The sequence below is a fragment of the Salvia splendens genome, chromosome 8, assembly GCF_004379255.2.
Source record: "Salvia splendens isolate huo1 chromosome 8, SspV2, whole genome shotgun sequence".
Taxonomy (NCBI): Eukaryota; Viridiplantae; Streptophyta; class Magnoliopsida; order Lamiales; family Lamiaceae; genus Salvia; species Salvia splendens.
The window spans coordinates 13,853,154-13,922,884 of NC_056039.1; the positions used below are offsets into that span (position 1 = coordinate 13,853,154).

Sequence of the window (69,731 nt, forward strand, 5' to 3'; positions counted from 1 at the left end):
TAAATCAACTCAAACAAATGAATCCTTTTGAGCAAATGCGTCAACTAATGGAACAATCAACTCAAGTTGTTTCTTTATTTTAATGTTGTTTTAATTTTAATAAAGTGTGTTTGTTTTAATTGAATTGAGTTGGAAAAAAAATAAAAACGAAATTTAATAAATAGTAATTTAAGGGATGAAATAAGGGACGGTTAAGGGACGGAGCGTAGCAGGCTCTGTCCCTTAATTAAGGGATGGAGGAATAAAGGTTCAAGGGGCGGTGGGGGGGACGGTGGGGGACGTAGTGGATGGTCTAATGCACCACAGCATGATTAATTTGTATTAAATACAAATTAAAATAAATTTGTTCAAACCAATTCTTAGAAACTCTCTCCTCGCCTCCACACCGTCGCAGCTCTATTCACCGCCGTAGTATCGCCGGCCCTCACGCTGCCACCGCGGTAAGCCTCCTTTTCAAGGTTCTACCACTGAATTGTAGATTCTTCAGATTATGTTGAACAATTCTTTTCAGTTTGGCCCTTCATCCCGTTCACCGTTCTTCTCCAAAACCCAACAGTTCAACTTCCAGATCCTATTCCACTTGCATTTAATCCCAATCTACCTGTATTTTGAGCGGGGAGGTGGATGTATCCACAATTTATGTTTTTATCTTCACGCAAATACTCTTCATTTTAAGTTGGTATAAAGCCAGGAAAGGTGATGTACACTTATAAAAACTCAGATTTGATCTGCTTTCTCCAATGTTGTGGATGCCTGTTATTGTCATATTTTCCGAAATCACTGGTATTAGTTTGTCTATATGTTCAACCCTGTATTGTCCACCACATGCTCGATTAAATGTGTGAACGAAATTGAAGTCGTGAATTTGCATAAAAGGAGTAATGTATGGTGTCCATTTAACTAGACCCAAATTATCGTTGTAAAACCCGAGTTTGTGAGTGCTAAAGTGTGCATTTTACCCTCACTTTATGATTGCTTTGTGTATTGTTTATAGCTAGCCAGAATGAAGCTGAGAGTGGTCTCCAGGAAGATTTACGATTATGTTCGAAAAGATCTGAAGGAGATAGCATTTCCATCGTCGTTGCCTAATCCGCCCCACATCAAAAAGCGCCAAAAGCTTACTTGGAAGGAGCGATACCTTGTTAGTTATCTTAATCGTGATTCTTTCTTGCACTCTTGTTTCAAATAATTGTGGTAGTGCAGTTGATTTTTCGTCTCATTTATTGGAATGCAATGGAATGAAAACCTACCATCTTTGTTGATACTCGTATATGTGGAGATGCTAAGGTGTTGAAGGAAGCATCTAGACTGTATGCTGCAAGCTGGGTCGGGGATATAGGTCCAGAACTCAGACCAAATGAATACAAACAGAAAGCGGAGAATGAAGATGCCCTCAATGGTGAAAAAGGGACGTCGAAAGAGAAGGAACCGTCAACTCTAGAGGATCTTGGTAAGGGGTATTGCCTATGATTTTCAGGAAAATGTGCAACTCTTGTCTGAAAGTTAGAAACAGAAGAGGAAAGATGAATTTGCATATGGAAGAGACTTAAAAAGATTACTCCACGGAATATTAGATTATCATATCACTTCAGGCATCCAGTGCTTAATATATTTATACTATAAATTATTAAAAATGATGCAAAATCTGCGCCCCGGCCCTAGTGTAATTGCACTTCATTATAAGTAGTGATATTGTATTAACTAGCAAGTATTGTTGTTTGTTAGCATGGTTGTTTAATAAGAGGAACAAGATCATACTTGTATGACAGCATTAGGTGCTCTGTTTATTGATGATTAATGAGTATGGTTTGGTTTGGTTTTGCATGCACTATATAGCTGTGGCTGCAAGAGGAGGAATGGAGACGTTAAGACCTGCTCTGCAGCGAGTTTACATGACCAGAGCTTCTGCTTATAGAGATGCACTTAAAAGTTTTATTGAAGGTTATCAAGAGGGTATACAGCAAGTTATGGAGAAGAAGGAAGATTCCAAAAATCAACAAGAACCCCACCCTCCCAAAGGATAGATTTCATTTGCAAGAGAATTGGTCCGATTCCGTGATTCCATATCTTTGGAGAAGTTCTTGTTGTAACTAGCGTTAAAGGACTTCATATTGTACTGAATCGAGACAGAACAGATTCCATATTTTCCTCATTCAAAAAGTGGAATTAACATATTATCTGGAGACGGTAGCTTTAGAGAGAATGGTTGTTTGTGACAGTGTAATCATGTTACTTTCTTCATCTTTTTTTCACTTAAACTTTGTGCGACTGCTATTCCTTTTGTCCCATAAATATTTTCACATTTTGATTGAACATTGGTTTTAAGAAATGTAATGGAAAGTGAGTTGTAAAAGTTAATGGAATGTGAGTCCTATTTTTATATATTAGTTTTATAAGAGCATCTCCAATGGCGGCGAGCGGGCCGGCTAGCCGATTTTCGGTGCTCGCCGGTCCGCTCGCCGAACCATTGGAACCGGCGAGCGCCATTTCGGCGAAAAAATCGGCTAGTGCTGGCCGATTCGCGAGCGCTCGCCGGTCCGCTCGCCGCCATTGCAGGCTCAGGACCAACGAGCGTTCGGCGAGCGAATTAAAATTTTTTTTAAAAAATTTTCGAAACACTATATATACGCGATTTGCACGTCATTTTTATTCACACCACTTGTTTTAACGAGTACTCTCTCTATCTTAATTCTGTACAAGATCAATAACGCGAAATGAAGAACAACAACGAAGGTACTCCAGTGACGAGCGGGTCTCAAACTCCCCCGGTACCCGTGGGAGGTGGATGGGGTCCGATGCCCGGGTACTACAACATGTACCCGTGGCAGCAGATGATGCCGGGGATGGCACCCGGGGGGTTTACCGGCTATGCCGGGGTGGACACCCGGGATGCAGATGATGCCGGGGTGGGGTCCCGGGATGCAGATGATGCCGGGAGGGGTACCGGCGACGCAGGGGACGCCGGGGGGGAAGGTCTATCGCCCCAATTTTGATTTTTCGACTGATTCTTCGCACACATCGACCCCATCGGAGGCACAGTTCACGTAATATGAGACTTTCTCCTTAGAGGAATTAGGGTTTGATCTTCTCGGTGTTCCGGAAACTCCTGTTCAAACGGGGGAGTAGGGCGGGGTCGGGGCCCCGCAAAGAAGAAGGGCAAGGGGAAGGACAAGAGGGTCGGCCAGTCGTCGCAGCCGGTTGAGGACGACCCCTCGGTGCGGAGGAAGTGGACGAACGCGGAGAATGTCACGCTTTCCAAGGCGTGGGTGAGTGTCTGTGATGATCCTCTGACTTCGAACAATCAGAGGATCGTCAATATGTGGGCCAAAATTGCTGCAGCTTACATGAGATTTTGTCCGGAGGGGAAGCCGCGCACCGGGGAATAGTGCCGGAAGGGGTGGGACTGAATCAGGGTTGGGGTCTCCCGATTTTCGGGCTTGTACGCCAACGCCCTCCGCATGCAGAGCAGTGGCCAAACGGAGGATGACAGCGGAGAAAGCCTTCCCCCAGCCCGGGTTGTATAAGGAGTTCACCTACTGGAACTGCTACTAGGTGCTGAACGACTCCGAGAAGTTCCGGGCAGGTGTCGACGCTGGCTGGCCGAAGAAGCAACGACTGAACTATACCGGTGATTACAGCGGCAGCAGCGGCGGTTCCCACGACCTCCCCGAGGATGCGGAGGAGCTCCCGTCCCCGCCATCGTTCGCTCGCCGAACTAGCCCTGTTGGTCAAAGGCGGGCGCAACGGGAGGCGAGGGGGGCGCCGGGGGGTCCTAAGAGGTACAGTCGGCATCCCCCTTGGCCAGTCGACAGAGGATCTCAAATTCTTCGCTCGTCAACAAACGCGCGCTCAGATGGCCAAGACGTTAGCTAAATGGCGGACGGCGACGGGCCCCGAGGAGAAGAGTTTTCTTCACGCAATGCTCGTGAGCATGCGTGACGATTTGAAGACCGGGGGGCACCGGGGGGTTCCGGCGGATACGGAGGCGGCGACGGTGACGGTGGCGAGGGGGGCGACGGAGACGGGGAGTGAGGCGGAGGTCGTGTTTTTTTTAAATAATGTAATTTTTTAAAAATTAATGTATTTTGTTAATGTAAATTTTTTTTAAATTAATTTATTTTTTATTGTACTTTTTTTAATTTAAATAATATTATTGAAATTTTCCGTATCTGTGTTGTACATTTAATTCCGTATTTTGTGTGATTGTCAATTATTTGTTTTATATAATTAGGGGTGATGTGGCTAGGCTATTGCTGGGCTATTTGCTTGTGCTGATGATGTGGCAGGAGGATTTTTAGTGCTGATGATGTGGCAGGAGGAGTTTGTGGTTGGGCTATTGCTGGGCGAAAGCCACTGGAGATGCCCTGATATATGTGAGTGAGAATTAGTTAGTGGACTACTATAAAAAAATAGTAAAAAGTGAAATGAGATAAATTTTGTGGGATGAATGGAAATGGAGAAATGTGACAAACTTTCTAGAATAGATGGAATATTTCGCAAAGTTTCATTAATCCCTGAGCTTGAGTATAGTTCAAGCTAAGATTTACCTCTAATTTTGCGTAAATTAACTAAAATGTGTCTGTAATCTTTACAATAAACCCTAAAAAATATGTCCACATCTAAAAATGTCGCTTTTTATTCACCTATGTGGTGTTCAGTTTCCTAAATAAAATAGTAGTACCAAGATACAATCTAAATAGAGTTATGAGATTATTTTAGTCACAGACGGTTAGATGGTTAGCTATGACTAATTATCCCATGATTTCCATCTAGGATTGAGTTGTGATATTGAATTTATGAACCAAACACACTACATATTTAATCCCGAGATAAAATCTTGCAAACCGAACACCCTGGGTATACTTGTGCCTCTTCTTCGTCAAGCTCACTGAAAAGATCTAGTAGTTGTTACCATACGATTAATTTTTTTATTTCTTTTCTGTATTCTAGTAATCAAGGAGGCACTAAAGACATCTTTAACTGTTTGCACTAGAGAATATAATTGGTGAAAAAACTCAGTATTGAGTGCTAATGCTGGCACTTGGCATTCTCCCAAGTCCCAATGGATGCATATATAAGAAGTACAAGTGAACAATGCTTTCCATATGACCAACTATTCAGGCTATCTTCGCGTCATCCGTTGTCTTTCTCGTTTGCGGAAGCGGTCCAACATGAGCTCATCTGTGGCAGCTTGCCTTCGACCAGCACCATCTGCAACTGAATCTTGATTTCTAGCCTCCACACCAGTTTCCTGTGCTCCCTTGTCCTTGTGAAGCTCTGGATGGTCTGAAAATATATGATCAAGACAAATACCAATATATCAGCCAGGCATTAAGGAAACAAAATAAGCCAGCTCATTGGATTATTGCATTGATCAATACACTAAAATCCACAAGGTTATCCATCAGAGTATCTGTGGTAAAAAAACATAACATAACTCAGAAATACCCAATCACAAGGTTATCCATCTCATGTTCCTTAGGCAAGGAATTTTAATTTCATTGGCATCAATTGTATAAGCAGCCACTGCTAAAATTTAATATTTCCGGTTTTACTGTAATGCAAGTTAATACTCAGTTCGCACAAACATCAGTTGAATGAAACATGGATAGAATATTAATATCAGCTTCACTTAGACTTCAGCAGATTAAATTTCCCAAACAGGTCACACTGAAATCGCCCATTGGCAGACGTAATGTCAAATAGCAACACCATTATCATTCTGTATCAAAGTGAATGATTTGATGCAAGGATAAGGCAGAAATATAATTCTTGGATTGTCAATGCAAAGAAAATGAAATCACCTTTCCTAAGTTTCTCAGCGTAGTCCTTGCCACGCTGGAAAAAGTCGGCACTGAAACTTGCAGGAATGCTGGAGTCTGATTTTGTACGACCCACATGCCTCCTCTCCTGCAAGAGCTTTTTTGCAGCCTCTGTTTCCTCAATATTTCTTAGTTTGAATCTACAGAGTTCAGTTGCAGTTAATGACTGAGTAACAATTTAATGACATTAGCACTTCCTAGACGAGAAACAATTTTTGAAGCCATGGATCTGATCGTTTTCTTAACAAGTTAATATTATATGGCAAAATATAATATAGCTGATCCACAAAGGGGGCGGCATTTGTTTTGAGTGATATGATGGATTGATAAAATTTTGCTCTTGTTTGACAATTTTTTCCTTCAAATACTCAATCTATGTTGCATATCTATCATGTCACTCAAAGTAAACGCCCCCATAGCGTAATGGGGCTTGCTAGTTACTACGGAGTACTTACTATTGTCATTCATAGGTTTTTCTTATCTACCAACCTTCCCACAAATATTGACAACAAAGTTTCTCCCATACTCCCTAGTCCCTACTGATTAGAAGCTTAAATGTCTACCCGAAAGAAAAGAAAAAGGCATACTCTATGGGAAGCTGAATTTCGGCAATCCCTGTTGTCCACTGAGTAGACTGCTCTTCTGAGTTTAGCTTCTTCACCTGATAAAAGAAGACCAGGGACTTTGTAACATTGATTTTCAATCTTAGAATGCCATAAAGCATTTAGCCGCGGATGCTGGGAGAAGATATACAGAAATTAAATTTTGAAATTTGTGAAAGTTGTAGCACTCTTTGACTTTTTCATCATCCTTCAAGTCAAATGGTGAAAAGAACTGCCTGCTGTTCTATTTCAATAACCCCCTTATGAAGGAAAATACTTTCTATAGAAGCAATGCAAATAGTATATCTACAATAAAGATAAACTAAGAGATTATGTACCAGACAATATAAGCTTTCATGTCAATAGTAACACAAATGAAGCTTGGGTTTGACTAAGACACCTAGTCACTTTTCAGGACCAGGAAGTTGATTGCTCCGATTTTAGTGCCAAATATAGTTAGAAGATTAAGTACTTGGGAAATATTAGTTAGGGTGGGAATTTCTTTTGGGTTAGTCGAATCTTGGTGGGTAAATTATTTAGCTGCCATTGATAGGGACAATCTTATTTGGAACCCAGTTATAATAAAATAAATTCACCACTCACTTTCAGATGCTCAGGAATTTTATACAGCTCATCCTCAGCACGCTTAACTTCATTCTCGACTTGGTTTTCTGCATCAATATTCTTGCCTCTTTTCTTTGCCAGTTCTTGTTCTACATATCTCAACCTGCACATCACATTAAAAAATTTACAGAAAGTAGATAAAAAACACACAATGGTTGAATCATTTGCAATGCTGCTTGATTATAACAACTAAAACTATACGACTTCCACCCCATTTCAACTCATAGGTTGCTTGTGCCTAGCACATTACTCAATTACCCAAATATAAAAGCACTACTCTATATAATGATTTAGAACATGAGAAGGAACATCGAAATGGAAGTTACTGCTGCAATTCATATTTCAAACTAAACACCATGACTTTGAAGACATGAAACTACATAATTGCAAACCTCAATCCCATGTTCTACCCCTTTAAAAAGCCATATAAAAGTTCTAGTATCCCGCCTGTTCCCCTAAATCTAGCAAGTTAGTTGAATTTAACAACACATTATAACTATATCAAAGTATTAAGGGAGTGTTTCATCAAAATTACGGTATTACTATACGATTACATGGACTTTGTGAAAGTGTTTTATTCCTTAAAGATAGAAATACGGTTGTAACAGGTTTGGCTCACCAATAAATTCATAACATGAACAGCATACAGGTAACAGCTCAATACTGACTCCAGCCTGGTTCATAAATTAGACAATTATTCTACTTTAAGATCTCAAGCAAAACCAATGTCAAGCATTTAGCATACATGCCAATATTGAATCACTGAAGGGCTATAACCTTAGCTCATTTCTGATTGGAGCATTCTAATTATGAGATTCATGCTACTTCAATGGAAGCAAGGCCATTGAAATTCCAATTCAATTTATAAAGAGCAAGCCATTAGCTAGGACATAACAGGAAGATGGAAGGAGAACATACATATTAGGGTCCTCCACCATGACGGCAGTTTCTTGGGCAAATGTGTCTTGCAAAACTAAGTCGTCCTTCTCAATCTCGCCTTCATTCTTATCACTGACAGTGCGAGTCAAAGCAGCCGCGCTACTGTTAGTTGCGGCAGCCACAGACGGCACAGTCGGTAGGGCGGGCATCCCCGACTTCTTCTCCCTCTGTTTCTGAAGAAACTTCACCTCCTCTAACGACAAAGCCAAACTAAAAGAAATTCCTCAGAATCTCAGCTACACACATACACAGATCTAAATTGAAAATTTCAATTAATTAATTGATGAACAGCATCGCACCTCTTTTCCTGGTCTTGGTCCTCATCTTCATCTTCGACCTCGATTCTTCTTTTACGAAAATTCTTTGCCTTCATCTCGTTCACCGTTTCTCCCTAAATATCGGCGGTGGCCGGAGCTGAGGATGACTTCAATTCTAGCAGGAAGATTATCGCCTGCAATTTTTTTCTTATTCGAATTTATCGAATGGGCTTTAAATATCTTCACTGGCCCATATTCTGTAGTGGGCTTAAATTGAATACTGAGCGGCGGCAAACTTTATTTTAGTATTATGAATTTAGCAATTTTTAAAATTTTGAGTGTTTCGATGTCTTCGTCGGCGGTGAGGTCATGGAGAACGGCGTTTCTGACCCTGAGGGATGAAAACTCGGCTTCGCCGCCTTGCGCCACCATCGTCCGCCTCCTTGACAAACTAATTTTGTCCCCATCCGACTCTCTCGTTGCTGCTGCGCCGCAGTTGCCACCTCACGAGGTACCCTTCAACTCCCAACCCCACGAAATCTGATCCAATCCGATCCAATTCAACATTTTTGCTGCTGATTAATAACATGTACTACTTGCAATCGCAGCTAACATCCGACTTGATTCTGTTATTGGAGTTGGCTCGCGACCTCTCTTATTATCAACAAGGAATTGAAGATGTTACTCAGACCTTCGTTAAATTATCTGCATTGGTACATCTTTCTGTTATACCTTTTTATCGCTGATTGGATTTCCATACCACGCTTCAGTTTTGGTGGTGTTGTGAGGACTACAATGAACTACTTGCAATTCTTTCGACTGATCGCGTCTTGGCCTACCAAATTAAGGAATTAAACTCACTTTGTACAAGTTGCTCAGCTTAAAGCAGTACAATTAAGTTCATTCAGTTGTAAATCAATCACCCAAATAACTCTAGTTAACTACCTAAGTGGCGGTTTTGCGAAATTAAACTACTAGTAAACATCCTAACCAACCACCATATGCGGTGCAGACTCAGTCGTAGACTGCTCCCCATTCTTCACCCATTTTTGGTGAACTCTCATTTAATGAGTTGCTATCAATTTCCTACCTGTTCAGAACAACTTTGTCCTTAGCCACACAAAAGACCAATCTTTATTTGGCTTTGGATTGAGAAGTAAAATTTACTACAGTCCCTTTTCCTGTTTCTAGTTCTAACTTCTAACACTAGTATTAATAGTTGTAGAGTCAGTTCGTTCAAGTGTTTCTCATTGGCAAAAAAATTGCAGTGATTATCATACAAGCCTGTATAAATAAAATTTGAAGTTAAGAAACAATTTTATGTTCATATCCCAATACAAGAAAAGAGGAAATAATGCAAGGTTGTATTACAAAAATTAATTGGCCATCATGGTTCTAAAACAAGTTCGTGACATGTGCAGCTGAATATTTCCTTTTTTGTTGCAGATCCATGCAATCAGTCATTCCTCTTCTCTGGAAATGAATTCAATTATGTGGGGCCTTGTGCTTGACTCTTTCAAGAGGATAGTGCAGGTTTTCTTTGGCAATGTCGAAACAAAGAGAGCAATCATCAGAAATGTTGCTCTAATCAAACCCACCAAGAATTGCTTAGAAAGTTTAAGGTGTGGTAATTTGTCTTCCTCTCTTTATGTCCTCCCACTCCTTCTTCCCTTACCGTTGTAGTTTCAGAGCACACAAGAGGAAGAGTTACTCCTAGCACATGAATAAAGTTATAAAAGGGACTACAAATTTACTTCCTGCGTACTGTCTTGTAGCTAGGTATATTTTTGTAAATAGGTATGCGACCGGGCCCAATTTAGGCTGCCACTAATCTACTCGCCTTCATTCATTTCTCAGAGTCATGCCTTCCATCTTTTCTCTTCCTTTACGAATTCCTTTCCTTAATCCATCTTTTGACATGGATGGACAACCAATGGCCCACGCTGGTGTACTATTTCATCCCTATCACATGTTCCCAACCATATTTCTTTCACATGCTAAGATGATGTTATCAGCATAGTCAGATTAAAGGATGCTTGTTTTCTTGGTACAGTGTTTCATTTGGGGGAATTCTTGCTTTCTAGTGCTTCATCCTAGCATTAGTTTAAAGCTCCTTAGGTTTATTACATTAACTTTCTTCCGAACTCTAAAACCTCGCCCTATTTCTCCTTTAGTTTTAACCATTTTCTGGGTTGGGCTTGCTTGCATCTACTGCAGTATTTGCAAATATATAAGTCGATATATCACCTAAAGCTAATGCACTAGTTGATTATTCAACTTTCAGGTTACTTTTTAGTTTATATCAGACAGCTGCTTCACCATCTGAAAATGGGCAACTGCTGAATTTTGTTCTTGAAGTGGTTGCGTGTTTTCAAGGGGACTCAAAGCATTCTACATATTTTAGTGACAATTATTCAGTATCTAGAGGAGTGTGTGAAGTCCTTACAATTGCATTTGCCATGATTGGTGAAGCATACTCAAGAGTAGGTGCTTCTTTGCCAGTTGAAATCTGGAAGTCAACGATTGTGGTATGTGTCAATTGTTTAAATTTGTGTTACACTTGAAAAAACCAACTAAAATAGCAATAAAGGATTTGTTTAATTATTTATATATTTGTAGGTCCTTAGAAAAGTTATGGACATCTTGGCTTCTAAGGGTCTTTTGATGGAGGATTATACCGTTGCCACGTAATTTTCTCATCCTTTTTAGGCAGACTTTTTGTTTGAAGAATTTTTCATGAAAAATCAACTGGTGTAAAAATATTTATCAGGTTTTATGTTGAGCTTCTCCAATGTTTGCACTTAGTTCTTGCAGAGCCTAGAGGATATCTTGCAGAACATGTAAGAGACTACATCTTAAATCGATTGCATGTTTGAGAAGTTTCTTTGCAATGAATCGATCTTTGTATCTAATATTTTAGGTGGCTGGATTTGTAGCATCATTGAGAATCTTTTTCCGCTATGGGCTTGTAAACAAGCCATCGGTTATGAATCAACCAACTAATCACTTGAAGGGAGTAGGATCGACAAGCCAAAACATGCCATTTGAAGTATCAAATCAACCAAAAAGTGGCCCATATAGGCCTCCACACTTACGAAAAAAGGTTGCAGCAAATCAACAGCGTAAACATGAGGAAAGTCTAGTTTCTTCTGGACATGAATTTATTTCATCAGATTCAGATTGCAGTGATAATGATGGATCAGTGATGGATAACAGCAAAGCATATTTAGCTAAGGCGAGATTAGCTGCAATTATTTGTGTTCAGGTTAGTTAATTTTCTCTTAATTTTCTTGACCTATGTTTTTTAGTTGTCCATATTAAATTTTATGGCCTTCATGTTGAGTGTCCTATTTCTACTATTGTTTACCAACATCACTTTCCTCTAACTGACTAACCCGATTTTGCTTGAAGGATCTCTGCCGAGCTGATCCCAAATTGTTTACAGCTCAGTGGACAATGCTTTTGCCATCCAATGATGTGCTACAACACAGGTTAAGCATGCTCTCCTTCGTCTCTTGTTTATTATATGCTGGGGTAAATGATTCATTCATGGGTTTGTATTGGCTAACGATTTTATGCCCAAATTCTTGTTTTGTTTGTAACATTTATTGACTCTCTCTTTATGTAGGAATTACGACACTACTCTGATGAGTTGCTTTCTTTCCGACCCTTCATTAAAGGTTTCATCATATTGACTGCAGTTGCTATCAAATGAACCATTTCACTACTCTTTTTTTTATATACATTTTCTAAATACTCTGCAACAATCTATGTCTTTTATTCATCCAAACACTTTGGTACTATAATGTAATTTGTCTTCTTCTTAGGTCCGGATTGAAGCTGCTTCTACTATTATGGCAATGTTGGATGGGCCTGCTTCTGTTCCCCTACAGGTAGCAGAATTTAAGGAGCACTCAAAACATGGGTCGTTTACCACACTTTCTAGTTCTCTTGGGCATATCTTGATGCAACTTCATTCAGGTATTGGGATCTAAAGTTTGTTTTGCTTGTTTGCATAATTATTCTAATCTTAAAAAAATGTACTTTTGTTTAAAAGTAGTTGCAATTTTGGCCAATTCCGATATTAAAATTCAGTGATCTGATGGCGCATCAGAGCTTTTTCTATGTAAAAGTGAAATTTAGTAAATCATGGTTGAGTTAAGGCTCGGTGACATATTAAGGAATGATTAATCATTTGGTTCTGATCCAATTCACAAAGAAACTTCAAACTCTTGAGTGAATTATTTTTTCTACTAAGTCTTTCTTCAAATATGATGCTCTAAGATCTGCAGTATGATTGATGAAATATTGTCTTTATTGAGCAGGTACATTATATTTAATCAAACACGAAACAAGCAATAGAGTGCTGGCATTGTCATTTAAAATCCTAATGCTTTTGATAGCATCTACTCCGTAAGTTTTAGCTTTGGAACTGACAATTATTTTAAAAATTTCCACCTACTATAGTACAATTGTTGTTTTTGTCACTTTTGTTTTGTCCTAATTAACCATATTAAGTTGATTCTTTCAAGAAACAATGAGGTTATTAGTTCCTAGGCGGCCTCCACCATGTAATAAAGGCTTTAAAGCATGTGTTCTGTCACAACTTGTTCTTTCTTCATGCCTTGTTGGGTTTTCAGTAATTGTGAGTCTTGTATACTATATGCTCAGAAGGCCTAAGTTTGTTGTGCTTGACTAGTGTTTAGCTTATATCCTTGCTTAACTACAATTTTGTTAGAGAATTTGTTTCTTTATTCTGCATTCTTAGTTTTCTGGATAGATTATAGAAGATATGGGAGTCGTAAGACGCTAAATGGAGACTTTACAGCAGTAGGAGCCAATCATTTGCATTAGAATTTAATGGTGCTTCATAAATGCATCAATTTTCTGTTTAAATGGGTTTAATTGTTCGTTAATCTATAGATATTCAAGAATGCCGCCTGAGCTGCTCTCTAGGATTATCTCTTCACTGCAGTCAACAATTGAAAAGGGGTTTCCATATCATAATGATCGGAATAGTTTGCTGGTAAGTATCAAGCTCCTTTTTTCTGGGCTAAATTTTCAAAATGGGTCAAACCTGCAACTAAATTCCGCAAGTGGGTCAGTTTTCTTTAACTTCTGAAAATGGGTGTCACACATTTGAGAATGTGTACGTAACACCCGCTTTCAAAAGTTAAAAAAACTTACCCATTTTGAGAATTTTCCCCGTTTTCTGGTTTCTTTCGGGTTGTGGTGTTTGTTTATTAGTCTCGTGTGCAAACTCAGTCAATTTCTTGAGTTTCTATATATTAATATATGCTGGAGAGTTGATGTGCAGTTTCCTGTACTGTAATCAATGATTCCTGGAAATGAATTGTGTGGTAGCTTTGATTTCAATTTTCAGGCTGCATCAATTGTTTGCTTAACCAGAGCTCTTTCTGTGCCTGCCTCGATGTGTGTCAACAATATGCTGCTGGGAGAAATTTCATCAGGTTTGCTGCATGTAACCATAGTTCAATAGGATTATAATGAATTAATAAAAATAATAATATTAGTTAAAACTGATTATACAACCTGATATGAAATTATTGTGTTGACGCAATAAGGCTCAACACTAACCCAATTTTGTGCATGTTCATGTTGTGCTTTCATGTGTCAAAAGTTGCAGCCCTAATATAGACCAGAATACTATAAAATAATCTAGAACACAATTACATAGGTGCGGATGTAGATATCATTCACGGCGGATGCCGCGGGCCGAAATATTGCTAGGGCATTACTTAACCCATACGAAATAACTTAGAATTGATAGTGGCCTAAATGAATTTGAAGTGCCTCTGATATGGTTATGTCCTCAGGCGCACACCTCGGATATGATGAAAACCCAAACATAAGTGAAGCTTGTAAACCACTATGCATAGGGAAGCTCGTCCAACATCTCTTGTATGATTGGAATCGAGTACTTGTCTGAACTGGTCTGGTCTTCTTGTTCATCTCTTTATCTCTTTGGCCCTAGATTCCAACCAGAGCGCCACCTCCGAACATGGGCAAGCTGAGTCAAGCCACTGCCACTTAAGCCTCACAAACTACCTTTGGAGGTTCCCTAGCTGTCGTGGCTCCTCAGACCCTTGTTGTACAACCGGCCAGATGGCCATAAATTTCAGGCGCCCTGGCTACGCTATTGCTGTCATCTTCTGCCTGGCTGAGCGGCCATGAAAGTAAGCCAACAGGGGCCATTCTCGCCACTCTAAAAGTGGCAGCCTCCCGTTACGAACCCTAGCTGTGAGACAGCCCCTAGGTCACTCCAGATGCTCACTTCGGTTGTTGTTGCATCATGGGCAGTAGCTCATTGGTCCTCCTTTCCTCATTCACCTTCACCTGTCTGATTTTCTCCATGAGAGGACACCACTTTTCCAATTCAGCCCTGATGGACTCATTCCCCTTCTCAAACATCCCCATTCTCTTGTCCATTTCGACTAGAATCTGGTTTCGAGTTTTTGGCATGAAGAATCTGACAGGTCGAACTAAATTGATACTGTCAGGGAGAACTATCACCCAAATAACAGAAACCCTACAGGAATGATATTATCGACATAACAAGCAATGGAATTCTTCTACTCAATCGCAGTAGCACCATTCTGATCAAGGAAACAACTCCTAGACGGTTCCTCCCATATGGAAAGGAACCTCTTCATTCCTCATGCTAAGAAAACACCATGAATCAACCCTGCAGCCTAACTGCCTAACTAACAGTTATGTGCATACTTCATTCTTGAGTAGACTTTAGCTGTGACAGCCCTTTACCTCTGTATTCAAAATCAGAAAACCTTCATCTTGGGACATTTAGACCAAGATGACAACCAAGTAACATCTAGACCATTTTTTTCGAGCGTGTCACTAACTTCCAATTTAGACCATTTATCTGGTCACAATTGCTTATACGTACAACTAGACCACCTAAAATACAAGTTGTTCAAAGTAATCCAAACCAAATTAATAAATAATGAAATCCATTTCCACTTCTGACGGAATTGTTAAGTATGGAGCAAAACTACTGCAGAAATATCACACTTAATGTGTAGGACCATAAAGTTTTTATGGGCTAATGTAAAGGACGAATTTTGGACTTTAATCATTTAGATATTATCTTCTTTTATCTTTTGTACGTTTCTTGATTAAGAAATTCTAATGTTACTTTCAGGTTAATTGATTTATTTGCATGATAATATTATTGACCAGGATGTCTTGAAGGTCAGAGTTCTGGAGTACTGTTTACCTTGTTTCAATATTCTGAACGATTGTCAACCCCTTCAATAAGCTTAGAAGCACTTCAGGTGACATTTTCTCTGCCGAATAAACTACCAGTTCTATTTTCCGGAGGTGCACATGACATCCATTAGTACGCTCTATCATGTTCTATCCTGAAGTATCCACTGTTTCTTTTGTTCAGATTTTCTCAGACAATTATAATGTTTTAATTGGATGCTGCAGGCTCTTAAATCTTTGTCCCATAATTATCCAAATGTAATGACCTTATGCTGGGAACAAATTTCCTCTATCATTTATGGAGTATTAAGCACATTCCCTGATGAGTCTTCAAGACTATGGAGAGGTAATGTTGAGCAGACTGCTGCATCATTAAAGGAGAGAGTCACGACTGCTGCTGTCAAGGTGGATTTGTTTCCTTTTGACTTGGTGCTATTTTAATTTCTTAGCATCATCAATTATATCAACGCATTTTACATTATTCAACAACTTCCTCAATGTGTCAAAGATGTGTACCAATTTTAGGATCTCATCTTTCTCTCACTGCATTAATCAATTGTAGTTCCTAATTCGGTATTACTCATCTCTTGGGCAACAGTTTACCGTTTTCGTTAATAAAATTTTCAGGTTCCTATCTTACAGCTTCCTTGTACATCAGAACAGAAGATAATTGTTTCCATTAGGGAGTTACAGCTGTCCTTTTCAAAATCCTCAAAAAAGGCAAAAGCACAATAAGATTGACATAGATGAAGTACTATATAAGAATTGGCTATTCAATTATATTGGTTGGGTGACATACCAATGTGTCTTTCCACTTTTTCTTTTTTTTTTTGTTTTACAATATTGATTTTCCTCCTTTGTCAGTTTCCCATTTATACGCCTCAACTGAGCCAAATAATGTTGATGTGCTTTTGTTGTCATTTCTCAATCAATTTCTCACATGCAGAGTGTTTCGTGAAAATTTAATAGTTCATGAAGCGTTAATTCAAGGGTTTTTAGCTAGAGCTTGTTGTGGAAGCTAGGTTTTGTTGCTATATTTGGTAAATGTCATAATTTGCTACTGTAGTTTTTTCCCCCTCTCTGATGAAAACAAACTTTCTAGAGTCTCTGAATCATGAACTTGTTCTATTGACCTGAACCTTTATGCAGGTTTTGGATGAAAGTCTTCGGGCTATTTCTGGCTTTAAAGGAACTGAAGATCTTTCAACTGATAAATCTCTTGATAGTCCGTTTACATCTGACTTTGTGAAAACAAAGGCAATCTCATCAGCGCCATCATACAGTTTAGAGACCCCGGTTTCAACTGTTGATGATTCTCAAACATGCATCTTAGCAAGTGAGAGGTGGTTGGAAGCAACAATCAAGCATATGCCTCTTATTATTAATCATTCTTCTGCGATGGTTAGTTGAAAGAAGATTCATTTTCTTCAAGTCTTTATCTACAAGGCATGTTTTTCACCTAAAACTGAAATAGATAATGGTATTAAGACCTCTTGTAGAAAATGAGCTACTTAAGATTTATTTCTGAATAGTAGATTGCATAATTTTAAATTAAACTAAACAGTTTATGAAATAATTTTTCTTTTGCAAATTTCTGTCGATGGATGATTGTATATCTTTTTGTTTGTTAATTAGCAAAATAGGAAGAAATTCAAAATAACAAAATAAATATTAAATGCAATAATTTCGATCTGATGCATCTGTAACATCTAATATATTGTCAAATCCAATCAATTATATACAAGTAAATTGAGTGAGTATAAGAAAGAAATAGTTGTTAGATATGTCAAGCCTCTTTTATATGAGAACTACCTTGTTAGCTTTTTTTGATAGTTTCTAGTTGGCTTTTGTATTTCTCCTTTTGTCCCTGTCTTCCGTTCTTATGATATGAGGTAAATATACTCTTGTGAGCTGTTCGATTCACTGAAGGCACAAGTGTACTGGTGCTGAGCTGCATATTATGATGTTTGCAACTCATAAATATGTATCACAATCTCTAAAAGTTGCGCCAGTGGATCTTATTTTTAATTTTATTTGATAGGTAAGAGCTGCATCGGTGACCTGTTTTGCTGGAATGACTTCTCCTGTTTTCATTTCCCTTCCAGAGGACAAACAGGAATACTTAACTGTATCTTCAGTAAGTCTGTTGTACACTTTTAGCTAGTCTTCTGTTTGTAAGTGATCAGTTGTAGCTACCTGCCCTTTCTGCACTTGAGTGCTCCTACTTTCTCTGTGGAATATCTACCAAAAATTGTTCCATTTGCTTAAGTGTCAGTGTTTTCTTTCTCTTCTGCTCTAGAAAAATTATCTTTTGCCTCTTATATGTGTTATTTTCAATTTCTGACGTTGACTAACCAATAAATTGTTCAAACAACTGACTTATGAACCGTAATAGCAAATAAGGACAGCTCTATTATGTGAGGGACAATGCTGATTAAACTTATTTACAATTATCATGTATTCTTTGCAGATTAATGCTGCTCTATATGATGAGGTTCCTTCAGTTAGGTCTGCTGCTTGCCGAGCCATTGGTGTTATTGGATGTTTCCCACAAATATATCATAGGTAAATAAAATCTGTCAAGTCTCACAATTTCATGTGCTGTTAACCTGAGTAATACTCCAGTTTTCATTATTTTTGCAGTGCGGAAGTTCTGGAAAAGTTTATCCTAGCTGCAGAGTGCAATGCTCATGATTCACTGGTTTCTGTAAGTTTTATGGCCTCTGGTCCTAGTTCCCTTTCTTGGCTTGGTTTGTTTTGTTTAGTTTTCTTTTGTTTTGTCTTATCTTTTCTCTCACGCACCCAAACTCCAGAGTCATTATTAGTTATCACATAGAGAACATACATACTATTTTTTTCTGGGGGTTAAGTACAAAATGGAGAGAACATGGCCAAGGCGCTTAACTCTTTAACAAAGCATGATATATTAGAATTTACCATCATTGATATAAATCATAGACTTAAAACATTGGCGTTTCACTAAAAACCTTGTAGCTAAATGTTTTTCCTCATCTTTTTATGGTGAACGACCGGGGCCCATTACCCAACTCAATAAATGAAGAAAAAAATCATGACATTTTTATTACCTTATTTAGTTTTTGTTAGTTGGTCTTTGCGCTTGTAGGATGTCCCATTCCCATTGACGGCTGCCCAGTCTTGGCTCATGGCGTAGTACCAGACGGGCCTTTGTGCCCTTCTTTACGATGTAATGGACCTCTGTATGTGCCACTCATTGCCCACAGCCAAGCCCTTCTCACGCAGCTACAATTTCATCATACATTCTAGCTTGCCTACAGTCTATGTCTACCAAACAATTCATCAATCAAGTCGACAGTCCTTCGTTTCCCTCTCAGACTCCGCAAACTGGTTGTCCAACTCTATTCCTCTGGCATTTCTGGTTGTTGCGTTTACCGATCTGGAAGTGGCGTTAATCAGAAGAGAAATTCTCTTATGTCCAACCGCTAACTGACAACTTCACCTCAAAGATAAATAGATAATCCTAATTCCTAAATAAGTCCCTCTCCTCAGAGATAATCCTAGATGAATCCTTCTCTTATATGAGACCTACTAAGATACCGACTCTGAATCTATAATATCTACGAAGCTGGAAAAAGGAATCCATAGCCCATAACTAAAATACTAATTTGATTAAAAGAATAATAACTTAAACTAAATTAGTAAAAAGCTAAGAGTCGGGCATGGCCACACTTGCACCTTTCCCTTCTGGCATAAACTTTAGGTGTAACATGTACATCTCCAACACTTCGGTTGACATGCTTCTTATATTTTGCATATGTTTTCTCAGTGAGTTTACTTGATTTCATACACCAAATAAAAGATTTGAGTAGGTTTCTTACAGTACACTATCTCGAGAGAAACTTTACTTGAATAATTGTAGGAAAATATGGCTTGCCCAGTTATGACAATCCTGGACTAAACACTGACATAATCTCTAAAAAGCTTTTCATGAGTTCTGTGGTTTCATTTAGCACATCATTATTGTAAGAGAAAAAATGTAGAACATCATGTTATTAGCCAAATAACTTAATAAAATATTTTAAGGAACTTTTAAAACCCAACTTCCTCTAGACTTTGGCAATTGATGCCTTAGTTCATGAATAATGTTGTTAAACTCTTGATTGTCTAAACTCTTTGCATGGATTAAATATCATAATCTGAATGAGGGAGTTTGCTATTCTCATTTGAGAGTTCTTTCTTTTTGTTTTCTGACCTTATATTAATGCATTTCATTGCAACTTTCAGGTTCGTATTACAGCTTCATGGGCATTAGCAAACATATGTGATTCTCTTAGTCATTGCTTGGATGCACTATATGCTGGAAGAAGTTCAATTGGTTGGCCATTGTTGGATTTCTACATTTTTTTATTGTAATTATTGATTTTTTTTCTAATGTCTTACCTCTGACAGGATCTACAAAATGTTTTGAATACACATCACTGCTAGTAGACAGTGCGTTGCGGCTGGCCAGGGACAATGACAAGGTAGACAGCCAAGTCCAACATTTGTCAAAGAGACAGAAATCTTTAAGCACTTTTATGACTGAATGAGGGAAATTGAAAGTTTTCTCTTTTCCCTGTTTGCTTAGTAAGCCTTACGGTGCATGTGATGGAACTGATTCTAATTGGTCACTTGTGTTCCCTTGCTTTTGCATGTCTTATCAGTGCGGGTTTATGATCTCCTTACCAAAACTATGGATATTCTCGGTCTATGTAAAGATCATAGTTTTATTCTGTAGGGCAGACAAACGTCCATAATAAATTGCAAGTTGCAACAGACCACAAGAAATTTAACTGATTGTTAATGTTCGGCCAAAAATTTCCTACTATAGGAAAAAAAGAAATGAAAAAGAATTAGTACCTTCTATTAAGTTCACATAGAATAGAAATCAGGCAGCCAGCCAGTACCATTTCTCTTATAAAAAAATTTCATGTATTTTTTCCTAGATGTCTTGGATTTTACTCCATGAACCATTTGTACTATTACATTTCTAGATTATTCAGTGCAATATTTCATACTAGTTTGATATTAAACTTTATTGCTCCAAAATCTATGTTCACAAGCTTGGGTTATGCCTCCGTAACTGGTTTCTCCGAAACCTCTAAACTAATGTCTCTTTTCATTACGGATCACAAACATAATTATTTGATTGTTAGGATCTGTTTCTTGGATAAACTTATCATGAGTTATTGGTTTTGAATTCAATAAAAAAATTTATCTTCAAAAGGTGTATAGTTACTGTTTTTGGTTTTGTAATATGCTTCATTAGTGGCAATCATAATGTGGTTTTAAACCTCAAAGCATTAATTGGGCCGGTCACCTGTTCATGGCACATCTCCTGCCCTATTTTGTAATCATGTTTTAGTTTATTTGTGCTACAGGTCAAAGCAAATGCTGTTAGGGGTTTAGGAAATCTTGCAAGATCTATCCAATTTATAAAACAATTACCTATTAATGGTGATCCACTGTATTCCATGCCTTCTAAAATTGAATACCACGGTGGAAAAGGATTCAAGGATCATGTGGAAAAAAGGTCACAATCAGTTCGAAGTTCCCCTGGGAGTTTCGATTGGCTTGATCAGATGGTGCAGGCTTTTCTTTCTTGTGTCACAACTGGAAACGTTAAGGTTAGTGAAATTTGTGATTATTATTATGTTCTTTTATTGTAAGCATTTTTTATACCAGTGTTCTTGAAACTGAGCATTGCTAACAGGTTCAATGGAACGTGTGTCATGCATTGAGCAATTTATTTCTGAACAAGTCTTTAAAGCTGCAAGACATGGATTGGTTAGTGATCTGATATTATAGTTTTATTGGAATTTGGAAAGAATGGGAAGACTTAATTAGTCAATGTACATGTTGTGCATGAATGGTGGAACTTTTAGTCCATGAGAAAGGGCTCCAATTTGTTTCCATATATTGAGCAGCATCATATAACTATTATTAAACTTCTGTGGTTTTGGGGCATTAAATGTTATTGCTGGAGAACGCACTAAAGTTTGATTGCATTCTACAGTTGTTAAATGCTAGAGCATGAATCTCAAACTTGTAGATATGAAGAATGTAGTGTGACTAAATTGTTGCTTTGGATCTATTTAGAAGTGAATGCTGACAGGAAAGTCAGCTAATTTCTACCTTGCTAAGTCTAGGAAGTTTATCACAACCAAGTAATGTGTGTATCCTTTTAGTGAAAGAACTATAAAATATTCTGTATGGTATTTTTTTTTAGTTTTTCTAGCCACATACTTCCTTGATATGTACACTTTGGCAAGTTATGCAGTCATCCTGATTTTATTTCTTTCTGTGAATTGTTTTTGAACAACTTATTGTTGTAAAACTAGTATCTAGCGTGGCTACTGAATGAGTTTTTCTTTAATCTACTCACTTTTCTCTGATTGTCAAACTACTAATATTGCAGATAATCTGGAATTTGTCCTGGTTCTAATGTCTTCTGGGTCTCCTGACACATATCTAATGTCATGATCTTGTCTTGATAATTACACTGCTAATAAAAAAAGCCTTGTCTTGCTTCCTGACTATAGCAAGTGTCAAGATGTTTTAGCTGACTCTTTTCTTCGATGACTAATTTATGGTAAAACATGATGCTTGCAATAACTTTAAAAGCATATGTGGGTTATCATGACTTTGTTAGCATCCATTTGAATTATTAACTTGGATGGTCTCCATTCATTCTAATGTAAAGCTTTCATATTCTAAGACTCTAATAATATATTTTGCAGGACCTCATCTGTATTTAGTATCCTTCTGTTGCTACTTCGGGATTCTTCAAATTTTAAGATAAGGATACAAGCTGCTGCTGCCTTGGCTGCTCCAGAAACTATAAATGGTGAAGTATTAGTATATGAACTCTACTTTAACAATTTCTCCTCCTTCCAACTCCATTACTCTAAAAACAAACAAAAATTGTACTTGGTTGATTGATGCATTGTTTTCCTGCAATTAGGACCTAAAAACAAACAAAAATTGTTTGGTTCCTGAACCTTACCAAAAAGAGGAATGAGGTCGTAGTTTTTCTTTATGGTTTTCTTTGGGTTAAATGTGTGACTGGCTCAGCATGGATGCCCTGTTAAACCATTCATCAAATGATTTGAAGCTCACTAGCTTTTTTGCTTTATTTTTCCCCTTATAGCAACTTCAAAAATGGAGTAGAACATATATTGACTGATGGTTTATCATACTATCTTGAGATTCAGTCTCTTCTTTAGGTAGATCCTTGTCTTGATCTGTTTTTATTTTCATTTGTCTGTTTTTTCTTATTATATGTTGATTTTGCAGATTATGGAAAATCATATTATGATGTTGTTAAAAGTGTGGAGCATATTGTTGAGAACTTTAAATCAGATCAGATTGCAGAACCTTCTAACTTCAAATACCGGATTGCCCTGGAAAAGCAGGTCAGCATGGCAAATTTTCATAAACTTTGTTTTTTGCTGAGTCATTACTCATTTATATGAACGTACTTAAATCCACCAAATGAAAGGAAACTTAGGAAATTTCTCTATGACGAAAGTACAAACTCTTTACTTTCTCCTTTGCCTTTGAATGGGAAATATTTTTAAAAAATCATTTTGATTGTCCATGGATCATAGTTTGCCTTCTGTAACTTTATGCTTTTCAAAATACACAGATATTTTATAGTTTTTTGTGTTTACTCTTTATATTGATGTTTCTCTGTTTGTTACAGTTGACATCAACTATGCTGCATCTTCTGGCTCTTGCTTCCAGATGTGATCAACGGGCTATACAAGATTTACTTGTGAAAGTAAGATGACTGACGTTTTCTTATGTACAGATACGGTCATGTTTCATAGAACCACCTGCTAAAGTTTATGGTGTTTTTATGTAAAATGTATCATTTGTTTGTTTTGAATATAGATCAATTGATGTTAAGTGTAACAGCTTCATTTATGTCTTGTACAGAAAGCATCATTCCTTGAGGTTTGGATTCAGAACCTGTGCTCATCTGTTGGGGATACAAGTAATTCACTTGACGAGGCAAAGCATGCGTCTGTGGACCAAAAGAGGGATGTTATATACAGAACAATTCAGTCACTGGTTCAAGTGTATGAGAGCAGTAATCACCATCTCCTTGCTCAAAGGTTTGAAAAAATTGGCCTGTAACTTGTTCTAAATGAGAGTTTTAGTAACAAGTAATGCAGCAGGCTTTTTAAAAACTTGAGATGGAGGAAAGGGAGTTGTTTATAGGTACATATTACTTTTTCCCTTTGAATGCTAAATGTGTCAACTCCTTGAATTTGAATATCAACAGTTTTGAAAATAAACGACGAATTTGAGCTTTTTGTTCTGTTTATATGCTGGCTAAGCATTTGATTCGATATAACAGTTGAATGCATGAACTGAAATCTATAGCCAGCTAGAATGAAGATCAGCATGCGAAGATAAAAGCTTTTCATAATCATCCATGTCGTTACTACAAGCTGGAAGAACTTGTGTTCTTGTGCAGTTTACATGGAAGGGGGAGTCTCTGAACAAGGGTTTGAAGAAAGTGTTGGCATGTCCTAATATTCATCGGCTTTGGATATGAAAGCCACTGGACTGGAAGGGTGCACCAAAACTAGTGCACTATTTTTAGCGCCGCTGATTTAAGTCCACCACAAAATCAGATCAAGACCACTAGTAATATCTAAAAAGTTAGAGACTACGCATGTACATATGTAGAAGGTTTAAGAGATTTTTCATCTCTGAGCGTCCCACCAAGCTCAACAGGGACAAGGGGCACAAGAGAAAGCAAAATATCTGCAATCAACGGCCGATAGCTTGGTTCCGGTTGTATGCATAGCAATGCCACAGCAGCAACCTACCATGTACAGATATGATTAGTATGCTGCCTTCAATTATGCATCTGAATTTCTCTCTATGAAGCATGTATGTAAGAATTCTTGAAAATCTAGCTAGAAACCTGGTACAAGTGCTTCATATCCATTGAGTTTGCAATCACAGGATCCACAATGTTGGGAAGTTTGGTTCTGTCAGTGAGCTGAGGCATGGCCTGCATGCAAGTATTGCAATGGACCAATTAGCTGGTAGCTTATTATATACTCCCTCCGTCCCATGCTACTCGCACTTTTCATTTTAGGCCGTAAATTTAGGATTGATTTTTTTGTGTAATTAAAAAAGAATTTTAGGTGTAATGAGACATCACTTAATAAAAGAGCTCTTAACTTAAACTAACATATTAATTAAATGCATTAATTCTAACTTAAATTATAAATAGTGTAAGGACTTTGTGACGAGCCGAAAAGCAAACGTGCGAGTAGCACGGGACGGAGGGAGTATATCATATATGAATATATAATAAAGTAGCTAGGTTTACCCATGAGACTGTAGATTGGGTGTGAGGTGGTGCAGGTTTCTCCATGGGTTTTCTTCCGAGCAGAAGCTCAAGCAGCACCACTCCGAACCCATAAACATCACTTTTATCTGTTAGCTTACCTGTTTGTTTCCAACAACATAACCCAGCCATGTTCTTTCATAGATTGTAACAAATGAAAGAAATACATACGTATATATGAGTTGTTGGGTACAGAACTCACCATCTAATAGGTATTCAGGAGCTACATAACCCAGCGTTCCTGAAAGCTTGAGTTGGCTTTTCTTCTGACTTCCATCCAATATAGCAAGCCCGAAATCCGAAAGCTGATCAAACAAAACTCTGTAATTTTCCCACAACTCAATCAAGATTGTAGAATAAAAGCAAGCTTGTAACTTTACCTTGGCGTTGAAGTTGGAATCCAGAAGAATATTAGATGACTTGAGATCACGATGAATTATTGATGGACGGCAGTGCTTATGCAAATACTCTAATCCTCTGTTCAACAATTGTCATAACTATATATAACTAAAGAAGACGATTCAATACATGCTATGTGTATAGCATAGACACACACACACACACACACACACACACACCTTGCAACGTCAAGGGCGATCTTGAGGCGTAAATGCCATGTCAATGCTGAACCCTTCGAAGGTCCTGAAAAGAAATGTTCATTAATAAGAAAGGGCTTTATTTGTGAGAGATAAGATACACTCCACAATCATTTTGTACCATGTAATTGAGTTTCCAGAGATCCATTGTGCATTAGTTGATACACAAGAAGCCTTGTTTCACCATGAATGCAATATCCCAACAAGGTAATTATATTTGGATGCTCAATTTTACTCAGCAACTCCACTTCAGTCTGCAATTAAAAGTCAATTTGGAGAATTAATCAGCAATTAACACACACACACACACACACAGTGAGAGAGAGAGACCTGAAATTGAGTAATGGCATCTGCATTGGAAAGCTTCTTAACAGCAACAGAAATGTTAGCAGGCTGGAGGTGGCCTTGGTAGACGCATCCGAATCCACCAGCGCCCAAAATGTTAGTCTCTCTAAAATTATCAGTGGCTGATTCGATCTTCTTAAAATCCATCATCGGAGCTCTGCAACTACCACCGCTCGTCTTATCCGATTCCAAACAACTGCACATGCGTATTCAATTTACATCACCGCATCTCATAATTAGCTGCGAATGAAGAAAGTACCTCAATCGAAACACATTTTGGCGCTGGGATTTCCTCCGGTAGTAGTAGATGTAGAAAACGCACAAAATGATTGCACCGCCTACAATCGCAGTTGAACCAGCAATAACTGCTATCACCAGCTTATGATTCGACTTCATTCCTCCTCGCATTCCTCGTGCAATTTCTGCAGTCAAATTTCACGAGATAGAGAGAGAGAGCGTCGGTTTGGAATTTAAATGGATGAATGAATCTTCAAATTGGTTAATTCGGTAGAGCTTATAGTTAATACTAATACAAATGCACAGACATGCTTGAGAGTACATGAAAATGAAGTCACAACGCTTCAACACTGAATTACTTCCTCCGTCTATTTGACTTAGCACGGATTTTAAGAAATGTAGTACAGCAGAAAGTAGATGGAAAAAGTTAGTGAAATGTGAGGCATACTTTTATATATTCTCTTCTCTCGGCTAAGATATCACATTTCTTAGTCGGCACGGGATTTTAGGAGCCGTTAGTTATTATGTTTAATTAAGGGAGAAATTGTGATTGTAAGTATTAAATGGAATGAGAAATAAACTTGAATATTTAATTGAAAAAAGAAAACTTAATTGGATATATTAATGAGATAGATAAGATTTTTAAAAATAGATATGTGTCAACTTATTTGTGACAAACTAAAAAAGAAAATTATATTACTCCCTCCGTCCCAGCCTAAATGAGACGTATTCCTTTTTGGTACATCCCAACTTAAGGCCACCCGCAACGCGTCTTGCGGGTGGCTCGTATCTCGTCCCGCCGAGACGAGACGGCGGCGAGACACGTTGCAGCGCCCCGTCTCGTCCCGGTCTCGCCGAGACGCCCGTCCCACCGAGACACCTCGTGGGTTGTCTCGCCACGCGCTTGCGCGACGTGGCGCGCTCCGGCGCCATGCATGACGCCCGCTCGCCGGCCCGCGAGTGGGCTTCGTCACGCTGACGCAATAAATCTATTTTTTTAAAAAAATTGAATTTAATTAAAATAAATAAATAAATAAATAATCGAAGTTTTTCGACCGTTTTCCTTTTTTTATTTATTCTTTTTTTTACTCTATAAATATTCATATTTCATCCTCATTTCACAAACAAATACACATCAAATCCTCCAAATCATCTCTATTTCCTCTCCAATTTTCATCTAACCTCTCATCACAAAATGTCCGGCGACGGAAACTCTGGCGGTGGCGGGTTTGACATCAACGCATTTGGCGACTGGGGGCATGTACAACGTGTTGGGTGGTTTCAGTTCCGGTTCCGGTTCCGGTTCGTCTACGCCGGGCACAAGGCTCGTCGACGTCGGGGGTACCAACCACCCCATTTTGATGTGGATGCATACGCTCGTCCCTCCGCACCGAGGTATTCGTAGGGATTATCCCAAATTCGGGAGGATTATCCGGATGAACCCCATCCGGAAGGAGGACAAAGCGGTTGAAGCTCCAGGGCATTCGACGCCGTAGAGGAAGAGGCGGAGGCAGCCGAGGAGGATGAGGATGTAGGCCGGCATCCGTACAGCCGCAAGGACACGAGTGGTGTACAACGCTTGGATCAGCGTCTCGTACGATCCCATCGTCGGGAATCAACAATCCCGGAAGTGCATCTGGGAAAAGGTCACTGAGGCCTACAATGAGATCAAGCCAAGAGGGTCCTGCCGCCGCACATTGAAGATGCTCCGCGCTCACTTTGACCGAGTCGATAGGGAGGTCAAAAAATACTGCGGCATCTACAAGAACGAAGCGGCTCATTATCAAAGCGGAGCCACGGGAGCCGACATTCTGAGATCGGCCTTGCGGGTCTACTTCGACGACATCGGCAAAGAATTCAGACATGTCGATGTCTGGGAGGCCGTCAAAGACGAGGAAAGGTTGGCCGGTGGTGTGCGGTCCAACTCGGGCTCGACCTCGAAGCGCATGAAGCACACGGCGGATGGTCAATACTCGTCTAGTGGGGGCGGTTCGGGTAGCGCCGCACAAGAGGCTGCCTCGCAGGAGGTTGAGGGCACGGTAGACGATGCCGGGGGTACTCTCGTGTGCGCCGTCGACCGCAAGAGACCAAGGCGGTGAAGGCGGCTAGAGGGAGGAGGGCCGAGGCGAATCAAGCCAGGCGGGCTCGGGCTCAGGCTCGAACACCCTATTATCCATGTACTTGACTGCCATGATGGCGGACACTTCCCTCATGACGCCTCCACAATACCAAGCTCATCTTGCCGGAATTGAGTATATGGCAAGACAAATTGGTATTCCGCCTGCAGGTAGTTTGAGTGCACCGCCACCGCCTTCGGGAGATGATTCGCCGGCAGTTTTTTTAATTTCTATAAAATTGTATTTTAAATTATGTTTTTTTTTTATTTTGCCACGAATTTAATTATGTATTTTTTTATGATTTTAAGTTGTATTTTTATTTTATTTAATGAAATGTGTTTTTTATTAATTGAATTTGTTGGAAAAAAAATAAAAAATGAAATTGAATGAATAGTAAGTTAAGAGATGGTTAAGAGACGGATAAGAGATGGATGGTTGCAGATTATGTCTCTTAGTTAAGAGATGGAGTGAAAAGTACAGTGAGGTCCATGAATAGTTAAAGGATGAGACGGTTAAGAGACGAATAAGAGGCAGCGTTGCGGATGGCCTAAGTGGGACGTTTCCTTTTTTGGCAACAATCAATTCACTCATCTCTCCTACTTTATCCTCTTTTATCTCTTACTTTATTCTCTCTTTCTCTTTCTCTTTCTCTTTCTTACTTTACTCTCTCTCTTACTTTACCATTAATAATTTAATTCATCAAATACAACTACCTAAATTTTTGTGTTAAAATTGAAATGTCTAGCTCAGGCCGGGACGGGGTGGGATCGGATGGAATAGTTTAATAATAATAATAATAAATAAATAAATAAATTGGGTGGGGGTGGGCAACCTAACAGTTATTCCGAAGCAACTGCTTCACTCCCTATCTCGTTGGATAATAAATATGCATATTCTATTCAATTTGTTTCCTCTCTCCAATTCAATTCGATATTTTAATTGCCTACATTATTTATTTCCAACAACTTAAATTCAGTTTTATGATCAAATTCAAATTCCAAAGCAGTATGATATCAAAATTACGATACTATTAGGCTTTATAGTGTTGTCCATCAGGTTAGTTTTCTTAAATAATCGATGTGAGGGAATTGAACGACATTTTCAATTATTGTGAATAGACTAAAAAATGAAATAAATAAACTATTCGCCACACTACATAAAAACAAAACGATAAAATTCAAAGCATTCCATGTTAATTAACTCAAGTGAGGCATGCCACTAAGGTGCTCAACACAACACCACACATGATTTAAAGTTGTCAAGATTGAAGTTTAACTAATCCATTTGAATTTATTCGGATAATCCCAAGAAAATTACCTTACAAATAAACAAATTTTTTAAGACTATATGTGACTCAAGCTTTCGAAAAAAAAAAGTAAATCACGTTCATAATTATCGCTTGGTATTATTTAAAAGATTTTTGGTTTTGTTTGATCATCATATGAAGCATTTATATGCAGATAAATCAGCTTTGAAGGATTAAAATCACAAAACAGAAAATAAATAATGAATTCATTGATTTGGAGATTCTTTTCAAACCGGATAATCAAAACTCTAGTTATAAGTAATCAAAATATTATTATATTTACTTGATTTTACTACTAATATATTTCTAATATAAGTTAGTATTATAGTAAAAATTATGATATAAAATTTCAGCGGCATGTTCTTGCTCTTTAAGGATACAAATCAATTTAGTGGATGTCTGGAATCAATACATTTATACATTATACAGAAGTGATTAGGCCTGGGAAAACGGTTCTCGGTTAACCAAGAATCGAACCTTATTTTTTCGATTTTCGGTTAATCGAAAACCGAAAAAATAAGGTTAAGGTTAGGTGCCGGTTATTAAGTTTAAGCTAATCTCGGTTCTCGGTTCTAACCGAGAACCGAAAAAACCGTTATTTTCTAATATTTAATTTTTATATATTTATTTTAGTTTTATTATTTTGGTTTACCGAAAACCGAAAAAATAAGGTTAAAGTTAGGTGCCGGTTATTAAGTTTAAGCTAATCTCGGTTCTCGGTTCTAACCGAGAACCGAAAGGTGAGAACCGAATAACCGTTATTTTCTAATATTTATTTTTTATATATTTATTTTAGTTTTATTATTTTGATTTTAAAAATGTAAATATTAGAATTGTAAAAGGGTTAAAAACTAGCTCCTAGTGCAGGTGGTAGGCCTCTCATGAATTTGTTATTGTTATTCACCATGCACCCCACTCGGGATCGATTCCTAGCAACAGCATGGCCACTATTTTTTATTTTTACTGAATGTATTGTATTGCACAACCGGGGACCGAACCGATCGGTTCCTCGAGAAACCGAGCAGACAGAGGGTGCAGTTCCAGTTCTAGATTTTGGAAAAAATGAAATTCGGTTAACCGACTAATCGGTTCAGTCGGAACCGAACCAAGCTCAGTCCGAATCTAAGACCATTAGAAACTCAACCCAGACCCACATAAGACCCACAATTATAAATCCTGCTATATTACAATTATTTCTCACCTTATCTAAATATAATTTTAATTACTTTTATTCTAAATATTTATATTAGTTGATATTCCATCCGTTCACAAAAATTAGTCTCATCTTTCCATTTCGTCTGTCCATAATAATTTGTCTTATATTAAAAGTGGAAAGTTATTATCAATTTATTATTCACTTTTTATCTTTCTCTCAACAATTTTACCACTTTATCTCGTTCTTTCTCATACTTACTAATTTCACGTTAAAACCCAGCACATTTACCAATTACTCCATCCATTTGTATTCTTTACACTATTCTCTCCCTTACTTTATCATTTCTCCATTTTAACTATTTATTATCATTTTTATAAAACGAATGCAGCAAGAAGTGATTCAAATAACGTGAGACATGAGTATTTTTTTAGTGATGGAGTGGGTATATTTTTAAAATTCTATCTTACATTTCGAATTTCTAAAAAATAAATTGATATAATGCAATTTGAATGTAAATTTGTAACAATGTAATATTCCATGTAATTCTAAAAAATCCAATGAACATATATGAATTATAAATGAAATATAAAAAAATCTTATAAATTTTTTGATAAATGTAACTATTTTTAATATCTATAATATCCAATACTCTCTGATACCTAGAAATAGAAATTCTTTCATTTTTGGGCACACTCCATTTTATTGCTCGATAAGGTGAGACACATTTTCCTGGGAGTAGATCCTCTACAGTTGAGGATAATCACACCATGGTGCTGCGCCAAAAAACAGCGTCGTATTTTGTTTGTTTCCTTAGAGATTTTATCTTTCTTACTCTTTTTTGTATTTCTATTTTTATACTCTCATTTAATTGGTCGGCCCTTTAAATGGATTCTCTCCATAGTTAAAATTATGAGAGTCAGAGCATCCACAATGGCGAGCAGGAAGGCGTCCGTCCGTCCGTGCCAGCAGCACGGAGACTCTGTCAGCCGCTGGCACGGCGCTGCTCGATGCATCGAGCACGTCCGTCCCAGCGAGCAGGCGACGTGGCAGCGTGTGATTGGTCAACGGCATAGCCGTTGGCAATTTAATTTTTTTAAATCGGATTTTAATTAAAAAATCAGATTAAAAATATATAAAAAAAAATTCCCACTTCCCAAAAAATTATACCCGTTTTCTACCCACTTTTAATTTATTTTTCAATTTTTCTCCCATAAATACACATTTTCATCTATAAATACCCCAACTTTCACACCAAAAATTCACACCACACTACACAATTATCATCCAAATTCTCTCATTTCCATTCTCAATTCTCATCCAATCTTTCATTCACTCTTACTCTTACAACAAAACAATGTCCGGCCACGGCGATCACCCCCCGGGCTCCCACGGTTGGAACCCCGATTGGTTCGGTTCACAACCGTTTCCTAGTCCGGAAACGGAATATTCAGCCCCTCCTCAAACCCAAGGTTCGGAAGTTCCGGGTGGCTACTGGCCTTACCCGATCGACGACCAAGATGCCCCTGAAGGGCAATACGGGTGGACACCCGAGCCTAGAGCGAGGTCGAGCGGCCCCTCCCAAACTCGGACTCCTCCTACTCGCTATGTCCGCACACCGTACACTCCGGCGGAGATGGAGCAATTGTTCAAAGCATTCTTGTCACAATCTCCGAAGATTCGGAGATTGGCACGAACCAATCCGGCGATCATTATTGGTGGCGCATCTGTCGCCGGACAATGAAAACTGGCCGGCTGGAACAATCGAGCGCAACGAGAGTATGGTGCGCAACGCCATATATAGAGCCAACGAAGAAATCCAAAAGTTCCAGAGGTATTACCTCCAGGAAGAGCGGTCGGTGGGGGATCAGCCGAAGCGAGGTCGACATCATCAGTTCCGCTTTGTAGATCTACCAATCCATGAACTACAAGCCGTTCAAGTACCTCAACATTTAGCAGGAGACGCGGTTGCATCCGAAGTATAGGGGAGGTGTAACATCCTCCTCTAGCAGCTCCTTCAAACGGTCAAGGTCGGTATCCCTATCCGAAGCAGGCTCCGAAGACGTGGCTAGTCAACTTGTCGGAGCTAACTTGGGTAGCCCCGACGCCGGCCCGAGCGGTTCCCAACGCCGACTGCAAGGAAGGAAGAAGGCGGAGGCCAACCGCCGTCGCTCCGCGACTCCATCCGCTCTCCATCCGCCCCCCGCTCCCTATGTGCCACCTCAACCCCCCACCAACTCATTGTGGGGGGTTTTGGCCCAACTCAATTTGGCCGATAGGTCAAATGTGACCCCTGAGCAACTTCGATCGCATGTGGCGATGATACGGGGTCTCCAAAGAACGTTGGGGGTATTGCCGGATGATGATTAGTCTTCACCGGGGGCATTTTTACGCTTAAATTGTGTAATTTTTATTTTTTAGTAGTTTAATTATGTAATTTTCATTTTTTAGGATTTTAATTATGTAATTTTTATTTTAGGATTTTAATTATGTAATTTTTATTTTTTAGGAATTTAATTATGCAATTTTTAATTTTATTGTAATTTGTAATATTATTCCGGGTATTTTTAATGAATTTTAATTTTGTGAAAATATTTTTATTTAAATTGAATAATAGAATGGTGGGACCCTTGTGCTCGTCCTTGCGGAAGAGCACGGATGGGGGTGTTGTGCTCTTGCCTATGAGCAGACAGAAAATGTGGGCCGGGCCTGTAACACCCCCTACCCGACCATCTACCGGTCGAATATGTGATGTCACGAAAGAGGCGCCATAAATTATGATAATTTAATATTTCATTATCGTATCCAATTGAGACCATTACTTACATACAAAAGCATATAAGTTTATATTTCCTCGAAAACTAATTTATCAACATTAAACTACAACGCAACTGATTTTAGAATATCATAATCAGATTTCTAAACATGCCACCACTATATACCACATATAGCATTCAGTGACCCGACGAGGATGCATCACTGTCGCAGACTTGAATGAACATCGACCGATACTCCCCAATGCCGACTAACCTGTAGCACACCCAACACTTTAGCCAAAATTCTCTACAAGCAATAATCATACAACTTAAAATTCTTTAAATTCTTATTATTTTATTTACCAATCATTACCGCATATATTATATTATTATTGTCTTATTAATTTCTAACATAAATTGGGCAGCATCTCCTCTATAACCAACACATGCCCACAACCCAACAATAGGCAATATCAAACCCAGAACCTATCAACAGTCATTAGCATTCATATGAAGCATTTAATATTCCACATGATATCCACACATTAACATAGACAAATCACAGACGTCATTACACGTATCTACATACCCGTACCAGTAGTCAAATCTTCATCTACGACTTTAAATTTCCAACTATGTCATCAGAAGGGTATAATAAAGCAAAAATTCCCATATGTCATAAACTATGTCTGCAAGTCTCAGATTCTCAATATTTATATCAAAATTCAACAGAACCATGTAACATAATCCATTATCACGCATAATATAACAGATGTTTCATCTAATCTCATATTGTAACTTATATATTATCATACATGTATTGTCACATATATCATCACGAATATTTCGATCGACACTATCACCTAACTTTCACATATGGCCCCTTAATGTGCTTAGTGACAGACTAGGGTACGCGGACTAGATCAGAAACAGAATCAGATACAGACGCGGTCGTGGTCCTCGAGAGGACGCCGCACAGACCACCCATTAGGGTGCAGACAGATAATCCCGGGAACAGACCACCCATAGGGTGCATATCAGACAGATCAGATTTCAGACAGATATCAAACGATCTTCGCTTCGGTAATCCAGAAGACGAGAGATCACAGATAATGCAGCGCTGCTGTCCTATGGCATGCCAATTGTACCCACAGAACAAACTCAAGCACGAGGCATAAGCACAGACAAGTATACTTTATTATCAACGATTTCCAACATAACACATCCATACAGACAGATCAGACGTCATCACAGATTGATCAGACATATTTTACATGTAAATCTTATTTGTATACATCTCACCATCTTTACAATCACAATCATAATCTTCCCTTTTCATACTTCGTTACCAAATCATTCAATAATTCATCTTACTTTCATATTTTACCTCATAAGTCTTTTATCACATAATTAATCATAATTTACCAAACAATATGTCACATAATAATCACATTAAAGCACATAAGAGAATTATGCCATTTAAGTGTTGAGCATGCTACCTGACATGCTTATGAGCATAAGCCCTTTTTCCATCTTAATGTTCCAGTCACTCCGGATCCCTTTTTCTTCCATTTCGGCTATCGCCGAGAAACCTCTCGCTTTACTTAATAATCACATGCAATCCACATTAATTTATAGAAAAAGAATACTACTATGAGCTAAACTCTTTCCTTTAACCTAATTTAATATCCCAGATGTATAGTAATTCATTGATTCATCATTTAACTTCTTATATAATAATTGCACTGGACTGATTTCTTATTAATGTTCTATATCCATTCAAAAGGATTTAGAGGCTTAATATAACATTTTTAAATACCCCATAAAGTCTATTTTACAATGAAACAAGATTCACTCAAAAATTCCTAATGGTTTGAGAGATATTCTCCTTTTTCCAGAGACTAACAAAATCGAATAGTTTCTGGCAACATTTTCTACACAATTTTTATAAATAGTATTTGTACTCTTTAATTAATCAAAAAATTTAGAGAACAACTAAACACCTTATAGTTAATTTAAAAATTATGCAATAAAGTTTTCATCGATCTTAAATGCCCTGAATATTTCGGATAACACATACCAAAATATGGGAGTGTACCAGAATTTTGACAGTTTGTAGCTGTATTGTTATAACAACTAGTGTTAACACCCATGCTATTCAAATAATAAAGATATATTAATAGATAAATATATTAAAATAAAAAAATATATAGAGTAAATAATATAAAAATATATTTACAGATAAGAATATAAACTAATTATAAAAATTATTCATAACATTATAAAAAATTAAAAATATTATAAACAATAATAAAGATAAATTTGTACTTCTCTCGACATACTCTAAATGAAACTTTTCATACTCATCATACATTGTATATAATTTTAATATATGAGTGTAGTAATATTAAATAAAAGAAATAACAAAATAGGAGATGCGTGGATGAAATAGAATAAGATATACTAATAAAGGAAAATGTTCTACTAAATTCAAAAGAAAAAAAAATCAAATAATTTGAACGAATGAATAGTTCATGATTTCGTTCGATCAACAAAACATAGGTATTTATAAGTGTAAAAAAAAAAACTTATAAAAACAACAACAAACATTCATAAATTTTGAATAAGTTCTTTGTAAACAACATTAATAGTAAAATCACTCGACTATCATTTTCATCTCCACAAACTAAAATTTTCAGACCTTCACTGCTCGTGACTTTAGATATATCAACATACAATTGTCCACAACTAAAGACGGATTTTTTCAAAAAGGGTTACACGTTGTGTCAATTTTAATTCGCTAATTTTTTTTTCATCGATACAAAGAAATAGAGTATTAATAAAATTAAACGGTTTCATAAATAAATATTTCTTTAAAAAATAGATCAAAGTACTATAATTCAACCACACTTTAAATATTATAAAATTAATTATTAAAGTTAAATTTTATTATAAATAGTGACAATTAGTAAGTAATGTTCAAAACATTACATCCATCAAGATAGAATACTAATATCATAAATCAATAAATTATAGTAATAGTTTTAATCTATAGAAAACTTATTGGTAAACAAGATAAGAGAATCAGAAGAAAGTGTCAACCTCGTCATTGTAGACTAAATTTTCTGTAACTTTTGAAAATACAACATACAATTGACCATGACCAAAAATATATCTTTTCAAAAATAGACTAACAGGAGCAAACTAACACCGAAATAAAATTTTCACAATCAATATATTATTCATTTTAGCCAAATTTAAAAAAATTAATATATGATAATTTATTCAAATATTATAATATTTTGAGAAGCCTAAAAAATCAAAATAGGTGAAAATATTATAATATATTTTTAATTTTTTTAAATTTTTTTATTCAATAAAAACTTGATGGAGTAAATGATGAACTATATTCACTAAATAATGAACTAAATGAACGTATGTTATGGAGTAATTTTTCACATTTATTACATATCGAATTTACTTCAACTGAAAGATAATTATGTCATAACACATTATGAAGTAATAAACTAACGGAATGAAATAATAAACTAATGGAATGAAGTAATAACATGACTAAATGAAGTAATAAACTAATGGAATGAAGTAATAGCATGACTGAATGAAGTAATACGTTCATTACTAATGATTGACGTTTAACATAGTTAACATTGTATTTCAATAAAATGTCATATTTACTTCATTACTAACGTTCATTTGGTTCATTATTTATTGAATATAGTTCATTACTACCGTTTAACGTTTAACACTAAAATTTGTTGTATCATTGATGTATTTCAATAACATGTCAAAATTACTTCATAACATACGTTCATTTAGTTCATTATTTACTCCGGCAAGTTTTTATTGAATAAAAAATTTTAATTTTTAAAAAAAATTTAAAAAAATAAAAAAATTATTATTTTTTTAAAATAAAAAAAATAAAAAATAAAATAATTATAAATTTTTTTTATTGTAACTGTAAATTAATCCTAACCACAAGATTAAGAAAATTGATGGCCCTAATTTAGTCTCTAGTTCAGTCTTTAAGAAGGATTTGACATTGATCACAACTCTTATATAAATTTCATTAAATATAAATGAAAAATCTATAAATCTTAAACAATATACCAAATAGTAATAAAAAATAATAAATGAACATATAAATTTAATTACTTAATTCAATAGAATTTAATTTAAAAAATATATACAAAGTCCAAAAATATTTGAGCCAATCAATTATAATTCCTAAACTCTAGAAAACTTTTTTGTAAATACTATAATAACAAATCAAAAGTAACATCAACCTCGTCTAGACTAAAATCTCATGACTCTTGAAAATATAATTTGCAACTTACCATGACTAAAAATAGGTCTTCTTTTAGAAATTGACCAACGTGAGTAAGTGATTGGCAAAATAAAATTTCCACTATCAATATATTCACTTAAATCAATACAAAAAAAACCAACCACACTTAATTTACTAAATAATATTCAAAAATTTTCATTTGTAAATATAGAATAATAATATCATGATTCAATAAATGATAGCTTTAAGACATAATATTAGAATCCAACACACAACTTAAAAATTTATTTTAAAAAGGGTACTACTAGTTAATTCTACACTAAAATATCAAGTTCAATACACTAAAATTTCAAACTAAAGCCCAATAGTATATATAAACTAATAGCCCAATGGTTTACATGGAGTAAAATAATTCAAACCCTACGCGCCGCGCCGCATTGTCTCCATCTTCCTCTTCTTCTCTCTTTTCTTTGCTCAAACGCCACAATCCCCACTGATTTTCCCTTCTCCGGTCGCCCGCGCCGCCATCCACTTCTCCCTTCTGACATCGACGTTTGCCTTCTCCAGCCACCATCGTAACTCTGCTGGGGTCTCCGATGTTTCCTCTCTTTGTGGGTTTCCGATTTGCGCCGACCGAGCCTCTGAATCTGACAGCCGTGGTTGCAGCGTCTACACCCAACCTCTGAATGCGTCCTCCGGTGGTCGTCGATGCTGCTCCAGGTCGAGACCGTCATTGACCTTTCGGCTCCCTCTTCCTTCTCCTTTCTCTATGTTTCTCTATCTGTGTTTCATTTTGCAGACTCAATCACAAAATTAGTCCACAAAAAGCAGATTCTAGTCCATCTATTTAAAAGTGTTTCAAATCTTCTTCAAGAAGTTGCATTTGGTTGGATTATTTGAAAAGCCACTATTCTGCCTTTTTTCTATCTAATGATTGTCATTTCTCAAAATGACCAAAAGGGCAAATAAAATAGCTTCATGATTTCCTGCCAAAAAGGACAAATAAGTCTTTTCATTAAACTGACACTTTAAATTAGGATAGATTTATACTTACAGTAAGTGAAATCCGAAATTCACAAAACAATTCAGAGAACCTCTAGACTCATAATAGTTATTATAAAAATTGTTAAACCAATTTTTAATTTTCTTTTGAACTACTTCATATTTTTCTATACACGAAGTCTTTTATGTTTTTTCCTTTGAAATTAAATATTCTCTAAATTGAAATTGAGTGAGCGTCGAAAATATAACTGTGGCAAAAACATCGATCATTATAATGACTTCATCATTCAATAATTAATTAAATGTTTGTGGTTCATAATATACTTTGTAATTTCTTTATGTAATTATATTGAAGGTGGATTGTTAAGGAATTTGTCAATGTGGAATGAATGAGTAGTTGTTAACTTATGCATCTTTTGTTTTGATTTTGTGAATTTGGATATGTGAGTTTTTTTTATGAATTATTTTTGTGTGTCAAATGTTGTTTTTTATGTAATCGAGTTTGCAACGTTGATTCACTTTGTATTGGCATACGTAAGATCATCCCTCCATTCAAGAGTGGATTGAAGATGGTAATGATAAATGTCCTAAAACTGGGAAGAGGATACAGTTATAAGCTATACTAATCCCATACAATGTGCTCGAAAATATGATATCCAGTTGGTACGAAAAATCTTTCACTCGAGCTACACGAAAATAATCCCAACTACAAGTTCCAAGAGTCTGATTTCCAATCTACAATGGAAATGATCTTAGCAGCGAAGACATTGGAAGACCAAAGAGAATTTTTTAGAGGTTGTGTCGCTTAACAAAGGATAATCGTTAATTTTTAGAGTAATTTATTGAGTCTGTTAGTGTTTATGTGCCAAAGCTATTCGATAGCCTCTATAGAATCATACGCTTGTAGAACCGACACTAACATCATGATTTGCAAGAGAGTCTGTTTGGTAGTATCACGAACATAGTCATACACAATACTATTGTCATGATGATGGTCATAAACAAATTTTATCGGATTGAACGTATTGCTGAAACGATGAATATCAGGGGATATAAAGATTCGGACAACAGCTACACAGCCATAAACACACTGTCTGCTCTCGACAAAACCAAAGAATGGGTTTGTTATGTGGATTGTGTATCCCAATCCAAAATAGGCGTCATCAAGTACCTCATGGGCATGTTGGAGATATCAGATGCTTTGGCAGTGGCAGAGGTCGTCTACATGATACTCAATTTGTGTTCCTTCCATGTGACATAAAACAAGTTGTTAAAAGTGGTATGATTGGCGTATAAGGATGCGATTAAGAAGATAGTCTAATGCGAAGCAGTCGACCGCTTGTTCAAAGTAATAGGTGAGGATTAATAGTCTGCACAATAGAGCTAATGGCATGACCATCCTGCACGAGATATGTTTAGTCACTTGGTAGCACGTGGAGCCAATGTTATCAATATCGTATGGCGGCTTATAGCGGTTTGCCTAAAAACCGCCACAGGGATATGATGTATTAGTATGACGGTCAATAATTAAATAAATAAAATAATACTTATATATTTATATATAATTCAAAAGTTAGAAAATAATAAAAATATAACATCTAAAACTCTTAAAACAATTAATAGAGCATAAAATACAATTCTAAGCTCCATGTTTCTTACCTAATGCCCCATTCCTATATGCAGTACACGCAATGTTGTCAAATGGCAGATATGGCGGTGCTATGGCGTTTCCACCACCGAACGCCATGCCATAGCGCCGTGGCTCCGCCATATCCGCTATTTGATAACATTGGTGGAGCAAAATAAGATCACAAGAAAAGGTTCATCTTATGTTGTCTTGCCTCGTTGAAAAGACACTTAAATTGCCAAAATCAAACTAATGACATTCTTGCGAGTATAGTTGTCAACCGGACTTGGCCGATCCATCCCAGCACGGCCCAGGCCAGGCCAATCAACGAAACGAAGTGGGTCTGGACTAGGCTTATAGGTTGAAATGGACTTCAATGGGCCATTTTTCAAACCTAGGCCCAAGACCACTAGAAACCTAACACAGGACCAGCCCAATCCGACCCACTTCACCGATGATAAATATGAATGTAAAATAAAATAAATATTAATGTAGTATTTCATATATTTCTAAAATCATTCATGAATATATATATATATATATAGGATTGTGATCAAGGTAGAACCATTCTTAAACGTAGAACCATTCTTAAACGTAGAACAAATGCCAAACGGAGGTCGTTAGATCTTTTAATCCAATGGTGTTGATTTGCACAACAACTTCCCATTACAACCAAAACTATTATTAATGGGTGAATGCAGATAAGTGAAAAAATAAAGCATGCATGGACTCTTCTTCGTTTCATTCATTCTTCCATCAACATGTGAGTTTTTTCACATGTTGAGTCCGGAATGTCGTGAAAACATAGTCTAATATGTATGATTTTTAATCTTGACCGTCATTTTTTCCTCATCCAATGAATAAAATATGTAGAGTTCTAGGTTCATCCCTTAGATCATTTATTCTTCTTAATATGGGCCGTTAGATCTCATACATCAACGGTCCAGATGATCTGCATTATTACACTATAATGGTGCATTATTAGTCGGTGTGCATTATTCAACTGAAAATATGCATTATTACACTATAATGGTGCATTAATAGTCGGTTGCATTATTCAACGGAAAATCTGCATTATTAAATGACACGTGGCACCAATCTAACCGTCGGATGATAAAATCGTGGGGCTGAGATTAAAAAGAACAAAGAACAAAAGATACAAAAGATACAAAAAGGAAATGAATACATCCCTATATATATATATATATATATATATATATGGGAGCGTTATTCTCCTATTCATCCCTTAGATCCTTTATTCTTCTTAATATGGGCCGTTAGATCTCATTCATCAACGGTCCAGATGATCTGCATTATTACACTATAATGGTGCATTATTAGTCGGTGTGCATTATTCAACTGAAAATCTGCATTATTACACTATAATGGTGCATTATTAGTCGGTGTGCATTATTCAACGGAAAATCTGCATTATTAAATGACACGTGACACCAATCTAACCGTCGGATGACAAAATCGTGGGGCTGAGATTAAAAAGAACAAAAAACAAAAGATATAAAAAGGAAATGAATACATCCCTATATATATATATATGAAATGTTACTATCAGCCCAAAAAATTACAAAGTAATACTCCCTCCGTCCCGTGTTACTTGCACGTATTTCCTTTCTGGGCGTCCCAAGTTGTTTGCACTCTTTCCATTTTTAGTAAAAATTATCACCTACAGCCGTAATATTTGACTTTGTCTATCACTCATTCCTTAATCTCCGTGCCGAAAAGGAAACGTTCAAGTAACGTGGGACGGAGGGAGTACCAGATAACAACATATCTAACTACTCAATCATCAAGCAACTTCAAATCTTGGAGATTCATTCCCTGAAAACACTTAGCACACATATCAAAAGCGTTTGGATACAATAATAGTGTAACAGGAAATAGAACTAAAACAGAAACAAGGAAATCTATCAAAGAAATCAAATAGGCTCAAGTTGCACTAGGTACAACATCACATGCCTATTTATCCGACCCTCCAATCCCTTGTTCACCGGTTGATTTGCCACTCAGGGAGAAAACTATAGCAGTTGACAGATCTGCTTCACCGTATCCACTATAATCCTAGATCCATCAACTGCTCCGCTCCAGAATCAACCTAGAATCAAAGCCACGGCCAAACACCGTACATCCAAGTCTCCAGTACCTCAAGAAACCACCACACTTGGCCTATTGCACCAGACCAGAAACCAAGGGTTTCCAAACACGCCACTCACTCACTGACTCGGTGTATAAACACGCAAAACAGAGGAAGAAGAGATCAACACTCTCAAGCTCACAGCACAGAGAGATCTCAGAAGAGGAGGATGCATTGAAACCCTAATATCATCACTCAAGGTCAGAGAGAAGAGAGAGAGGCAGAATCGAAAAGTGAGGAAGGGAAAAGAGGGTTGGGAGTATTTAAATGACTCAGCCTCAACACCCCACAAGATGCTGCCACGTATCAAGGGTTTCAAGGAGTTGGGCTCAAGCCCAAGTTGCATCTTGGGTTGGTTACTGATGGAGCAGGCTGGGCCACATTTAAGGGTCATACTATTACAATATATATATATATATATATATAGAGAGAGAGAGAGTCGTGATCAGATGATAACCCCTAAATATCGTAATAACCTTATAACCAAATCTGGACCACACATATTTCTAATCATGCGGTTGAGATTCAAACTTAGATTTACTTCATAAAAAAAAGTGCGGGGGTAAAACTGTCATTTCTCTCATTTAATTTCTGAATTTTGCCAAATATCACGTAAAATGATAAAATGATAGGTTTATTGCATAGAATGATAGTTTTGAGATTCAAACTTAGATTTACTTCATAAAAAAAGCGCGGGGGTAAAACTGTCATTTCCCTCATTTAATTTCTGAATTTCGCCAAATATCACGTAAAATGATAAAATGATAAAATGATAGGTTTATTGCATAGAATGATAGTTTTGCCGGATAGAATGATACTCTGAGTTGATAAAATGATACTTTTAACTGACTGATAAAATGATAAAATTGATAGGTTTATTGCATAGAATGATAGTTTTGCCGGATAGAATGATACTCTGAGTTGATAAAATGATACTTTTGACTAGGGATGTCAATGTAACCCGAACCCGCGGGCCGGCCCGAATAACCCGATAAAAATACAGGGTTAGGGTTGTAATTTCGCAGCCCGAATTTAAAATCGGGCCATTCGGGCTGACCCGTTCGGGTTGTCGGGTTAGGCGGGCCGACCCGTTCGGGTTACGGGTCGGCCCGTCGGGTTGAAGGCTTCTGCACAGCGAGCAGTTTTTGTAACGGTCATAACTTTCTCTACAAAGCTCTGATTAAGGCGTGCAATATATCCACGCGAAGCTCTTTCGAAGACGAAGAGAATGATATGTATTAGAGGTTTATCAGACTTCAAAATCACGAGAAACATTGACTCAAACAAGGCTGCTGCACATCCACATATGTTGTGTACATTTTCTAATCAATTTTCTATCATTTCTCAACAAACATATAAACATACCAAAATATAGAAATATAATCAAAATCATCCGAGACAACTCTCTAAAACCATGCAAAATCCAAATACGTCAACCGACTATATAAGATCACGAAAAAAATCACCATGTGGTTCATGGATTCATAAATACTCGTATATAAAAGCTTTCTTTTAGTATATTTCAAATATAATAGTGCAAAGTGTTTTGACGCCGCTTCGTCATTGAATTATGCATACTTTGATGATTCTTAAAACAAAGATAAATTATTATTTGACTTATTTATAGCTGGAATATATTAAATTTGACTAATCATAATTCAAGAAAACTTAGAGTTACTCCAATTAGCTAGCATCTTGATAATTCACTCTTTAACAATTCAATATATTTTTGTTACATCTACGAATTGATTTATGTTTAAATTTTGAAACAAAGTGTTGATTTATGTTTTAAATGCATAAACATACTATTGATAGATATTTTGTAAATAATTATGTAATGAATAAGTTATTTAAATTTAAATAACTTAATCTTTTTTAAAAATATTAAAGAAAATTAAAAATATGTATATCATTGTTGAATGATTAATTAAAAATATGTATATAATTAAAGAAAATTTAAAATACGTATTATTTTTTGAAAATATTAAAAGAATTAAAAATACGCATTGGCCCGAATAACCCGGTGGGTTAGCCCGAAACCCGAAGGGTTAGGGTTAGGGTCGAACTTTTATAACCCGAAAAAATCATAACCCGAATAGCCCGTACCCGAATGGCCCGACAACCCGAACGGGTTGGCCCGATTGACATCCCTACTTTTGACTGACGGATAAAATGATAAAATGATAGGTTTATTGCATAGAATGATAGTTTTGCCGGATAGAATGATACTCTGAGTTGATAAAATGATACTCCCTCCATCCCGCACTACTCGCACCTTTCCTTTTGGGCACGGAGATTAAGGAATGAGTGATAGACAAAGTCAACAATTACGGCTATAGGTATAAATTGTTACTAAAAATGGAAAGAGTGCAAATAACTTGGGACGCTCAGAAAGGAAATAAGTGCAAGTAGTGCGGGACGGAGGGAGTACTTTTGACCGACTGATAAAATGATAAAATGATAGGTTTATTGCATAGAATGATAGTTTTGCCGGATAGAATGATACTCTGAGTTGATAAAATGATACTTTTGACCGACTGATAAAATTATAAAATGATAAGTTTATTGCATAGAATGATAATTTTGCCGGATAGAATGATACTCTGAGTTGATAAAATGATACTTTTAGCTTATAAATGTTAGGTTTACTGCATAAAATTATAGTTTTGTCGGATAGAATGATACTTTCAGTCGATAGAATGATAGTTTTGCCGGGTAGAATGATACTTTCAGCCGATAGAATGATAGGTATTTTTGGTTTATAAAATGACATTTTGGTTTAATAAAATGATACTTTTACCTGATAAAATGATAATCTAAGCGGATACAATTACAGAAACCTTATAAAAATGATAGTTTTTCCGGATAGAATGATACTCTGAGTTGATAAAATGATACTTTTAGCTTATAAATGTTAGGTTTACTGCATAAAATGATAGTTTTGCCGGATAGAATGATACTTTCAGCCGATAGAATGATAGGTATTTTTGGTGTATAAAATGACATTTTTGTTTAATAAAATGATACTTTTACCTGATAAAATGATAATCTAAGCGGATAAAATGACAATAACCTTATAAAAATGATAGTTTAGCTGAAGAAATTGCATATAAGCTGATAAAATGATACTTTAACGTGACAAAATGACATAAAACTGATAAAATGATAGTTTTTCCGGATATAATGATACTTTCAGCCGATAGAATGATAGTTTTGTCGGGTAGAATGATACTTTCAGCCGATAGAATGATAGGTATTTTTGGTGTATAAAATGACATTTTTGTTTAATAAAATGATACTTTTACCTGATAAAATGATAATCTAAGCGGATAAAATGACAGTAACCTTATAAAAATGATAGTTTAGCTGAAGAAATTGCATATAAGATGATAAAATGATACTTTAACGTGACAAAATGACATAAAACCGATAAAATGATAGTTTTGCCGGATAGAATGATACTCTGAGTTGATAAAATGATACTTTTGACTGACTGATAAAATGATATATGTTAGGTTTATTGCATAGAATGATAGTTTTCCCGGATAGAATGATACTCTGAGTTGATAAAATGATACTTTTGACTGACTGATAAAATGATAAAATGAGCGAAATTCAGAAATTAAATGAGCGAAATTTGGATACGTAAATTTTATCTTGAGCGAAATGATATATTTACCCCCGCACTTTTTTTTATGAAGTAAATCTAAGTTTGAATATCAACCGCGTGATTTTAAAAATGTGTGGTCCAGATTTGATTATAGGGTTATTACGGAAATTGAGGTTATCATTATAATGCACCCCTATATATATATATATATATATATACAACCTATACACATATTATATGTAACTATATAATACTTCCTCCGATTCACTCAAGATGGCCACATTCTTAAGGGGCACGGAGTTTTAGATGGAATAGTTGTTTGTGATAAAGTAGAGTTGAAAAAGTAATTGAATATTTTAATAAGGAGAGAGAACAAAGAGATTTAATTCCAAATATAAAAAATAGACATCTTGAATGGGACAAACTAAAAAAGAAAGGTGGGCATCTTGAATGGGATATGGTATTATCTTATAAATAGTTTAATCCTCTAAATTTAGCAATTTTATTTATAACATATAATATAAAATTTAAAAATATAATAAAAATGTAATAAAAGTAATTTTCTACACAACCCAGCCCCCAGCCCACTTCACTAGTGGTCTTGGGTTGGGCTGAGTTGGGTCTGAATTTATACTAAGAAACCTAGCCCAAACCCATTTCACTTCGCCGATGGGCCTGGGCTGAGCCCCATGTTGTCCGGCACATGGCGAGCCTGAGCCGGACTAGGTCGACCTCGCCCATTCGACACTTCCATTTTCTACCAAAGATTTGATCACTTAGTGACATATTGCGGAAAAGATTGTTTCAATTCTATTCTCTCGTACACGATGTTTGTTTGAGTTTTTCGCATCGTGTTCATGTCTATAACATCATAGCAAATTAGTTGAACATTTGAGATCTGCAAATAGTTTAGGAATTATGCACACTTTTTTGGGTAGAAAGTGGTAAATACTAAAGATTGGGAGCGATGCATGACACTCGAGTCAATAGGGGCATGGTTAAATAACAATACACGGAATTGTGTTCGTACATAGCGGCTACTAAATTTTGGTTTTAGACCCCCTTTGTGAGGAGGCACCCCTTATCCTGAATTTACGGGGCTATTTTGTCAAGTTCCTTAGTGAAAGTTGTCTCGCACCCCCTAGGTATTCTCTACCTACCCACCTGTGTCAGCTTCGAGTACATGTACCCTTTTGTTTAAAGTTCGACGGAATATGAACTGGAGACTATACCTTGATGTACCTTAGAAGAATACATTTATGTTGCCCTGAGACATACTGGTAACTGCCCATCAGCTAATGGTACTTAAATTTGGAATTGCCAAAATGGTTGACCTAAGAGTTCACCTGTAAACCTATTACTAACATCCAATTCCCAATTAAAATATTACTAGTTGGGAATGAAGTTCATAATGTGGTTGAGTGCAAGTCAAGTGATCAACAATTTAATTTGAGATAGGTCGAAAGCAGAGGCATTACCCATGTACCACAATCTTGTTCTTATTTATCTTTTTCTTTTTTTTCTTTGTAAATTAATAAAAGCGAATGAACTACTCCCTCTTTCATAAACATTTTTTTTATTTGTTTCACAAAAATAACTCCTTTCTATTTTCGGTCATTCTTTCTCTCTTATAAGGTGGGTCACATTCACTAACAAAAACTTCAATCACTTTTTCTTTTTATATTTCTTCTACTTTATTAATTTGACATTAAACTCGTGTCGTTCTAATGTCTCTATTTTTATAGAACAGATGGGGTATTTAGCCAGTCAAGAGAGTAATTCTCATCAATAATCTAATATATTAAAGGGAAACTTGTGATAAAAATCATAAAGTTTACACAAATGTGGATTGATCCACAATTTTAAAAAATACTAGTCAATTACATATGATTGTCATATTGATTTAGATTTAGAAGTAATTATATAGGATTTGGAAGCCAAAATACTTTAGCATGCTCTTGTATTTAAATTTCTACATTTCGAATTAAATTCAATAGCTTTTATGAGTAATATACACATTTGCAAAAGAAATCATGGATTTCGGTTTCTACATCATCCACAAATTTCCCCCAAATACAAATATATGAAATAATTGAAAAAAATATCAGAATTATAATAAAATTTAAGTGAATTTATATATTTCGTCTATTTGACCTATATTAGAGCATCTCCAACAGAAGCGAGCGCACCGGCTAGCCGATTCTTGGCGCTCGCCGGTCTGCTCGCCAACCATTGCAGCCGGCGAGCGCCAAATCGGCGAGAAAAACGGCGAGCGCACGCTGATTCCCGAGCGCTCGGCGATGCGCTCGCCGATCTCCTGGCCGCCATTGCAGGTTCCAGATCGGCGAGCGATCGGCGATGCGCTCGCCGATCTCCTGGCCGCCATTGCAGGTTCCAGATCGACGAGCGATCGGCGAGCGGGATTTTTTTTATTTAATTTTCGAAACACTATATATACAGCGAGGCGTGAGGCGGAGGCAGGGGGCTCGTGCGTGGAGTAGGAGTTTTTTTAAAAATTAATGTAATTTTTTTTTGTTAATGTATTTTTTTAATTAATGTACTTTTTAAAATTTTAATATTATTATTGAATTTTCCTGTATATGTGTCGTAAATTTAATTCCGTATTTCGTGTGATTGTTAATTATTTGTTTTTAATAATTTTGTTTATTGTGGTTGCTGGGCTATTGCTTGTCCAGTTGCTTATCCTAATGATGTGGCATGAGGAGTTTTAGTGCTGATGATGTGGCTGGAGGAGTTTTAGTGCTGATGATGTGGCTGGAGGAGTTTTAGTGCTGATGATGTGGCTGGAGGAGTTTGTGGCTAGGCCATGACAATCCCTAGTTGAAAAAAATTCCTAATTTCGAATGTGACAAGTAAAAGTTGGTGTGCGATTCATTTCATACTTGTGATAGTGATAGTGATAGTGATAGTGGGTAGCCCTCACACATACACCAAATCATCATTCATTCATTCATCCGTCGCGATGCTTGCTGCCCTCGTCAAGGCCGCCGTCGCCGATGCCTTTGTCACCTTCATGTGGATTTTCTGCGCCTCCTCCCTCGGCGCTGTCACCTACGTCCTCGCCTCTGCTCTCGGCGTCGCCCCTGGCCTCCCCTCTCTTCTCATCACCACTTTTCTCATCTTCCTCCTCCTCTTCATTTTCGGCTTCATTGCCGATCTCCTCGGCGGCGCCTCCTTCAATCCCACCGGTACCGCCGCCTTCTACGCCGCCGGCCTCGGCGCTGACTCTCTCATCTCCGCCGCCGTCCGCTTCCCCGCTCAGGTCTGATTGATTATGATTCTCAATTTTGTGCTTTGCCTTGATTATAACGAAATTGAACTTTGACTTGGAGAGAAAGCCACATTTTTATATACTGATCGAGCGAATTGTGTTGGTTGAATATATGAATAAATTGTATGAATAAATTAGATAAATAGTGAGAGAATAAAGTAGGATTGAGTAAGTAAGATTGGTTTAGTGTGTTAGACTTTGCAAAACTGTGTTAAGTGAGTTAAATAAAGGGGGAATAAAGTAGGAAATGAAAAAGGTAGATGGATGAGGAGAGAATAAAGTAAGTGAAAATAAAGAGGGAAAAGTAAGAGTGGGAAAATGTGTTACTACTTTTTACTAAAAAAGGGAATGACTCTACTACTATGGAACACCCAAAATGGAAAAATGACTCTACTACTATGGAAAGGGGGGAGAGTATTACTAAATACTTAGTACTAATGGAACATGGGAGTAGTTTATTGTGCCATTACTATATCAACTGGGTGAGTGGACAGGCAGCTGGTGCAGTGGGTGGTGCGGTGGCGATTATAGAAGTGATGCCGGTTAAGTACAAGCACATGCTCGGGGGTCCTTCTCTGAAGGTCGACACCAACACCGGAGCAACTGCTGAAGGGGTTTTAACCTTCATAATGACCTTGGCTGTCCTCTTCATCATCCTTAAGGGTCCTAAAAGCGTGATCGCCAAGAACTGGATGCTTGCTATGTCAACTGTGTCTCTTGTAGTTGCAGGTACCACTTATACAGGACCTTCCATGAATCCTGCTAATGTAAGCCATCTCTCTCTCTCTCTTGTTTTTAACAAGCTGCAATAATCTTGTTCCTTTGTTGTCTTGCATATCGATCAATAGCTTTTTTCTTCAAATAACAAAATGGTGAAATAGTAGAAATACGTGTCGTTTCTTAGTTTCTTCCCTTCAACTCAGAAAGCTTTCTTGGAGTGATTATCTGGTTCCTGTTTCACATTTTCATGTTTTGATCATTTTGCTCGTGGGAGATAACATTTCATGCATAACTACATAGCCAAGAAAATAAATGGGCCTCGTGGATCACTTTATTTTGAGATTTTAGAAAGTGACATCATTGAGGAGGTATAACATTCATAAGTATTATTATAAATAGCTCTCCATTGGAAGAGTTATGTGATTGGAGTTTAGAGTTTAGGACAATAAATTATTGGAGGGCCTCGGTAGAGGAATAGTCTTGTTTTTTTTCCCTGTCGTTCAGTGTTATCAGTAATATTCAGTTTACTTTCTGTTCATTTGTCGTTCTTCCTGTTCTTGTTCATTCTCTATGTCAGTTTTCAAGCAACCATCACAATCTTCTGTATCAAATTTTGTAGACCATATGGAATATAAAGAAGGTGCTCAGAAATCTGATGCTTAAGTTTGTCGCTTTATAATTTTAGTGATATGATTTTGTAAAGTGTCTGTGATCCCATTACTGCTGTTGAATTATTTTATCACCTGAGTTCTCTAGGATATAGAGCAACATTTTATATGTCAATCTTGTGCACCTCAATATAGTCATAGATGACTTTCTTCTCTAAAGGATGCGATAATTCTGGTTTAAGACAGTAGATACTGGTCTATTTGTGAATATACGCTCAATATTCCGTATTCACTTGTTTCAGTCCATCCCTTTACTCATTTAATGTGTTATTCTGCTGATTCTTTCACTAAACAAAAAAAAAGTGAAAGCAAGAATCGGCACAGCATCTGGTTCTCTGATAAAATTCTAATTGGTATATATGTTAGGATTGGATTTCTGTGTGAAATTTTGTAATTTCTGTGCGACAAGCAACATAAATGATGGTTGCAGCTTGTTTTAACATGTCACATATATTTATTTTGAATGTAATAATGGTGTGTTTTTGTACGTCTTCATTGGGAGGTTTAGTTTGCTGTAGAGAACAAATGATATGAATTGTTCATCCCTTGCTTATGATTGTGTGTTTTTGGTTTGAAACAAATATGGTTTGTGTGCAGGCATTTGGGTGGGCTTATGTAAACAACGTGCACAATACTTGGGAGCATTTCCTTGTGTATTGGATCAGTCCCTTCGTCGGATCAATACTGGCCGCCTGGGTTTTCCGTTTTCTATGTCCTCCTCCACCCCCAAAGCAGAAGAAAGCTTGAAAGGGCTATTCAATTAGGAAGACATTTTAATTCACTTTACTTGGGCCATTCAGTTCATGGATGGAGAACTCGTATCCAGTCAAATAAATTTGTAGTTGCAAGATATGGATTGAATATGTTCATGAAAATTTAAAGAAAAAAAGGTATTGAGTTTATGGTTGCTTTCCACTCTCTCGAGAGAGACATCTAATCAGATAGAAAAAATTAAATGAATTTTATTTACTTAAAACAGTTAAGTCTCATATTATGGTATGATCTGTACCATATCTGTGGTGCCAAAAAAGCATGTTAGATCCACAGATCTTGGATGCTACTGCTTCCACTATTATTGTTAGCTTCACACCTCTTCCTGCATATTGCCCAACCCAAGTGGGATAATTCTTTAATTCACAGTGCATACAATCAATATTTCTCCCCAAACATGCATGGAAATTCTCGTTCTTCAATATGCAGAAGTGTTTTCATGTCTTCGGTGGACTTTCTCAGGTACACATCACTGAAGTTAGAAATAGCACCTTCAACAAACTTGATGAAGAATTTACGAATGACTTGTGTATCCATTCTCAAGTATTTGCCGTGCAAGTATGTTGCTGTCCCGTATTAGTACATTCTGAAACAGAGATGTACCATGTTTACTAGTCACTTTTGCAAAAGAAAGTTGCAAGCTTGTTCAGAGCCCCCCACCTGTGCAGCGCCGGGATTCAAATCCTGTCGCATACTCACGAGCACAGCGTGAAAAAAACTCTTCTCCTCGGGGTCAGTTGCATTCTTCAATTGATCTATGACCTTGATCATCTGAGCCCGCGCTTGTTGACGCGCCAAGAAGACGAGGTCGGCTATCGAGCTGCCAACAGGGGGGATGCCGACTGGACCTCCTGGGACCTCTGGCGAAGGCGTTGCTCCCGTCTTTGACCAACCGGGCGAGTGCGGCGAGTAAACGGGGGAGGGGACGAGGTCTCCCGAGCATCTTCGGGGAGGTCATGGGAACCACCGCTGCTACCTCCGGCGTAATCACCTTAATAGTTCAGGCGCTGCTTCTTCGGCCAGCCCACGTCGACACCTGCCCGAAACTTCTCGGAGTCCATTAGCACCTCGTAGCAGTTCCAATAGGTGAAGTCCTTGTAAAGCCCGGGAAGGGGGAACTCTTTCTCCGCCAGCCTCCTGCAGTCGTCGTCAGTTTGGCCGCTGGATTTCATTCGGAGGGCGTTGGTGTACAAGCCCGAAAATCGGGACACCCCAGACCGGATTCGGTCCCATCCCTTCCAGCACTCCTCCCCGCTGCGTGGCCTCCCCTCTGGGCAAAATGCCTTGTAGGTTGCTGCTATTTTAGCCCACAAGTTAACGATCATCTGATTGTTCGAGGCGAGAGGGTCATCACAAACACTGACCCACGCCTTGGACAGCGCGACGTTCTCCGCGTCTGTCCACTTCTTCCGTACCTCCGTCTGCGACTACTCGCCGACCACCTTCTTCCCCTTCTTCTTCTTGGGTGCGCCCCGACCCCGCCCCACAGGAGTGTCCGGTGCCCCGAGATCTATACCCAACTCCTCTAAGGAGAAGGACTCAATCCCCTGGAACTGCTCGAAAACATGACCTGCTCGAAAACCTTGCATGCGATACCTTGTTTGAAAAATTATAGATGATAGATTGGATCTTCAGCAAAATATTGCTCGAAAACATGACCTGCTCGTAAACACTATGGTGACCCTTCTCACATTTTCTTTCATATATCGTATTGTAGCTCTAGACATATGGTCTATATGTTGTAAAGATAGAGATGTTTCACAAATGGCTACATCCTTGGTCATTCGATCAATTTTCCGATTTTTTTCAACAAATTTTTGTCCCCATTCATCATCTTCGAGTAATTCAAAAGCATCAAAATTAGAACTTGATGACATTTTTTGAAGGGTGGATTTGTGTGTAAGCATCACTAATAAAAGCAACAGTAATGAGGTCGAAAATAATCAAATTATCTGACAATTACATGCAATTGCAAGCCCGTCCTAAAAAACCACTTTAAATAATCTCATTAATTTGTATAAATGTTACTTGACAAGTGTAAAAAATAAAATTTTCTGGCTTCTTATTTAACAATGAGTGAAATGTAAGTTGAAGTCTATATATAATTTGTGAGATTTAGAGCGGTTAGTTAGTTAGTACGTACAGTATATATAAGAGTAAGAGTAGGTGCATGGGTGTTAAAAATAGACAAGTTTGTTTGGATGCATAATTGATGAATCTCGGATGGTTGTGCGAACAATTTGGTTGTGAAGATGAAGGTGATAGACAAGATCCGGAGCGAAAGCGGCGTGATGTTCTCGTTCGAATTCTTCCCCCCCCCCCCCCCCCCCCCCCCCCGAAGTATATCCGTGCCAAGTATGGGGATTACTTTGGCATCTGTGTTGCTGGCTATCCAGGTACTAATCAAAATGGCCATATTAATAACAAATTAACAATAATCAATGAAATGATGATATGAATATGATATCCAGAGGGCCATCCTGAGGTAATTCAGGAGAATGGAGTTGTTACAGCAGAGGCATACCAGAAGGAACTTGTTTATCTCAAGCAAAAGGTAAACACACACACAATACTTTCCCACTACTCATCATGTCATCTAATTGCAGGTTGATCCTGGAGGTGAAGTCATCATCACCCAGCTCTTCTATGACACTGACATCTTCCTCAAGTTCGTGAATGACTGCCGTCAGATTGGAATAACGTGTCCTATCGTACCAGGGATCATGCCCATCAACTCGTACAAGTCCTTCATCCGCATGACCGGCTTCTGCTAAACTAAGGTCCATTCGAAATCCGTTTATATACACACAACAAATACTTGTTTCTTATCTTTACATGCTTGTGCTACTCTCTAGATTCCCCCGGAGATTATGGCTGCATTGGAACCGATCAAGGACAATGTCAAGGCGTATGGTGTTCAGCTTGAAACTGATATGTGCAGAAAGATTTTAGCTTCTGGGACTAGAGCTATACATCTTTACACCTTAAACATGGAGAAATCTGCTTTGGCAATACTGACGGTGCCTCTCCCCTTCCTTATCTCATCATTTATAGTATCATACTATCATATAATCTTTGCTTTGACAAAAAAGCCTTCACTTGCCAGAATCTTGGCCTGGTTGAGGAGTCCAAGTTTCCGAGATCCTTGGCTTGGAGACGTCCAACAAATGTTTTTCGTGCAAAAGAAAGTGTTCGTCCTATTTTCTGGTACGTGAGGCTCCCTTAATGGCCTGGCCACCTGTGCTTCTTCCCTAGCTTAAGTGTTACCTAATCTGTATACATTGTAGGGCTAATCGTCCTAAAAGCTACATCGGAAGGTCAATTAGCTGGGACCGCTACCCAAATGGCCGATGGGGAGATTTCCAAACTCCATCTTTTGCACCACTAACTGATTATCAGGCATGCACCACAACTGTTTTCTCACATCTCAATAAATCACATTGTTTTGCCTAAGGATATAATGATTAACAGTTCTTGCGACCAAGATCTCACGAGAAGAGACTTCTAGAAGAATGGGTTGTTCCTTTGAAGAGTATTGAAGATATCTACGAGGTATAGTACCTTCTTTCTAAATACAAGTTAGATGGTTATGAAACTAGAGTCCTTATATATGGATATTAAAATGCACCAGAAATTTGCAAAGTTCTGCCTTGGGAAAACCAAAAGTAGTCCGTGGTCAGAACTATATGGACTTCAGCCGGAGACCAAGGTCTTCAACGAACAGCTTGGTAATATTAACATGAAAGGCTTTCTCACTATAAACAGCCAACCGGCTGTTAATGGAGCAAAGTCTGATACGTTGGTAATGTCATGCTCTTATTTTGTTGAAATATCCATCAACGGTTGACATTATTAGGCAAAGATGATGTTTGTTGGGACAGGATGGGGAGAGGCAGGTGGATGTGTGTATCAGAAAGCATACCTAGAGTTTTTCTGTTTTCCGGCAAGCTTGACTGCGCTGATCAATAAATGCAAAGCCTTCTCCTGCCTCAGCTACATGGCTGTTAACAGAGAAGGTGCCTGGATTTCAAATATGAAAAACACAGATGTGAATGCAGTCACATGGGGAGTTTTCCCTACAAAGGAGATTGTGCAACCCACCATTGTCGATCCGCTAACCTTTATGGTGTGGAAGGATGAAGCCTTCGAGTTGTGGTCGAGAGGGTGGGCCAATCTTTACCTGGAAACTGATCCCTCTAGAAAACTACTTGAAGAGGTCAGTAACCTCAACTTGATGATTGATTGTCTTCAACAACACTAGTTAACCTTTTGTGTTCAATTCAATTGGCAGGTGAAGAACAGTTACTACTTGGTCAGCTTGGTTGACAATGACTATTTCCATGGAGGCTTATTTGCTCTCTTTAGAGATACTTGAAACAATAGCTCATTGGTGCACACAGTAGAAGAGAATTCAATTGAGTAATGTAATTTTCTCATTTTTTACTTACAAAATCCATTTGGGATTGAGCTCTACATTCTTTGTCAAACTCAGCACTATATTATCAAATATCAAGGGAACAAACTCAAGAGGTGATTGAATTGAACTATGATGAGATGACCCTACTTTGATTGAGTAAACCTCAAGAAATATCAACTCTCAATTCTTGAGTTTGTCCTCCAGCATGAACCAGCTGAGTCCATCCCGGATTGCAAACGCTCTACAAGCAAGATTGATAGATTCCCTATCCAACACACCGACTAAACGACGACCCCCATCATCCAAGATAACCGGCACTTGGCTCACACCCTGCCTATTCATCAGGCTAAGAGCAGTAAAGACACTAATGTTTGGGGTCGTTGTACACGAAACCACACATCTTCCACCGTAAGAGACACACACTTCAGATACTCTCGGAACCTGCCATGTCATTTCTTAAGATACATATATAATCAGATTCATCAATGCAAAGATCTAGCTTACCTGAGGTCTGGTGGTTTTTTTCATAGATAATTCAAGGAATTGTTGAATGTCAATCAGTGTTAGCTGACCAAGGAGACAATCATCATCATCCACTATAAAGGCACAAGACTGCTTCTCTTCCAGCATCAATGACACTACATCTGTTAGAGAAGAGCTCATCATCGTCGTTACATATCTCCTTCTCATGGCTTGCGACACCATGATTTTGTCTGCTAAATTCCCTGCATCCTCTTCGGAGTCACTGTTCAGACACAACGAACTCTCCAGTTCGCAGATACTATTCCCATTCACCTCCTTCGCATCTTTCGATTCTCTAGAATTGTCGGTTACCTTTTTCTTTGACTTGTCGGATGTAATCCAAGCAGAGAATCCCACAGCTCCCAAAAGTGGCAGAACAATACGATAATCCTGTGTTAATTCAAACAGAAGCAAAACTGCAGTAAGGGGTACCTGGCAAACACCAGCTAGAGTAGCAGCCATGCCAACCTGCATTGCAAATATACTATTATTATACTCCCTCCGTCCCACAAGAATATGCACTCTTTCCTTTTTAGTCCGTCCCACAAGAATATGCACTTTCGAATTTTGGAAAGTCCTTTCTATCTAATGAGGTGAGACCCATTCTCCACTAACAATACATTAATTACTTTTTCTCTCTACCTCTCTCTTACTTTACCAATTTTACATTAAAACCCGTGCCGACCCCAAAATGCATATTCTTTGGGGACGGAGGGAGTTCATGTTAGGAATCTTTGCTACTGAGGATGGTGAAATATTACCAGTGCATAAGCTTGAGGAGAAGCGACTTCCAAGACTGAAAGATGAAAAACTGGATTGGATATGGAAACCAGATGACCCATAATTTTTCCATATGCCATTCCTGTTGCTGCACCGATGAATAGAGAGGGGGCGTAGTAACCGCCTACTAATCCAGAAGCTCTGCATAAGGAGGTAGTCACTATTTTGACAGCCACCAGCTGCACCAAGAGTTGAGCAGAAAGGCTGAATGAGAAAGGCCGTGATTCTAAGAGTGTGTTAACATTCTCGAATCCCCAGTAAAGGATCTCCGGATATGCCAAGGCTATAAATCCAACTGTCAAACCACCAAGTACGGGAAACAATGCTCTGGGTATCCCAACACCTCTTTCAATCTCATCAAACAAATCCAGCATAAAAGATGTGCACTTTGATAAGCCCACCGAAATCACACCACATAATGCGCCTAACAGAAGATACAGTGGCAGTTCTGAACTGACAATAAGAGGAGATTATAGATTAAGCCACAGATTTGGAAAATAGAGTTTTTGCCTTTCTTTTCTTGTGAAATGAGGAAGCTAAACATTACCGCTTGGAGAACGGAAGTCGTAGAGTGGGACAGCAAAAGCTGGTTCAGAGCCCAGACCGATTTCTGATATGACTGAAGCTATAACAGCACTCAGAATTACCATTGAAGTTGTGTTCGTCAAAGATAAGGATGACTCTGCAGGTGAAGGCCACAAGACTGACTCCACCGCAAAAAAACAACCACCAACAGCAGCATTGAATCCTTTATCCACCAGAAATGTTAGTTGCATTATCAATATATTAACCTAAGAATCTTTCACAGGAATCAAAATAACTAAATCAGATATTAAAATCACAATTTTTATCACCATATTTTGCATCCTACATCTACATTTTTTTTTTAAGTCTTCATAAGTTCAAAGAAAAAAATGTTGATGTAGGACTTGTGACAGAGATTCAGATTTAGGTCTGATGAGACCAATTTCAATTATATGATTAAATAAACAAACAGCAAAGGAAAAATAAGTGATAATAAATCTGGAAGATGACAAACCCGCGGCAATTCCGGCAGCTGACCCTGCTGCTCTGAGAGAGAGTTTTCTTTTAGCTCCTCTATCCAAAAAAGTTCCTACTCCTTTGGCTATGGAGACACCAATCTCAACACTTGGGCCTTCCGGCCCTAACGAGTTCCCCGTTCCCAAGGTAACACAAGCAGCTGCAGTTTTCAGAATCGGTTTCAGTGCTGATTTGATGTTCGACATGGCAGTTCCATCAGCAGAATCCTCTAACGAAGTTCGAATCACGTTCAATATGCTAACTATAAGACCTCCAACAGCAGGAACTAAGACTACTCGTCCCCATTTGGTTTCAATGGGTTCCTCTCTTAACCATGTGGCACCTCGAGCAGGTATCTCGCCCCAGCTCAAGTCGCATATTTCATGTACCTACTAAGCAAGAGTTTCTACTTATCAGGACTTGAATGATCTTGAAAACAGAATCGAAGGAAAACTTGCACAGCCATGTCTAAAAATACTAACACAACTACCTCCACGTTCGTGATTGAGGAAACTGTGGTTGTCGTATACAGACTCATGAGATAACTCTTTGAGACAGAAAATGCTGAAAGTTGGACATTTATTTCCTAGGTAACATTGGAAAATGAAGAAGATGAATTAGTTACCGTGTAGTTGAAAAGGACGATAGCGATTCCAGTGAAGAGCCCGACAAAGCAGGCGGGTAAAATGGCAGAGTTGCCTAGTTGCAGCAATTCTGGCAACTCACCATCATCTTGTTGTTTGACTTCCGGAGGTGACGAGGTGATGATGGGTTGAGCTTGTTCATCCTCCGCCCCATCGCCACTATTATTACAAAGAACTATGCCAAGTCTCCGTCGGTGTAAAGGAAAAGAATTTTTATGGAAAAAGGTGATAGTTTTGGCGGAGGGATGAGATGTAATCCGAAGAAGAGGTGGCAATGTTGACATAGATGATACATGTTGATGAATTGTAGCACTGTATGCAGTGAACTTGCAGTGCATTTGCGAATCCCCGGCGGCGATGGCAGCGGCGGCGGCGGAGGTTATATAAGCGGGACAATTCAACCTTTTCACCTTATCCAGAAAGTCAGTAGCCTACGTGGCCCATTCTTCATCTTGCAATTTGCTTCACCACACAAATTCAGTTCTTCTTTATATTGGTCAACAAAATTTGTGGTTAGCAATAGCATATCAAACAAAATGTACACTAAGATGAAATTTTGACAACTTTAGCACTATTAATCAAGAAAGTGAATTTATAGTCGAGAAACTTTACAACCTCTCATTGGAAGAATACAGTAAATGTGAACACATAACTAAGGACATAATGTATCCTAAAAGAAGAAAAAGAACAACAAATGGTCTATTGTGAGTCTGAATCTCCCATAGGATTAAGGGAAGGGGGATAAAAAATGACTAGGAAATGTTGGCATTCTTGAGAGATTGGGAGATGATAGGACCAGCTGATGTTCGCATAGAGTGCTTAGCGTCAAGTATAGCAAAGCCGGAGTCGTCTGTCTTTAGGTGAGGCTGAATTTGTTCCCATATCTTTTTCTTTTGAATCTGCATAGTAACAAGTCATCCAACCAGATCAATATACAGCTACTCAATTCACATCACTTCAAAGGGTAAACAACAAGAGAGAGTAAGAGATTCTAACTTAACATAACATAACATGATAACAAGAGGGAGGAGTAAGTCCTTCTTAGTTACTCGCTCCGTCCCATTCAAGATGTCCACATTTCCTTTTTAGTTTGTCTCAATCAAGATGTCCACTTTCTATATTTGGAAATAAACCCATCTCTCCTCATTAAAATATTCAACTAACCACTCTTCCTAAAATCCCGTGCAACTCAAGAATGTGGACATCTTTGAGTGGGGCAGAGGGAGTACTTTCTTTATTTTTGGTGGAACTTACTCTCCCTAGCTTAAGTTTGTTTGATGATTCATTTTTCCTTCTCTACACTTCCAAATTAAGTCCCAAAATATCCTAAGGGCCCGTTTGATAAGCTAGTAATATCAAGATAGAGATTTATATCTTGACTTTTCTATTTGTTTGATATCATAGAAATGCTTAACTTGAAGCCCAGTATAATTCCAAAGCCTATCTCGGCCCGGCTAAAAATGCAAAGTTACGCTGATGTATGTATCCGACAAATTTGTTAGGATATAAAACTATTCTCTCAAGATATCCAATTAAACCCCTCCCTCTCCATCACTCTCCACCCATCCCATGATTCTCCCCCTTTCCGTCAAAATTAAGGTCATACCACCCTCTCTCTCCAATACTCTCTACCCATCCCATGATTCTCCCTCTTTCGGTCAATTAAGGTCATACCACCGTGGAGAAGGAACGCCGACGACCACATCTGGAGGCACGATTTCAGTTGCCGGAGAGCGGCAGAACAACGATGCCACGCGACTGGAGTATTATTCAATCAGACGCCGCAGGATGACCTCGGAGTGGCTGACCACCGAAAAATAACCATGGATGGTGAGGGGTTGCGGTCGGAGGAGGAAAAGAGGCGAACCCGGATTTTGGGTGAGGAACGACGGCGATTCGCTGCCGTGCTGGACGAAGGTGCTAGGATCCTGAAGTTTGGGACTGGCCGTGAGAGAGAGAGAATGATTTGGACGGAGGGTGCGAGCCAGCCTACGTCTCCCGCCAGCCAGAACATGGCAGCAAACGAGAAAGAGACGTAGGGAGAGAAACATCACTGGCCGACGTCGATTAATGGCCTGGGTTTCTACCGTGGCTGACAAAATTCTTGTGATTCACTCCGATGTTGGTTCGAATCTGGGATGGGTTTCTCCCATGGTTTTTACAATTCGATGAATATGGTTCTAAAATCTGAACCAGAGTTTCTTTGTTTTTTTTTCTTGTCGATGAAAAATCTGGGCACAGATGTTCTTGTGTGTTCGACCAATTTTTCTCTTCGACATTTGTTCAAATGGTTAAACTGATATTTCTCCTTCATTCTTTGAGACACCTATTTTTCTTTTTCAATTTCTTGTTGATGAAAGACATGGTAGAGATGATTTTGTTATATTTCAAATTTTTTCTTTGATTTTTTCCATTCAAATGGTTCAAATGATTATTCTCTTTGATTCTCTATAGTGATGGTATTGTGTTGTGGTTGATATGAATATATTTGATTTTCCAAACAAACTGCTCTTAAAATGATTCCGATTTTGGATTCACAGTAAGTTTTGCTTTGCTTCGTTAAGCATTTTTCTTTCTTTCATACATGGTTAATAACACAAACTACACAATTTAAGAGAAGGGCAATTATGTCAGTACATGTGTTATCTAATACTCCCTCCGTCCCGCACTACTCGCACGTATTTCCTTTTTGGGCGTCCCAAGTTACTTGCACTCTTTCCATTTTTAGTAAAAATTTTCACCTATAGCCGTCATTTTTGACTTTCCTATACACTCATTTCTTAATCTCCGTGCCGAAAAGAAAATGAGCGAGTAGCTCGGGACGGAGGGAGTACATGAGTTTAGATAATATCTAGCCCATCAAACAACGACGTAAAAACTTTATCTCGCCATATATTAACACAAAACCCACGTTACTTATCTTAGTTCACATATCTTTGTATATCCCACCCTTCTTATCAAACGGACCCTAAATAAACCACAAGGTGTAGTTTAGCATCCATAGTCTACGATATCAGATTATCAACATAACTACTACACTCCCATCCCATCAAAATGCTCTCTAATCAATGGAACAATCAAGAAACTCATTTGTTTCTCATAACTATCAAATTGCATAGAAGTGGTGGTGCGTGCCTGGTTAGGAGATGCAGCATCGGGAAGGCTATCTTTTTCATCAATGGAACCAAACCAGACTCTGTCACCAGGCACTGCACCCTCAGGAGGCACAAGAAGCTCCACATTCTCATGTGCCGCATCAGAAGCCGCCATCAGCATTCCAAACGATTTCACACCGCGCATATTTCTAGCCTTTAGGTTAGCAAGAACAACTACATTCCTCTCCTGCACATACATCACATAAATCAACCACAATTCCTCCGAATTGAATTTTATTTAATAAATGAATGAATAAAAAAAGGAGACCTGGAGCTGATCTAGCGGAACGTATTTGACAAGGCCGCTGCAGATAGTCCTTGGCTCCGCCTCACCGACATCCACCTCCTCCACGTACAGAGAATCCGCCTCCTCGTGCCTCCAGGCCTTGATGATTCTCCCCACCCTTATATCCAGAGTGTTCGCCGCCTCCTTCACGGTATCTTTCTCGGCCTCTGCTTCCGTCCCCGCCTCCGCTTCCGTTCCCGTGCAGTAACACAAAAATTGAGATTCAATTTTTCTTCTGGTAGATGATGATGTCGATGGTGATAATGATGCGGATTCGCCATTGGCGATAGGGCTCCGATTGAGCGCCAATGGTTTGATTTTGGCAGCAGTGTTGATTATGCGGTGGCGATTGTTGATTAGTCTAATGGTTGGGAGAAATGAGCCGCAGCGGCGGAGGAAAGTGGCGGAAGTGAGAGCTGCAGCAGCCGCCATAACTGAAACTAGTAGCACTGTGCTCAGACACTCCGCTTTCAAAACTCCATATCCCCAACCCAAGCGCTGCCTATCTTTCCATATTTATACTTTCGCCCCTTATGTTTTTCAATTATTCACTCTGCTCTATAAATTCTGTCTTTTCGATTGGAAATCAATACAAATAAACTTCTATAAATATGGGTGGCAAATCGTGCATGTTGGGCCGTTATCGGATCAAGCTGTTAATAACACGACCCAGTAAAGACAAACACGAACATGACCTGTTAAGAAAATCTCAAACCTGAACACGAACATGACCTGTTAAGAAAATCTCAAACCTGAACACGAACATGAACACGACCTGCTACCCTCAAACCCGAACACGGCACGAACCTCACGAACCACCTTGGATCAACACGACATTGTAACAACAACTACATGACACGACACTATAACAACACGACCTAATAACATGGTAAGAACCTGTTAACAACTGCTCATGATTAACAAAAGCTACAAAACCTTGAATCTGATCATTAAAAATCCGATTAAAAAGCTAAAATCTGATTACAAAATCTAATCTGATGACAATAATAGCAATAGATTCATAGCAACAAAATCCAACAAAAAGCATCATTTTTAAAATAATGAAAACTAATAATGTAATAATATTATTTTTTAATGGGTAACCCGAACACGACACGAACCCGACACGACCACAACACGAAAATTCCGTGTTCTTAACTGGTTGACCCGATAAGGACACGGACCCAATAAGCATTGACCCAAACTCATCATTTTCGTGGAGATTCATGCCGTGTAAAAAATTATCAGCCCTAGTTTAATACGCTCTCTATTTTAGAGATTTGCTCTTAAATCATAGGCTCCTTGAGCTTTTTTAAATTTCAGATTTAGTAATCACGAGTTAAGGAAATTCTCGGTTTTAGTTCCGAGTTTCACAAATTCAGCTTTATTTTTAACATTCATAAATATTCGAGTAAGAAAAATGTAATGCTATGTTAGAGCAACTATCATTCACAAGGTCATGAGATCCCCTTCAATGCCAAACTTTTATTATTAATTATTTCATTATATTTTAATTTAAAGTAATTACTCCATAGACCTTAAACTAAGTTGTAAATAGTAAATAGAATTTTTAAATAATGTTATTTCCTAAACTAAGTTGTAATGGTAAATAGAATTATAAAATAATGTTATTTTCTTGAGTATATAGTACCCCTCCATTCCCTCGAGTCACTTCTTTTTTGCACTCGTTTTAGTAAAATCATATTAAATAGGTAAAAAGAAAAATAAAGTAAAAGAGAGAATAATATAGAAATAATCCCTCCATCCTATTAGAAGTGATCAATTTTTCCATTTTGGATTGTTTCATCATAAGTGATTGATTTTCAACACCTTTATTTTTTTTATTTTATTTTCTCTTTGTCTCTTCTATTTTTTTCTCTCTTATACTTCTTAATAAATATCATTTTCTTAAAATTTGTGCTCAAAAAATTCATCACTTATGATAAAACGGAGATTACTAAAGAAAAAAATACTAATATAAAGAATAAAAGAAGATAAGTATTAGTAAAATATTTAATTTAAATTAGGGGGAGCAAATATTTAATTGATATTCATTAAAAGTATTCATAACAGTTGGTCAAAAGTGGTGCTGGCTGGTCTCGTCCTACGTGATGGTGTAGGGTCACCGTTGTGGATGGCTTGTCTCGGCTGGTGTCCCTTGCAGGCGGGCTAAGGCTCTTCTAGCGGGACATGTGCCCCTGCTCACGTGGCGCCCACTCACTAGCACGCGATTGGGCGTTGGTTTTGATCATTTTTTTGAAACAAAAATCTAGCAAAAATTTGAAAAAATCCAAAAAATAAAATAAAAATTAACATTTTCCCAAATATTACCATTTTCATTTCAAAATCACCCATAAATACATCATTCATTACTCTCTTTTTTTAAAAAAAATCTATTTCATTCATTATTCTCTCTAAAATTATTCATTTGCGTTCTTAATTCTAGTATGGCTAAAGCGGAGAAAATTGCTCGGTTGATTGTGCAAGCAGAGTGAGAACAAGAAGAGTATTATCAACAACATTAAGACATCGTGATTGGGAGTAAGCCGCCCAAAGGCTTGCTCGGATTATTTTTCCGAGCATCCACGGTGGCAGAGGAATACTTCCAACGTTGTTTCCGCATGCGCTGAAACTTATTTCTGCGCATTGCAAATTCATTATCGGCCAGTGACGAGTTCTTCTCAGAATGAGTTGTCGCTACGAGGTCTTACAACATTGCAAAAGTGTACCTCTACAATTCGACAACTTGGTACTGGGTAAACGTCGGATATGTTCGACTAGCACTTGCATGTTGCGGAAACCACTAGACACAAATGCTTGAAAAACTTTTGCAAGGCAGTTCACGAAGCCTTCGGTGCGAAATACCTTCGGAGACCCACCACCGGTGATTGCCAACAGTTACTTCATCTTCATGAAAAATGTCATGGCTTCCCTAAAATGATTGATAGCATTGACTGCATGCATTGACTGCATGAAAGAATTTACCCACGACATAGAGGGGCGTAGTTAAGCCGCCACAAAGGCACTCACCCAACAATTGAGCTAGATGCAGTGCCCGGCCATCGTATATGGATTTGGCAATTGGCATACATATGGATTTGGCAATTGGCATACATATGGGCAATTGGACGACAATCTTTTCTCTTTTGCTTTCTCTTTTTAATTTATTTAATTTTCTCATTCTCTCTTATTTTCACCTTAAGGATGCGTTTGATGTGTCTGATATGGAGAGAAATGGCTTTATTTCTGCGCATTTATGATTGTTCGGTGTGTCTGCTTTATTTCGTATGCCCGAGTTGTCGCACCCCAACCCCTCTGACGTGTATTCTTATATATTCAAAACCAAACTTTGAAACAATGAAGCTATGCGTCAAATCCGTGAACCACCCATATCATATAAATTTAAAAAAAACATTAATCATAAATAATTTCATATCCATATGCATATGCCTTTATGTATCTTTTTATTATTATATGACGGGTCCTGATTTCCATTGTATACAATCAGTAGGTCCCTTTTTTTATTTGACCTTTCCATAAATGCCCCTCTTTGCATTGACCTTTCCACGAAGGTCCCTCTTTGTATTTTGACCTTTCCACGAAGGCCCCTCTTTGCATATTTTCTTTGACCCATAGGTCCATTATTATTGTATATAACCTGTAGGTCTATTTCTATTATCATTGACATCAGACCCAGGATAAGAGTGTCATATATCTCTTTAATTCCATGATTCAAATAATTTGAATGCCATATATAAACATATCAATTGCACTACTCACATTTCTATTGTACCAATAACATATTCATATCACAAAATATAACTATATTAGTTCATATCGTATAATATAAAACAATCAACCATATAGCAAATATATACCAACACTTGTAATGAAATCGTACACCCAAATTCCCTTCTCAATCTACAACTCTTGTTTCTTGGTACAGACGGAGGTGTCGAAACTACTTTCCTTTACAACTCTTGTTTCTTGGTACAGACGGAGGTGTCGAAACTACTTTCCTTTATTCCCTTTTCCTTTTCTATTTTTATATCCATCTCTTCTCTTTACTGTATATATATAGGCATTTGAGGCTGCAATCAAAAATATTAAATAAAACTACTCTCTTACACACTATAAATTATAAAATTATTTAGATAAATGGCATAAGTCCATGCTGCATAGTTTTTCAACTTGACTGATGGGGTGCGTACTAAACAAGCCCGACAGCAATGACGGCCCATCAGCCCAAAGCCCAAGGAAGAGTATGAGTTCGGCATTACCAAAGAGTTCGGCCTCAGCCTACAGCTCGGTAAAAGCCGACCAATCAAGCTCTGCGAGTTCGGCATTACCAAAGAGTTCGGCCTCAGCCTACAGCTCGGTAAAAGCCAACCAAGCTCTACTCTCAGATCGGCAACCAAAGCAGTTCGGTCTCAGTTTTCGACCGAACAAGGAGTTAGTGGACCCATGCAGGATTTCCACAACTTCCAACACACCCACTACCACGTGGCGTCAACTCAGGCCACGATCTTAGGCCATGACCTACACGACCTCCACGACCTAGAGTGATGATGTAAGCCACGATCTTAGTTCAATGTATAAATAGAACTTAGATCTGATAGAAAGGGGTTAGAAGCTCTCTAGAGAAAAATACCATATAGCAAGTCTGTGTTGTAAGCTGTAATTCCAGATCAAGCAATACAAACCTGCCCCCATTTCTCCCCGTGGACGTAGATTTACCTCAGTAAATCGAACCACGTAAAATTCTCTGTGTCGTGATCTGTATTTTCCTGCATTTACTAACATCAACAATTCGCGGACTCATCACTGGCGCCGTCTGTGGGAAACAGAGAACCAAATTTGTGATAAAGCGAATTTTTGACCATTTTTTCAACCCAAAAAATGCATACCAGATCGCAGAAGACCCGTATTCCTGCCCGTGAGAACCAGGAGGAAGCCAATCCACCCCATAGGTCTGGAAAACAGCCTAGGGATAAATCCACCACCAGTTCTCATGGCGGAGGAACAAGCCGCTCCAAAAGCCGTCACACCGAGTCTTCCCAGCAGCCCGATTTGAACGAGGCTGTCAAGCTGTTTTTGGCTGAAAAGCAGGAGGAATTCTTAACCTTCCTGCAGAGAAGCCAAAAGCAGCCGGAGGCGAAAACGGCGGATTCTCCCTCTCCCTCCATACGAGACAGTCACTACCGCAGTAGCGTCATGTCTTCCAGAAGAAAGAATCCTCGGTACCGGAATCACAGGAGAACTCCATCTCCTCCATACCGAAGAAATGTCGGGTTCGCCATGTACGGAGCATTGAGGACTCCGTTCTCGGACGATATTACCCGAACTTCCCTACCACAGAACTACCGAACTCCGTCGATAACCTATGACGGACTCGTGGATCCTCATGATTTCTTGGGACGCTATCAATATAACATGGCGAACCAGGGTCTCAACGAGGTCCACATGTGCAAGCTGTTTCCCGAACTGCTTATCGGGAACGCAAGAAGGTGGTTCGATAGCCTCCCCCAAGGCAGCATTAGATCCTACCGAGATCTAATGGATGCTTTCCACAGGAGGTTCTTTCAGAAAGCGGAAGCCCGGATTACTTCGGCTCAGCTGCTTTCTATACGTCAAGGTCGCGACGAAAAGATCAGCGACTTCCTGACGAGATTCCATAAGGAATGCCTACAAGTAGATAATCTCAATGATCTACTTGTCATTTCGGCATTCCAAAATGGAATCCTGCCCGGAGCTCTCTACAGAAAGCTCGTGGAATGCAGTCCGCAAACAGCTCAAGAGATGTGGGACATTGCGGACAAGTTTTCTCGTGCCGATGAGGCAGACCGTCGAAAACGGTCTTTAGACAGCTCATCTAGAGAAGACAAAAAGAAGCCCGATCATAGCGATCAGAGGCTTCCTCGCCGAACACCTTCCCCACCAAAGGAGAGATAGCGGTCATCCGAGGTGATCGAAAAAAGAGCAAGTGTGTTCGCAGATTGCGCTTAAAAGTGCCGAGCAATCAGTTCGGCACCATCAAGCATAGCAATCACAGCAGCCGGAGTCAGAGGCAGGCGGAATGACCGAAGTCACACCGGAGCCGAACTCGATGGTGTACGGCACTGAAGCCGTGATTCCGGTTTAGATTGGCATACCCAGTCCCCGAACTCAATTTCTCCTCAGAAATGAATGGTGACGGACTGAGAGCCGAACTAGATCTTGCCGAAGAAAGAAGAGAATTGGCCTGCATAAAAGCAGCCAAGTACAAGGAGCAAGTAGCCCGGTATTACAACCAAAGGGTGAAGAAGCTGCAATTTCAAGTGGGGGATCTCGTCTTGAGAAACAACGAAGTAAGCCGAGCAGAAAAGCTGGGCGAACTCGAACCCACATGGGAAGTTCCATATCGGGTGTCAGAAGTCCTCGGCAAAGGGTCTTACAAATTGACTCGCGTGTCAAGAGCACAAGTACCCCGAACATGGTACGTTTCCAACCTCAAAAAGTTCCATTTGTAAGAGACAGTCCGGTCAATGTGCTTTCTTTGGTTTGCTTGGTCTTTATTTGTCTGTGCGTTTTGTCTGTGTGTTTTGTCTGTTTCGGTGCGTGTCGTCTCTTACAAATGTTACTGAGGTATCTTGTTCTTCGAAGGCTGATCCCCTTCTTAGAACATATATAAGCCAACGATTGTGAGTCAAAGCTTCTACAGAAGATACAAGACCACAATTCAGCTTAAACAAGCAGTTCGTCTGAAACGAGCTGCAATAAGCCAACGATTGTGAGTCAAAGCTTCTACAGAAGATACAAGACCACAATTCAGCTTAAACAAGCAGTTCGTCTGAAACGAGCTGCAATAAGCCAACGATTGTGAGTCAAAGCTTCTACAGAAGATACAAGACCACAATTCAGCTTAAACAAACAGTTCGTCTGAAACGAGCTGCAACAAGCCAACGATTGTGAGTCAAAGCTTCTACAGAAGATACAAGACCACAATTCAGCTTAAACAAGCAGTTCGTCTGAAACGAGCTGCAATAAGCCAACGATTGTGAAGTCCAAGCTTCTAAAGAGGATACAAGACCACAATTCGGCTTAAAAATCAAGCACTTCGTCTGAAACGAACTGCAACGAAAGTCCGATTCTCGCGATAAAACTTGCCTGAATTAGGACAAGGGAAAGTCCGATCCACGCGATAAACCTCGCCGAATTAGGACGACCAAGTTCGGTCAAAGAAGTTTACCTCATAAGACCGAGGACGACCATGTCTAGTCAAAGAGGTTTACTGCATAAGACCACTTCGGTTAACTGGGAAAGTCCGATCCACGCGATAAAACTCGCCGAATTAGGACAAGGGAAAGTTCAA

The 69,731-nt window shown here is 38.2% G+C and overlaps 8 protein-coding genes across 14 annotated transcripts; 4 read left to right on the top strand and 4 right to left on the bottom strand.

Moving 5' to 3' along the window:
• The first annotated feature begins 291 nt into the window (after positions 1–291).
• Positions 292–2,258, top strand: LOC121745979. Its single transcript, XM_042139925.1, has 4 exons — positions 292–440; positions 995–1,141; positions 1,288–1,450; positions 1,837–2,258. The coding sequence occupies exons 2-4, from the start codon at positions 1,004–1,006 to the stop codon at positions 2,022–2,024; spliced, it is 489 nt and encodes a 162-aa protein (XP_041995859.1). The 5' UTR covers positions 292–440; positions 995–1,003; the 3' UTR covers positions 2,025–2,258.
• A 2,715-nt stretch (positions 2,259–4,973) lies between these two features.
• On the bottom strand, positions 4,974–8,457 carry LOC121744076 (protein COP1 SUPPRESSOR 2-like). Its single transcript, XM_042137520.1, has 6 exons — positions 8,287–8,457; positions 7,967–8,197; positions 7,028–7,151; positions 6,410–6,483; positions 5,805–5,962; positions 4,974–5,286 (listed from the first exon to the last, which is right to left on the bottom strand). The coding sequence occupies exons 1-6, from the start codon at positions 8,358–8,360 to the stop codon at positions 5,123–5,125; spliced, it is 825 nt and encodes a 274-aa protein (XP_041993454.1). The 5' UTR covers positions 8,361–8,457; the 3' UTR covers positions 4,974–5,122.
• On the top strand, positions 8,418–24,129 carry LOC121744074 (HEAT repeat-containing protein 6-like). 5 transcript variants are annotated; one of them, XM_042137515.1, is made up of 28 exons: positions 8,418–8,755; positions 8,853–8,957; positions 9,691–9,866; positions 10,529–10,772; positions 10,864–10,931; positions 11,015–11,084; positions 11,165–11,509; positions 11,656–11,735; positions 11,873–11,924; positions 12,072–12,225; positions 12,570–12,657; positions 13,168–13,270; positions 13,628–13,715; positions 15,463–15,557; positions 15,715–15,894; positions 16,639–16,890; positions 17,531–17,626; positions 17,960–18,054; positions 18,133–18,196; positions 19,753–19,843; positions 19,918–19,991; positions 20,889–21,134; positions 21,221–21,294; positions 22,248–22,354; positions 22,804–22,922; positions 23,213–23,290; positions 23,449–23,627; positions 23,993–24,117. In XM_042137515.1, exons 1-28 carry the CDS (start codon positions 8,555–8,557, stop codon positions 24,015–24,017), a joined length of 3,549 nt encoding a protein of 1,182 aa, XP_041993449.1. In that variant the 5' UTR covers positions 8,418–8,554; the 3' UTR covers positions 24,018–24,117. The 5 variants fall into 5 exon arrangements, 3 of the variants coding, with proteins under 3 accessions (XP_041993449.1, XP_041993451.1, XP_041993452.1); XR_006038469.1 differs by having other exon boundaries at positions 8,419–8,755; positions 23,449–23,733; positions 23,993–24,129; XR_006038468.1 differs by having other exon boundaries at positions 8,419–8,755; positions 23,449–23,733; positions 23,873–24,014.
• Positions 23,921–26,340, bottom strand: LOC121744075 (probable receptor-like protein kinase At1g80640). The gene is made up of 9 exons (XM_042137519.1): positions 26,081–26,340; positions 25,807–26,017; positions 25,598–25,730; positions 25,459–25,522; positions 25,261–25,357; positions 25,083–25,185; positions 24,863–24,981; positions 24,449–24,538; positions 23,921–24,346 (listed from the first exon to the last, which is right to left on the bottom strand). Exons 1-9 carry the CDS (start codon positions 26,227–26,229, stop codon positions 24,188–24,190), a joined length of 1,125 nt encoding a protein of 374 aa, XP_041993453.1. The 5' UTR covers positions 26,230–26,340; the 3' UTR covers positions 23,921–24,187.
• A 13,394-nt stretch (positions 26,341–39,734) lies between these two features.
• LOC121745794 (aquaporin SIP1-2-like) lies at positions 39,735–51,666 on the top strand. Its single transcript, XM_042139746.1, has 4 exons — positions 39,735–39,937; positions 48,959–49,367; positions 49,871–50,143; positions 51,362–51,666. The coding sequence occupies exons 1-4, from the start codon at positions 39,735–39,737 to the stop codon at positions 51,509–51,511; spliced, it is 1,035 nt and encodes a 344-aa protein (XP_041995680.1). The 3' UTR covers positions 51,512–51,666.
• Positions 51,667–53,892: 2,226 nt separating this feature from the next.
• LOC121745795 (methylenetetrahydrofolate reductase 2-like) lies at positions 53,893–55,910 on the top strand. Its single transcript, XM_042139747.1, has 10 exons — positions 53,893–53,931; positions 54,009–54,089; positions 54,142–54,246; positions 54,391–54,555; positions 54,642–54,742; positions 54,823–54,934; positions 55,007–55,087; positions 55,167–55,337; positions 55,392–55,751; positions 55,827–55,910. Exons 1-10 carry the CDS (start codon positions 53,893–53,895, stop codon positions 55,908–55,910), a joined length of 1,299 nt encoding a protein of 432 aa, XP_041995681.1.
• A 40-nt stretch (positions 55,911–55,950) lies between these two features.
• LOC121744400 (chloride channel protein CLC-e-like) lies at positions 55,951–59,396 on the bottom strand. Of its 3 annotated transcripts, none has more exons than XM_042137921.1 (6): positions 58,921–59,396; positions 58,294–58,684; positions 57,802–58,002; positions 57,236–57,702; positions 56,457–56,942; positions 55,951–56,393 (listed from the first exon to the last, which is right to left on the bottom strand). In XM_042137921.1, the coding sequence occupies exons 1-6, from the start codon at positions 59,275–59,277 to the stop codon at positions 56,133–56,135; spliced, it is 2,163 nt and encodes a 720-aa protein (XP_041993855.1). In that variant the 5' UTR covers positions 59,278–59,396; the 3' UTR covers positions 55,951–56,132. The 3 variants fall into 3 exon arrangements, with proteins under 3 accessions (XP_041993855.1, XP_041993857.1, XP_041993856.1); XM_042137923.1 differs by having other exon boundaries at positions 58,294–58,687; positions 58,921–59,061; XM_042137922.1 differs by lacking the exon at positions 58,921–59,396 and adding an exon at positions 58,786–58,892.
• Positions 59,397–59,493: 97 nt separating this feature from the next.
• LOC121744401 (aminoacyl tRNA synthase complex-interacting multifunctional protein 1-like) lies at positions 59,494–62,888 on the bottom strand. Its single transcript, XM_042137924.1, has 3 exons — positions 62,363–62,888; positions 62,075–62,281; positions 59,494–59,838 (listed from the first exon to the last, which is right to left on the bottom strand). Exons 1-3 carry the CDS (start codon positions 62,810–62,812, stop codon positions 59,692–59,694), a joined length of 804 nt encoding a protein of 267 aa, XP_041993858.1. The 5' UTR covers positions 62,813–62,888; the 3' UTR covers positions 59,494–59,691.
• Positions 62,889–69,731: the final 6,843 nt, after the last annotated feature.

Coding starts and splice junctions, on each gene's coding strand:
- LOC121745979 (XM_042139925.1), top strand. CDS start 1,004: ATGAAGCTGAGAGTGGTCTCCAGGAAGATTTACGATTATGTTCGAAAA. Junction 1,142..1,287: donor CTTGGAAGGAGCGATACCTT/GTTAGTTATCTT, acceptor GGAGATGCTAAG/GTGTTGAAGGAAGCATCTAG. Junction 1,451..1,836: donor GTCAACTCTAGAGGATCTTG/GTAAGGGGTATT, acceptor TGCACTATATAG/CTGTGGCTGCAAGAGGAGGA.
- LOC121745795 (XM_042139747.1), top strand. CDS start 53,893: ATGGGGATTACTTTGGCATCTGTGTTGCTGGCTATCCAG. Junction 54,935..55,006: donor CACCACTAACTGATTATCAG/GCATGCACCACA, acceptor AATGATTAACAG/TTCTTGCGACCAAGATCTCA. Junction 55,088..55,166: donor GTATTGAAGATATCTACGAG/GTATAGTACCTT, acceptor AAAATGCACCAG/AAATTTGCAAAGTTCTGCCT.
- LOC121745794 (XM_042139746.1), top strand. CDS start 39,735: ATGAATATCAGGGGATATAAAGATTCGGACAACAGCTACACAGCCATA. Junction 39,938..48,958: donor GTCTACATGATACTCAATTT/GTGTTCCTTCCA, acceptor GAATGTGACAAG/TAAAAGTTGGTGTGCGATTC. Junction 50,144..51,361: donor CTTCCATGAATCCTGCTAAT/GTAAGCCATCTC, acceptor GTTTGTGTGCAG/GCATTTGGGTGGGCTTATGT.
- LOC121744076 (XM_042137520.1), bottom strand. CDS start 8,360: ATGAAGGCAAAGAATTTTCGTAAAAGAAGAATCGAGGTCGAAGATGAA. Junction 8,198..8,286: donor GACCAAGACCAGGAAAAGAG/GTGCGATGCTGT, acceptor AATTTCTTTTAG/TTTGGCTTTGTCGTTAGAGG. Junction 5,287..5,804: donor CGCTGAGAAACTTAGGAAAG/GTGATTTCATTT, acceptor ATATATTTTCAG/ACCATCCAGAGCTTCACAAG.
- LOC121744401 (XM_042137924.1), bottom strand. CDS start 62,812: ATGGCGGCTGCTGCAGCTCTCACTTCCGCCACTTTCCTCCGCCGCTGC. Junction 62,282..62,362: donor TTCCGCTAGATCAGCTCCAG/GTCTCCTTTTTT, acceptor ATGTATGTGCAG/GAGAGGAATGTAGTTGTTCT. Junction 59,839..62,074: donor ATGCTGCATCTCCTAACCAG/GCACGCACCACC, acceptor GTTACTATGCAG/ATTCAAAAGAAAAAGATATG.
- LOC121744400 (XM_042137921.1), bottom strand. CDS start 59,277: ATGCACTGCAAGTTCACTGCATACAGTGCTACAATTCATCAACATGTA. Junction 58,685..58,920: donor TCGTCCTTTTCAACTACACG/GTAACTAATTCA, acceptor CTTGCTTAGTAG/GTACATGAAATATGCGACTT. Junction 56,943..57,235: donor CTCCTCAAGCTTATGCACTG/GTAATATTTCAC, acceptor TTTGCAATGCAG/GTTGGCATGGCTGCTACTCT.
- LOC121744074 (XM_042137515.1), top strand. CDS start 8,555: ATGAATTTAGCAATTTTTAAAATTTTGAGTGTTTCGATGTCTTCGTCG. Junction 12,226..12,569: donor CTTGATGCAACTTCATTCAG/GTATTGGGATCT, acceptor TTTATTGAGCAG/GTACATTATATTTAATCAAA. Junction 18,197..19,752: donor CTCATGATTCACTGGTTTCT/GTAAGTTTTATG, acceptor TGCAACTTTCAG/GTTCGTATTACAGCTTCATG.
- LOC121744075 (XM_042137519.1), bottom strand. CDS start 26,229: ATGCGAGGAGGAATGAAGTCGAATCATAAGCTGGTGATAGCAGTTATT. Junction 25,731..25,806: donor ATGCCATTACTCAATTTCAG/GTCTCTCTCTCT, acceptor TTTTAATTGCAG/ACTGAAGTGGAGTTGCTGAG. Junction 24,539..24,862: donor CCCAATCTACAGTCTCATGG/GTAAACCTAGCT, acceptor ACTTGCATGCAG/GCCATGCCTCAGCTCACTGA.